General features: G+C 47.0%; 3 protein-coding genes across 4 annotated transcripts in view; 2 read left to right on the top strand and 1 right to left on the bottom strand.

Moving 5' to 3' along the window:
- Positions 1–1333, top strand: part of LOC122364762 (myosin-11-like) — a 5026-nt gene extending 3693 nt beyond the window's left edge. The window contains exons 4-5 of the mRNA XM_043335474.1: positions 1–48; positions 1020–1333. The exon at positions 1–48 is cut by the window's left edge and continues 2121 nt beyond it. Of these exons, the coding sequence (XP_043191409.1) occupies positions 1–48; positions 1020–1085 (114 nt within the window). The 3' untranslated portion in view covers positions 1086–1333. The remainder of the gene's footprint in view (positions 49–1019) is intronic.
- A 244-nt stretch (positions 1334–1577) lies between these two features.
- LOC122364765 (arginine/serine-rich protein PNISR-like) lies at positions 1578–14437 on the bottom strand. The gene is made up of 12 exons (XM_043335481.1): positions 14321–14437; positions 11779–11869; positions 10262–10432; positions 9880–10142; positions 9644–9755; positions 9183–9367; positions 8856–9056; positions 8441–8543; positions 7938–7985; positions 7326–7583; positions 3013–3809; positions 1578–2594 (listed from the first exon to the last, which is right to left on the bottom strand). Exons 2-11 carry the CDS (start codon positions 11867–11869, stop codon positions 3019–3021), a joined length of 2223 nt encoding a protein of 740 aa, XP_043191416.1. The 5' UTR covers positions 14321–14437; the 3' UTR covers positions 1578–2594; positions 3013–3018.
- Positions 14438–22342: 7905 nt separating this feature from the next.
- Positions 22343–46344, top strand: LOC122364764. 2 transcript variants are annotated; one of them, XM_043335479.1, is made up of 6 exons: positions 22343–22665; positions 37907–38072; positions 38587–38694; positions 43594–43705; positions 44697–44853; positions 45546–46344. In XM_043335479.1, the coding sequence occupies exons 1-6, from the start codon at positions 22631–22633 to the stop codon at positions 45925–45927; spliced, it is 960 nt and encodes a 319-aa protein (XP_043191414.1). In that variant the 5' UTR covers positions 22343–22630; the 3' UTR covers positions 45928–46344. The 2 variants fall into 2 exon arrangements, with proteins under 2 accessions (XP_043191414.1, XP_043191415.1); XM_043335480.1 differs by lacking the exon at positions 22343–22665 and adding an exon at positions 22745–22878.
- Positions 46345–72089: the final 25745 nt, after the last annotated feature.

The following is a 72089-nucleotide window of genomic DNA, read 5'->3' as shown; positions in this document are numbered from 1 at the left end:
CTGTTCAAACGCAGCTCCGACCAGATCATGGAGTGCTCACCAGTCGAGGTAAGGAGGCTTGTACCGGTACATGTAACGTTAGACTGGTGGGACTGAAATGCGATGTGCAACAATGTGGAATATGCACGTCCCTTTTTCAGTGCACGGCAGGGGCGGATCCAGAAAATCTCCAAGGGAGGGGCCATTAGAAACCAGGAGGCCCCCCCCCATAATCCCACCTGTTGGAGGCCCCATCTTCCCACTTGTTGGGCCCCCCCCCCCCCCCCCAAAAAAAACTGCGTCTATTGAGCTTATCTAGCTGTTCAGGCAACATCTCAACATCTGTGCAGGCTTGGAGGCCCTCTGTGCAGGTTAGGAGGCCCTGTAAAAGTGGTCATCTCTGTGAGTATAAGAGACCTCCAAGTTATGAAAAGCTTTACCAATCTTCTAACAAAGAAGTCTTCTCAGCTAGTCTTCTAAGAAATAACTAAGTGGGTAGGTTAAAAAAAAAACTCATCGGATTTCGGCCACTTTATTTTCAGGAGGCCCCCTTTTCAGCTTTTTAACTTTTTAACTTTTTATTTTATTTTTGGAAAAAATCGGCCATGGCCCCCATGCCCCCCCCCCCCCCCTTGTATCCGCGCCTGGTGCACGGTGCTGCTTTCCCGAAGTTAAGTTTCACGCGCTTATTAGTAAATAGTAGTGCTAAATAGTAGCCGGTTATGGAGTGTATTCTGGTTATTATAACGTTACGTATGCATGGATGACAAGATGTACGAACAATTTGCTTTATCCGCCACTTTACGGGATTTTATGGGAAACCAAGTCTTGTTCTCGGTAGATGCTACCAAAAAATCATGCTGGTCCCTGCAGCAGAATTAAATAGACCCGCTTTCAAAATTGTTGTTTAGGGCATCAAAGCCCATGGTAAAATCAGTTACCGTGATGGTTAGTCATGGGTGTCGTTTTATATAGGTCCAAGCATTCCACGCCGTCTGTCGGTCAGCTCAGTGATGTCTGTGTCTTCTGCCCCATTTCAGGTGACGGAGAAGCGTGTGACGCCGCGGACGGTCGTCACACGAAGCCTGCGCTCCAGGAAGAAGTGAAATACTGATAGAGATGGCGCCCCGCCGCGCCGGCTGTGTCGCCTCGAAACACTCGCGCCGCGGCTACCGACAGCAGCGGTCCCACGGTGGTTGACTTAACGTGTTTTGTCTGTGAGCTTGTGTGATTGTCGCATCGCCATCGCGCCCGTCGCGGCCTTCTTTCCAACCTGTCCCCTCTTTAACCAATCGCTGTTGAAAGCCTGGTGAACGCTTTATAACATATAATCGTAATAAACGAGGAAAAAGACTGTTGAATTGTGAGACGTAGTGCCGGTTAGCCGTGTTGTCAATGCGTTGTGGGCCATTAAACCCGCCCTCCTCGAACCGGGGCGCAGAGAGTCGGCAGCTTCAGTCGGGCTCGTCGGGCGGCTGGTATGTGCCACTGCCCGCTACACGGACCACTGCCTAGCGGAAGTCGGTAAGAACGTGCGGTATCACAAGTGTGGCTGGGTTAGCGCCGCCGGACGAGATCTCCGAACCACACACGACGCCGGCAGTAGGCCGATGACACAAACAGCGGCCATTTATTCAGCCTAAAAACGTACAGCACATAGCGGCCATCGAGCCTCCGAGAGTCAGAGTCGTGACCAATCAAAGTTTATCTCGGTCGCGCACGCCCGGCCAGCCATGCACAAATCATGCAACAGTATGGACAATTATACAAACTGACCGGCTTTTACAAGGTACATTTCTTCTCGATAACGCTGATATACTGCGCTGTTGCATGAGTTACGTTCTAGTCACTTGCAGCATTATTGCCAACAGGTTGGTAAAGTCACGGTTCCTTCTAAGCCCCAGCAGATTCACCGCTTCAAGACCGTGTTCGATGTTCTTGAACACCGAAAACCGATAAAGGGTACAAGGGAACGCTGAATGCTATGCTCGAATCCGTCCAAATATCCTATGATCATTATGGTATCATTCGAAATTACACCGAAAACTATTTGAGCTAAAAGAAACTGCAAAAATGATATGCCATTTAAAAGCCATCCGAACGTATAATTTATGTGCGTGGGTGTGGTTGTGTACGCCATGTGCGGGTATAATTGTGTGCGTCAGAGTGTGTGCATACAAATGCTGTGCTAACGTGTGTATGTGTGTACATAAGCGTACGTGCGTGAGTGAACAGTCCAAACGTGATCATGTTTTCGTTCCCGTGAGCAAGGACTGAATATTGTGTGCTGTGTGTTTGTATGTATATGTAATGTTTGAATGCTGGCGCACTCCGGTAAGCTTTAAATGGCAATCTTTCCTGCAGATTAAGCTTAAAATGAAACGACCAGTATTAAAGCGGTCGATTTTTTTCAGAAAAGTGAAAGTAATACCCCCAGAATTTACGGCAAGTAACGTAAACGCGAAAACGATCACCATTTGTCAGTCTAGAGCCTTTGAACTGGCGAAGCGCCCTGGACTGGCGGTCTGGGCTGGGTACGGTGGTTCGCCGCAGTGACTAGAACACTGCAGCTGGCTGACCCGGCTGCGCAGCCGCCCCAGCTCCGAGCGCGAGTCCTGCCGACAGACAGCGGGTCGAGTGTGAGCGACTGGTCGGAGTCCGGAGCGACAGAGCGACCGTACCACAGACAGTCGGTCCATACTAACACAGTGGACATATGGAGAGATGGTCACACTTTATAGCATAAAGGCACATTTGAACAGCTAGAATGAACATCAATTACCTTGTTTACTTAATGCACGAATAAGTCACTGGCCACAAACCAATTCAACGCAAAATGGGCGATACAGATAACTAACACTTGTTTACTTAATGCACTAATAAGCCATGACTGGCCACAAACCAATTCAACGCAAAATGGGCGATACAGATAACTAACACCAAACGACAAATGGACATTTCCGACACATGAGGGACGATTGGAGCATTAATTGGTAGGTGACTAGGGCACGAGACTGCGGTTCTGGTACTCACCCTGTGTTAGGAGCTGGAGCGGTGGCGGCGCGACCGTTTCCGCGACCCAGACCGAGAGCGGCGCGACCGCTTCTTGGCCTGAGAATCCGAGGGTCGCCGTCCTCGAGACGTGGATCGCCGTCCTCGAGACGCGGATCGACGCCCTCGAGATCTAGAGCGACGATCCCGTGAGCGGGATCGACGTTCCCGCGACCTGGAGCGACGGTCCCGTGACCTTGAGCGGCGTTCCCGCGACCTCGAGCGCGACCGGCGCGACCTCTTACGCGCCTTCTTTCTCACTGACTCTGACCCCGAGCGCGAATCGGATCTTGCTCGGGACGACGCGCGTCGGTCCTTTTTGCGCCGCGGGTGCCGCGACTTACTGACTGTCCCAGAGTCCGAGCGGGACCGCGACCGCGACCTCGAATGGTGCGAGCGCCGCCGCGGGGGTGACCCCGACCGGGAGCGACCGCCTTCTTTCCGCGAGCGAGACGATGAGCGGCGCGAGCGTTTTTTGCTGCGCGCCGGCGACGAGCGGTGCGACCGGCGCTCGGACGACTCCGAGCGCCGCGAGCGCCGCTCCCGCTCTCGCTCCTTCTTCTTTTTCTTCTTTTTGCCGGAGGTGCGGCTGCGAGCCGCGGAGCTGGCGGACCCGACACTGTCCGAGGGACTGCGGCGGGAGGCCGGACTGGCCCGGGCAGCCGGCGCCGGATGACGGGTCTCGCCGCCGCCGGCTGCGGTGGTGGCCGGCGGGCTGGCCGGCCGCGCCGGCGGCGGAGGCGGTGGCGGTGGCGGGTGCTTCGGCCTCTGCGGCTCCTCTGTAACACGCCGGTGGGGCAGGGTGCGAGACTGGGGCACGGCACAGATGACCGAGCAAAGCCTCCGGCGCTCCGATCACCACGGCAACCCAAGGGGGAATATATCGACCGAAACTTATACCCTCCCCACACTGAGTTCCCTCCTAGCTAGAACGAAAACGAATCCAGAAGTTCAGAGAAAATTGGCATTATATATGCATTATTTGCAAACACTACAACGAATCTGACGGGTGTGAACTGACTGGGCATATCATGGGGATTAGAGTCATCAGGTCACCTGTTAACAACTGGGTAAAAAATAAGCTTTTAGGTTCGTTGTCCTAGCATAATGTTACAAAATATTCAATTCACAATATGTAAAGAAAAAGCAATGCCGCATTTTTTTTTATATCCGGAGAGGTTCCACCAAGTCCTTTCCCAAGGTACTTACGGTTGTCTTGTTTTCCCAGGCATTATTTCTAACTGACTATTTCTTTAGGAGACACCCAATTCATTCAGAAGAAAGAAGGATTATAAGGAAGTGTACTGTGACAGTATGGGCACTATATGAAATCAGCAACCAGTCTTATAATCATAGGCGGCGGAACGATTTGAGACAAGGGGGGGGGGGCACCATGGCTCAAGGATCCAAACCTAGGGTACCCCCAAATCCTGTTTTCTCATTGGATTTAGGCCACTTATTTTTCGTCACAGCCCTGACACGATGATTTTATCTTTTTTTTTACTTAACGAAAATGGCAGTTCACCCCCGTATACAGGGGTGTAATTTTATATCTCTTTGTGGGGGCATATGCACTCACAATCCTGAATTATGCCCCCACAATGATGAAAATGCACCCACAAGTCTCTTACAAGGCTGCAAGCGTCCTTTCGAGAGCACGGTGCCCTTCGCATGCTCTAACGGCGTCCTCCTGACCGTCTCGCGTTCATGGATAATATAGCGTTTTTAATCACTCGGCGCCCTTCTGGGAGAATGGCGCACTTTTGACAGCACCGCGCCATTCTCATGGTCTAACGGCGCCCTCCTGACCGTCTCGCGTCCTTAGGTCTCTGTTCACGGTGCATCCCTCGACTGTTCGGCGCCCTTCTGGCCTCTCAGCGCCCCCTGAACCACATAGCGTTTTCAATTACTCGGCACCCTTTTACGAGATTGGCGCCCTCTTCATGATCTCAAGGCGCCCTCGTAACCATCTGGCGCCCAAGGGCGGAGCTTCCTATACAGTTGAAGGGGCGGCTGCCCCACCAACTTGGTATTTTTCCCCACCAATAAGTGTTTTGCCCCACCAACTTTAGATGGTTTCCAAGACTTTGTCGCTTTGCAAATCAATCTTTTTCGCATTGAAGAGCTTTGTGTCAGTTTAATGCAAAATATTATATCTGTAATGATAGGCATTGATTCAGTGTGGCATTTTATTCAACTTCATAATCGGGCATTGTGGGTTTGACGACTTTTTGCCCCACCAACTTCCCTGGAAAAGTTCCACGCATGCTGGCGCCCCCACGTCCCCACCAACGTAGCACTACTGACTGTGCGGCGCCCTTCTGGCCTCTTACCGCCCCTGGACCTCATAGCGTTTTCAATCACTCGGCGCCCTGGACTAAGAAAATGGCGCCCTTTTCATCGTCTCACGGCGCCCTCGTAACCGTCTGGCGCCTCCACATTTGGTGCCCCTCCTACTGGATGGCGCCTCTCTACATCTTTTTTACGTCCTTCCGGTCAGTTTCCACTTTTAAGCGTGTATTTGCTTAGTCAGACACGTCACTTGAAGCGCCCTTCGGCTAGCAATGTTATCAAATTCAGTGTTAATTTAGGCTCCCACATAAAGAATATCCATCGCGCCCCAAAACGGCCTGGCGCCGGGCGCCCCTACAGCTGGGCACTCACAATCATTTTAGGAAAATTACACCCCTGCCCGTATGTGTGGTTAACTTTAAGCTGATCCTCAAGTACCTATGTGTTTGTCTCTTCCTTATTGTCGTTTGATAAATTCCATTTATCCTACATGTATCAAATTCCCAAGAAGCCATCGCAGTACTAATCAGTGGCGAATCCCAGGGGGAGGTCACATGGGTCATGACTTAGGGCCTGGGGTCACCGCATGCCTGCCAGGAGCACCACAGGCCTGACAGCCGACAGGGGCACCACAGGCCCGCCAGGGGTACCACAGGCCTAGCAGGGGCACCACGGGCCTGTCAGTGGCACCACAGGCCAATCAGGAGCACCATCGGCCTAGCAAAAGCACTACAGGTCTTCCAGGGGCACCACAGAGCTGCCAGGGGCATCAGAGGCCTGCCAGGGGCACTATCGGCTTCGCAGGGGAACCACCGGCCTCGCAAGGGCACTATCGGCTTCGCAGGGGAACCACCGGCCTCGCAAGGGCACCATAGGCCTGTCAAGGGCACCACAAGCCTGTCGCTGGCACTTTAGGATTGTCAGGGGCGCCACAAACCTGTCAAGGGCACCTGCGTTCTAACAGGGGCACCACGGGCTCGCCAGGGGCACCACAGACCTGCCAAGGCCCAGGGACACCACAGGCCTAGCAAGGACACCACAGGCCTGTCAGGGGCACCACGGGCCTGTCAGGGGCCATGGGCACCTAAGTCATGTCAGGGCCCACCGTAGGCTTGTCAGGGGGCAGGGTAGGTAGGTACCACAGTTTTTCCAGGGGCACCAGCGGCCTAGCAGGGACACCAGTCATCACATGACTAACCAAAAATAAAGGAAAAAAAAACTGAAAATAGGGCACCACCAAAATTAAGTGGGCGAAATCCGTTGAGGTTTTAATTTTGGGTACAAGTAGGGGCACCACTTCGATTCATGACCCTCCCTCTGGAGTTTTCCCGAATCCGCCCCTGGTACTAATACTCGTACATCAAATTTAGGGGGGGCACCTTGCTATTGGTGCCCCCCTTGCAGAATTCAAGGGGGCACGGTGCCCCGGTGCCCCCCCCCCCGTTCCGCCGCCTATGCTTATAATCTCTGGGAACTAATTTGGTTATAAATGGATTGAACTGGCCCTTAGTCAATAAACCATTTTTTCTTCATAAAAAACAAAAGAACATTTAACCCACCAGCCGCACCTCAACATATTTCTATGTTGTTTTTTTCAGAAACACTTCTCAGGAATTTTCATGACCTTGGGTAAACAGACAGGGTAGAGGGAGGGGCGGTACCCCGATGTCTGCAGGAGCACCATGACTGGAGCCTTAGGACACGTCAGTACATACTGCAGGTCACTTGTTTAGTCAGCGTCAAATGACCAATTTGTTTGAGTTGTCGTAAACAAACTTACAAATGAGCTATAGCAGCACAACTTTAACAATTCAAAACTTAAAAAGCTCTAGAGTACGTTTTATATAGAATTATGAAACCTTAAGTACAAAGGAAGCTGTCAGTAATTCATTACGCAATGCGCCGTGAAGGGAGTTTGGTCGCCGCCTGCGCCATGCCAGTGGAGGTTGGTGTCGGTGGTTGTGGCGATGTGGCGCTGCCCGCCGCGCCGCGAGGTCGCTCACCGTGCACTGCGCTGCGCTCCCCGCCCCTGCCCTGCTCCTGCTCCTCGTCCTGCTGCTCCGTCTGCAGGCGAGCCATGATCTCCCGCTCGCGGACGGCGAACTCCTGGCGCCGCCGGCGGATGGCCGCCTCCAGCTCGGCGTCGCTGTCCGAGTCGTCCCCGCTGCCGTCGGCGCGCCGCGGCTGCTTAGAGTTGTCCCCGGAGTCGGAGTCGGACTCGGAGTCGGACGAGCCGCTGCCGTACATTGCCAGGCCGAGTCCTGGCCGGCCGACGGCACGGTCAGCGCTGGTCAGCACACTCGCCGAGAGAGCGCGGCACAGAGGGCCCGATACTGGGCATACAGATATAGCACGGGAGTAGCTACACTACGCCAACATAGAACAGAAAGGCAGCACCGTAAGAAGGTAGTATTTAATAGCTGCTTTACAGAATGAGGCATTTCAAACGGGCTACATTTATCTCGCCACTTATCTCGAACTGACGATTGGAAACACGAATTTATTACCAGGAAAAAAATCGAGGCATTGACCGAAGAGAATGTTTGTAGAAAACCAGTTTCTGATACACAAAATACGAGCGAAAATCGCCCCGAAGGTCGGGCGCTGTTACTTACCAAGCGGTCGGCTTACAGTGGGCACAGCTTGGACTCGCTTCTGCGGCGCTTTACCGTGAGAGCGACAAGTCAGGTGGATGTGAAGACACACAACCGTGCGCCCGTCGAGCTCGGGTGGGGGGTCTGGGCGGGAGGGCAGGGGCAGGGGAGGGTGGGGCGGGGCGCTGGGACCGCTGTAATACACTGAACGGACATCATGGCGACACCAGCGTCCGAGACGAGCGCACAGGTAACGCTCTATTCTCCCCTCTCAGCCCCAACTGACCTAATGAGAGCACTCAGCCTGACTTATCCGGCCCACTACCTTACATACCACCGCAACACTACAGCTGCGGCACACAACCATCTATTGTAAACCCTTGACACACAAGACTCAGTCAGAGCCATCAGCCCGCGCCCGGCGCTCTGAGCGCTGTGGGCGGTGCCGGGCGGCGCGGCGGTTCCATCCCGACCCGCGCCAGTCTCCAGCCGGCGCGCGACCCCGGGTCGCCGACTGGCCATACCTTTGTCGCGCTGTCGCTGTAATACCTCCTCGGCCAGATCTCTCATCTCTGATCCGGTGACGTCGAGCAGGAGCTCCGTCAGGAACCGGCGCACCAGCGCCACCTGGGGCGGCGCGGAAACGAAACGTGTCAAGGGCGGCCACAACCATACCATCATTGTGAAATATAGGTACGGTATTGGGCGTCCAAAGCGCAGGTCTTCAGTAAAAGAGAGAAAGAGTTGTGGTGCACAAACTGTAACTGTATTTACAAAAACCATTTAACCAAAAACCAGGCTGACTCGCATTTAGTCAGCCTGGCCGGTATGTGCTTTGCCAGTTCTCCCCAGGTTGGTAAAACTAGATCTAGCTCACCGACGCCACGTCCTATTTCAACATCAGAATTGCTGATGCTAGTTGCTCTCCCCTGAACTGACCGTGACCTGCTGCCGCTCCTCGGGCGTCATGAGCAGCAGGGTGGCCGCCGGCGACTCGGGCTCCGGTTCCGGCCTGGCGCGGCGGCCGGCGCCGCTCGCATCCGGCGGCGGCTCGGGCGCGGGCGGACTCGGCTCCCGCTGGTCACCGTCCTCCTCAGCGTCCCGCTCGCCGTCCGAGGCAGAGTCCTCGCTGCTCGAGTCCTGCGCGGAATGAACACATATGTAAAGCAGTGCCGCCTCATACAACCACCCGCTCTTGAAACTACCATAGTATATCAAGCAATATCAGCCACTAAAATGTCCGGACAATTGCCTCGGGACACTCACAAATTTGCTCTTGTCGGGTCGCAGTGGGTCAGCGGGCGCCAGTGCCTCCTGCTCGCGTCGACTCCTGAGCAGCTGGTCCCGCGCCTGGCGCGCCGTCTCGCGCTCCGTGGCCTTCCGCTTGTCCTCCTCCATCTTCTCAAGACCCTGTCGAATCCACAGCGGCAGCGTGCGCCGCTTGGCCGCATCTGCAAACAAACATATCCCAACCGGTCGTATTAGGAGGGAAGTATGCTGCGAAGTAGCTGCTAAGAGCCACACATTTATCACGCGATTAATTATTTTGCCTTCTTCTTCACGCAGTTAGATGGAAACGGTTAACGAAACAGTCGGAGGGTATATAAAACTGTCTTGGTAAAAGTTCAAGAGTTTAACACCGTCATGGCAGCAATCGGAGGGTATACAATCAATCCTGTTCGGTAGCAGTCGAAACTCGGAGAAAGGGCTGCACAAAAGGTACTGACCAAGACTGACTGGGTGGACGACGTCGCCGCCGTTGCTCTGCTCCGGGCCAACCCCCTGCTGGGCCTTTAGGAAGGGCGGCGGTCTCTCGGAGTCGGTCCAGTAGCCTTGGTACTGCAGAGAGCAAGGGATAATGTCAGCACTCAGCGGTCAGCCGCCCGGTGCGCTTGATGTCAATTCTCCCCCACAGTAGAACACCAAGCACTGTCCAATGTCACCCGCTAGCGAACTGACGTACCGGTCGTCGCTGCTGGGCGCCGTGGTTGTACTCGACGGCCGCCTGGTCGTCGCCGCCGGCGGCCGCCACCGGCTGCTGCTGCCCCTGCTGCTGCTGCTGCTGCCAGTTCCAGCCGGCGGTGGACTGCGACCAGTCCCAGCCCCAGCCGGTAGTGGTAGCGTCCGCCGGAAACTCGGCTCCCATGGCGAGATGCTGCAGCGCCGCCGCGGCACCGGCGGCCGCCGGCTGACGCTGCAGCGCTGTCGGGTCTCCGTCCACCGCCCCTGTCGACCACAGAGCGCCCCGTGACACGTCCGTACGCGAGGCGGCTACAATCTCTACGTCCCAGCCCTAGTCTGAGCTGAGCACACACCGATGCCAGTCTGGTATATCGAACACTAACCTGGCAGTGTGACTGTCTCCTCCTTGCCGCCGTCATCCAGCTCCATGTCCGCCTCGCCACCACCGCCGCCGGCGTCCGAGGGGACTGACGGCGGCCCAACGCCACCGTCGGGCGCCGCCGCCGGCTGGTCCTTCATCTGGATCCATTGCTGCGCTAGCTGGGCCCAGTCCACTGCCGACATGCATGGGAGACTGTTAACATCACATGGCCACATCATATCTTGCAATTAAAGATGGCCATTGACTGTCACAGAGAGGCAGGCATGTAAAATTAATTTTAATGTATAACAAATTTGTTATGAACAGTACATCAAAATCTCCCAGCAAGGGATAATTAAGAACAAAGAAGAATTAACAGCAGCTAGGTTATGAACAGTACATCAAAATCTCCCAGCAAGGGATAATTAAGAACAAAGAAGAATTAAAGGAAATAGTTCACTTTTAACATGGGGTTTTGAGCTGGAATAGCAGTTTCGTAGCTTGAGCTGAGACTAGCACAAATCAAGAGCTTTTACGGCTCAACGATCACCCTAGACGAAGATATTCCATTTCTCGTTCCGAAAAGAGTGCCTTGTAGAGGAATGCGTGCCTTGCACAGGAATACAGCCACGTCATCGTCAGCCAATCAGCGTGCTGCTTACAGCCAATGCAGTATGCGTAGGTTTGAGCTACGCAATATGATTGGTCAATGCGTAATAAGCTTCCGCGTCAAACATTATTTTACATAGAATATAGGGTATATGTCAAGTTTAGGTCCTAACTACAATTGTGACGCTGTTGATACAAATATGAAACAGCAAAAATTTTAGGTTTAGGTTAGGTTAGGCTGTAGGTTTGTAGGTTTTAGGTTGTAGGTAGGTAGGTTTGTAGGTTAGGTTAGGTTAGGGTAGGTTTGTAGGTTGTAGGTTGGTAGGTTATAGGTAAGTAGGTAAGGTTAGGTCAGGTTTGATTATGTTTTTTTCTTTTATTTGCGAGACATATGAGTATCATTTTTGGATTCAGGATGTCAAATAATGTAAAAATATGAAAAATTTATCAATGAAATCTTCTTAGGACTTTAACTTGACATTTACCGAATATAGTTCGTCCTATATTGAAATATAGAAAATAATTGTTTTTACAAAAAGGTTTTATTTTATTTCATGATTATTTTGAGCATAAAAAATCATAAATCAATAGCAAAATACTGATTTCAGGAAAGTGGACTGTTTCCTTTAACAGCAGCTAGTCTTACACACCAATGCACACCATACCTGACCATCTGAACAAAGCTATTCAGCTATAAGGGCATTGGGTTTGTGTTCTACAGTGCATTGCATAAGCAGTGGACTACCATGATTGTTGATAAAATCAATATAATGCTTCAGAGGAAACAATTATAACAAATAGATGAAGAGCAAGAAACAATTGATGACAAAACAGTCAACAACTTCCAGATCAAGCTACCTCAAAGCAGCATTACAGGTGGTTGACAACAACTTCAACTTTGTGAGGTTAAGGAGAGATGCTATTTCTTACCCTCATCTGTGTTGTAATTCTGATAGGTGGATTGCTGAAATGCCCAGTTGGCATTCCAGCTTTGACTGCCACCATCAGGACCAGACCACATCTGTGAATATCACAGAGTAGCAAGCATCATTCACATCCATACACACCCAGAGCTATGAATCATTGGCAGTAAAGAGCTGAGCTACCTAAAGACTTCGGTAAATATTTACTTTAGGTCCGCAATATTATTTTAAAAAGAAAAAATGCACATTCTTACACTTTTTGATGTCCTGAATTCAGATATGATGCTTAAATGCATCAAAAATGTAAAATAAGATACTAAAACCTCAGCACATTACACCGCACTGCTGCACAATACACACTGAAGAAAGCACGCTTCCGCGACAAAAACGAAACATACAACGCTGCCCTATAAAAGAAAAATGATGCGGATATTCATTAGCTTTCGACGTTATGAAAATGACGTCATAATACCAAAGCACAAGAAAAACGGTGAATAAAAAAGAGAAAATATTTAGCAAAGGTAATAGAGCATGAGAAAATGATCAGAACATAACCAAACCTTACCTAACCTGACCTACTGATGTTTGCCTACTGGGGGAAAAGGAAAAAGTGACTTGCATGAATAGATTGCAAGCAATGGTAAGTCAAATATTTTTAGGTTAAGTGGTTATGCATCAGGCTTCAGGCCTTCAGCCTGAAGCCAGATACACAACCACTTAACCTAAAAATATTTGACTTACCATTGCCTGTAATCTCTCCTAAGGCATTGCCTTCGGCACTGCACCGCTCCGCCTCGATTATTTTGACGTCACTTTCGTTACAATTTATTATCATCCGTAATTTCGCTCAACCTTGGTTGGACCATTTGTAGCGGGTGCGCCGCGCAGACACGTGCAGTTCCGGTCGGAGGTGGGGCCGTTGGTGGTGATACTGGTGATACTAGTGTACTGGTGCTTTTAAATTGGTTTCTAGAAGGAATAAGTATCAGAAATGAAATCAGGAGGTCTTAGAGTATCGTGTGAATGACTTTTATTTACCCCTCTGTTTTGCGGACCTAAAGTAAATAAATACCAAGTCTTCAATAGTCTGTTACCTATTATGACTTACAGGCTTACAGCCAGGGTTGTAATTGCCATTTTCTCTCCAGGTTAACAAAAAATGAGCAGAAAAGCATTCACCTTAGAAGCTAAATAACTAGGTACAGGTTTTCAATACACATGCTAAAAAAGCAACAAAAATCCAGTCACCAAAGGACACATTTAAGTGCAAAAGCCCTTTGGACCAGCTAGGGCCACAATCACACCTTAGTTCCAACAGAAGCACAAATTTAATCATTTGCCCATAATATCCTGATATCAGAGATTTTGGCCTTAACCCCATGTATTTGAATAGGCTCTCGCAAGTGATTTCCTGGCTGCGGAACGAGTCTGTTCCAGGCTTCAGTGCTTCAATCAAAGTGCCTCTGTATGTGTACTGGTACTGTCAGGTGTTATGTAAATGTTAGAAAAATGTAAGTTCAGATCAGGTAAGGATCAGTAAGGTTTGATAGATTTTCTCATAACATATTTTCACAGTATTTGGTGCTTCCATTACAATTAACGCGATTCCATGACGGATTTTCGTCCAGCAGATTTTCGTCGGACAATTTTTCGTCCGCAGATTTTCGTCCGACTTTTTTTCGTCTCGCATTTTTTCGTCTGTACATTTTTTCGTCTGTGCATTTTTTCGTCTGTACATTTTTTCGTCTGTACATTTTTTCGTCCGGACATTTTTTCGTTCGTATATTTTTTCGTTTGTGCGTTTTTTCGTCCGGACATTTTTTCGTCTACAATTTCAACGTAACCTAACCTAACCTAACCTAACCTTACCTAACCTTACCTACTGATGTTTGCCTACCGGGGGATAAGGAAAAAGTTACTTGCATGAATAGATTGCAAGCAATGGTAAGTCAAATATTTTTAGGTTAAGTGGTTATGCATCAGGCTTCAGGCCTTCGGCCTGAAGCCAGATACACAACCACTTAACCTAAAAATATTTGACTTACCATTGCCTGTAATCTCTCCTAAGGCATTGCCTTCGGCACTGCACTGCTTCGCCCCGAGTATTATTATGACGTCATTTGCCTCACAGTTGAATAGCATTGTAGTACCTATGTTTTCACTCAACCTTGGGTGCACAGACGCAAAATTTATTGAACGAAAAAATGTCCGGACGAAAATATGTACAGACGAAAAAATATACGAACGAAAAAATGTCCGGACGAAAAAATGTACAGACGAAAAAATGTACAGACGAAAAAATGCACAGACGAAAAAATGTACAGACGAAAAAATGCGAGACGAAAAAAAGTCGGACGAAATTCTGCGGACGAAAAACTGTCCGACGAAAAAATGTCAGACGAAATTTTGTCCGGACACGCAATTAACGCAGATCAGGCATTTGCATCATTTTTATATGAAAAACATTTGATATTAAATCCTAGCCCCAATTTTAGCACTTTGAGCTTTTGATACAATCACCATTTTAATAGTTTTAATTTGAAACATACCTTAATAGCCAGTATTCACCAAATATTGGCTTATTTCATTTCTCTTGTCCCATACTCCACCAACGGGCGCACACGCCGCCGCATACGCCGCCGCGCCGCTTGTTGCCGCTTGTCGACTGATGGCCAAGGTTTCGGCAAATTATATGTTGTGTATTATTTAACTTTGTCTAATACTTGTGCTCATGACGTCATCAATACAGCCAAAGATTCGCTACAATTGATCACGGTGACTATACATTTGATGAATAGTAGGTATGGTATCTCATATCTGTAATTTCAATTTAAAATCATAAATAGCACCATCGTGTTCCTAAGCTCAAACTGCATCCGATAGATATCTGACTTGTAAGACGGCAGCCAGAGCCCAAAATGTGGTCAACAAGCCAAACATCGATAATTTTTACTTTGACCTGACCTGTGACGTCATCGGTGACCTCGAGTTTAATGAAACTAGGTTAGGCTCGACAGTTTACTGGGGCTATCAGATGCCGTTTGAATTTTGACGACCGGCCCGACCGGCCCGGTAGTTTCGGAGTTAGGAGGGGGCTATGGAGGCTCTCGGAGTTATGGAGCCCCCCCCCCCCCACAGTAGGGCGCGTTATACACAGATCCCAGTGGGGCGCTGAATAAAAGGAAATCACCCCTACAAGGCACACGCCACACATTCCTCAGCAAGGCAACTTTTTTTTGGACGAGAATTGGTGCATATACATAGGGTAATCGTTGGGCCGTAAGAGCTCCTGATTTGTGCTTGTGTCAGCTCAAGCTCGGAACTGCTATTCCAGTTCAAAACCCCATGTCAAAACTAAAGTGAACTATTTCTTAAGGGTCTAGTCCATTTAACTCCCATAACGCTGTTGGCATTGTGTGCTCCATTATTCGATGTTGGCTATTCATCGGCCAGCCGTCTCTCGCGCAAGAGAGGGCTCTCGCGCCGAGACTCGAGAGGTTTCTTATTTAGATGGCTGGCTGGCGGGTACATGTCAACAATTTTGAGACGAATGACTTCGGATTGCGGGCCTCAACCATACGTTTCATTGAATAGGTATGAATTCAGAAACTTTGGAAAACAAAACTCTGATAATCAGGGCTGCGGAGTCGGAGTCGGAGTTGGAGTCGGTCGGAGTCGACAGTTCTGCTCGGAGTCGGCGTCGGAGTCGGAGTCGCCAAAATCTTACCGACTGCGACTCCGGAGTCGGAGTTAACGCTGCATGTCTCAACTTCATGCACTGCACCTGTCTTATTGACGATACTGCGCTCGAAATGGGATTTTGTCGAAAAAAGACCTGCCGCTGATTCCGAATATCGTATTCATTTCAAATTTCAAGGTCATCTTCAAGGTCAAATCACGGATTGAAATTGAGTCCCCGATTTTTCCTACACCGATCGTCTGATCCGATTTCTGATGGTCAAATTCAATAGGTAGGGTCAGAATCTCGAGTTCGCTAATATATACCTTATTAAAAATATTTGACCTTAAAGGTCAAATCACGGATTGAAATTTTGAGTCCCCAATTTTTTCTACACCGATCGTCTGATCCGATTTCTGATGGTCGCATTCGATAGCTAGGGTCAGAATCTCGAGTTCCCTAATATATACCTTATTAAAAATATTTGACCTTAAAGGTCAAATCACGGATTGAAATTTTGAGTCCTCGATTTTTTCTGCACCAATCGTCCGATCCGATTTCTGATGGTCAAATTCGATAGGTAGGGTCAGAATCTCGAGTTCCCTAATATATACCTTATTAAAAATATTTGACCTTAAAGGTCAAATCACGGATATTTGACCTTAAAGGTCACATCACGGATTGAAATTTTGAGTCCCCCGATTTTTTCTACACCGATCGTCCGATCCGATTTCTGATGGTCGCATCAGAAATCGGATCGCATTCTGACCCTAGCTATCGAATGCGACCATCAGAAATCGGATCGGACGATCGGTGTAGAAAAAATTGGGGGACTCAAAATTTCAATCCGTGATTTGACCTTTAAGGTCAAATATTTTTAAAAAGGTATATATCAGGGAACTCGAGATTCTTACCCTAGCTATCGAATGCGACCATCAGAAATCGGATCGGACGATCGGTGTAGAAAAAATTGGGGGACTCAAAATTTAAATCCGTGATTTGACCTTTAAGGTCAAATATATTTAATAAGGTAAAGTTAAAAATATTTAATATTTAATAATAAGGATCAGATTGATTTGACCTTTGAGGTCAAATATTTTTAATAAGCTATATATTAGGGAACTCGAGATTCTGACCCTAGCTATCGAATGCGACCATCAAAAATCGGATCGGACGATCGGTGTAGAAAAAATTGGGGGACTCAAAATTTCAATCCGTGATTTCACCTTAAAGGTCAAATATTTTTAATAAGGTATATATAAGGCAACTCGAGATTCTGACCCTAGCTATCGAATGCGACCATCAGAAATCGGATCGGACGATCGGCGTAGAAAAAATCGGGGACTCAAAATTTCAATCCGTTATTTGACCTTTAAGGTCAAATATTTTTAATAAGGTATATATTAGGGAACTCGAGATTCTGACACTAGCTATCGAATGCGCCCATCAGAAATCGGATGGGACGATCGGTGTAGAAAAAATCGGGGAACTCAAAATTTCAATCCGTGATTTGACCTTTAACCCGCGCCCGGCTGGGGGTTCTGGATTTCCACGCCCTGCTGGGGGGGGGTGTTTGAACACCCCCCCTTCTAACTCGGCTCCTGGGCCACGTAGCGATACGCGGAAGGCGGCGTTCGAAAGAGCGTCAAAAATAATGAGGAAATCACTTCGGTCTATTTTTTGGTCAGGTCAAAGGTCAGGTCACCAGAGGTCATTGAAGGCAAAATTTCGCCGATTTCCAGGTCGAATGTCGAAAATTTCCAAGAAGCCAACGCATAACTCGGGAACCAATAGAGCTACAGCGCCGCGGAAAAGCGCATTCGATAGCCCTATTAACGCCCTTTCTGAGCAATTCTCTCAGATTTGACCTAACGTCAACGGTTTTGCCTGCAGGGGGGAAAACTTGCAAAAATAGCCGATTTTTTCGGAAACAGTTTTTCTGCAATAACTTTTGACCCAAGCATTGTACGAGCTTACTTTTACCGGCATCGTGTTCCTCTTGTCAAGACGCATCGAATGAACTATAACTTGACCTTGAAAGGTCAACTTGAAAATTTGACCTCAGGTCAAGGTCATGACCTGACCGGAAAGGGTCATGTTGCATATCAGTCGATCCGTATCGTCGAGCTGAACACATCTAAGGCGTTTTCATCGCTCTGGCATGCCTCTATCAAAAGTTATTTGCGAAAAACTGTTAGATACCATTCGTGACCTAAGATGACCTCAGGGCATAAACAGGGGTCACGGACACCATTTTCATGTTCAGTGTGTCTAAACCACTTGTAATTCAGTGTTTGGGAGTGTTTATAATGTATTCCGTCCAAAAGAGGCGCATTTCAGTTTTCTCCCATTGACTTATAATGGGGAGGTCGCAAAATTGACCTGACCTTAGGTCATCGATATCAAAATTCTGAGATATACATTTTGTACATGTTATTGCTCATAGCAATCGCTGAAAGTTTCAAAGCGATCGGTCACTCGGTGTAGCTATGACAGACATTGAAACTTTTTATGAGGTGAGGTCACTTCAAGTGACCTGGTGACCTGACCTTGAATGACCTTGGTCTGAAATTTTCACAACATGTGTAGAATTGATGTATGATAAGGTGTTTCAAAAACGGCGGCGCTCCGCGCCGCCGTTTTTGAGATATTTGCGAAAAACCACAAAGAGGGGGTGTTCAAACACCCCCCCCAGCAGGGCGCGGGTTAAGGTCAAATATCCGTGATTTGACCTTAAGGTCAAATATTTCTAATAAGGTATATATTAGGGAACTCGAGATTCTTACCCTAGCTATCGAATGCGACCATCAGAAATCGGATCGGACGATCGGTGTAGAATAAATTGGGGGACTCAAAATTTCAATCCGTGATTTCACCTTTAAGGTCAAATATATTTAATAAGGTAAAGGTAAATATATTTAATATTTGATAATAAGGATCCGATTGATTTGACCTTTGAGGTCAAATATTTTTAATAAGCTATATATTAGGGAACTCGAGATTCTGACCCTAGCTATCGAATGCGACCATCAGAAATCGGATCGGACGATCGGTGTAGAAAAAATTGGGGGACTGAAAATTTCTATCCGTGATTTGACCTTAAAGGTCAAATATTTTTAATAAGGTATATATTAGGGAACTCGAGATTCTGACCCTAGCTGTCGAATGCGACCATCAGAAATCGGATCGGACGATCGGTGCAGAAAAAATTGGGGACTCAAAATTCCAATCCGTGATTTGACCTTTAAGGTCAAATATTTTTAATAAGGTATATATTAGGGAACTCGAGATTCTGACCCTAGCTATCGAATGTGACCATCAGAAATCGGATCGGACGATCGGTGTAGAAAAAATTGGGGACTCAAAATTTCAATCCGTGATTTGACCTTTAAGGTCAAATATTTTTAATAAGGTTTATATTAGGGAACTTGAGATTCTGACCCTAGCTATCGAATGCGACCATCAGAAATCGGATCGGACGATCGGTGTAGAAAAAATTTGGGGACTCAAAATTTCAATCCGTTATTTGACCTTTAAGGTCAAATATTTTTAATAAGGTATATATTAGGGAACTCGAGATTCTGACCCTAGCTATCGAATGCGATCATCAGAACTGGGATCGGACGATCGGTGTAGAAAAAATTGGGGACTCAAAATTTCAATCCGTGATTTGACCTTTAAGGTCAAATATTTTTAATGAGGTATATATTAGGGAATTCGAGATTCTGACCCTAGCTATCGAATGCGACCTTCAGAAATCGGATCGGACGATCCGTGTAGGAAAAATCGGGGACTCAATTTCAATCCGTGATTTGACCTTGAAGATGACCTTGAAATTTGAAATGAATACAATATTCGGAATCAGCGTCCCAAACTGCATCGGATAGGTTGGGTTTAGTTGAAATTCGGACTCGACGCTGAATCCGTCGCGGAATACGACGCTAACTTCACGTACGTTCCGTTATGAACTTCAATATCATGATATGGATTTTAATAGAACCATCAGGGCCCTGTTTCACCGGTGATAGCAGCAAGCTGCTCTCAAATTGCGCGAGCTGACGTAATGTGATGACATCATACTGCTGACGTAAGGGGCAATTCTGGCGCACGATTGCCGCAATATTGTTTTACGTCATCAACTAAATGTTCGAAGTTTACGTCCAAATTCCCCTTAAACCCAACTTCTTTTAAATATCTCATATTTAAAAAAATATATATTAAAAATAAATATACTATAATGACTGCGTAAACTCTTACTATTAGGCTCATACGTCACTTAATGCCGCGGCCAAGGTCGCGGCCATCGTGCGCCGGAACTGCCCATAACGTCAGCAGTATGGCGTCATGACATGACGTCAGCTCGCGAAACGTGATAGCAGCGTGCTGCTATCACCGGTGAAACAGGGCCCCGGAGTCGGAGTCGGAGTTGGAGTCGGAGTCGGAGTTGGAGTCGGAGTCGGAGTTGGAGTCGGAGTCGGAGTTGGAGTCGGAGTCGGAGTCGATTTTTCAAGCCGGAATCGGAGTCGGAGTCACCCTAAAATCCATCGACTCCGCAGCCCTGCTGATAATGCCCATGTACAGTGGATCTAGTAAGGATCTCCAGACGAAACTAGATGGCGTTGAGCCTCAGTCGAGTCCATGTGAGATTCAAGGAGAGGTCACTAGCGAGCTGAACCCGGTGGGGAGGTGGGGAAGGAGGCGGGGCGGGGCGGGTGGCGAGAGCACGGTACGGGTGACCTGTCAAACAGCCCCGGCGCGGTGGGGCACTGCCGCAGGCAAATGGCGCAGTCCAGCGTTATTCCATATCGCGGTGGTGGGCCGGGCGGCCGGTTAGCTTGGCAGTTGGCTGCTTGGAAGGAAAGGATAATGAGGCATGGGTTTGCTGTGGCCGGTTCGTCTACTGTCAACTATGATGAACCCAAAGTAATGCAAATGTTATGTTGGTATAATGCAGCTGGCAATGCAATGCTAGGGAATACTCCGGGCGCCCAGTAGCTATAAGGATTAATATTATTTATGTCTCCTGAAATTTTCATTGAATATAATTCAAGCAATAGAAAGATCGTATCGTTCGCCAGTTTTTTGACCGGCTGGCGTTTCTTGCGTAGAGCGCCCTTTGGCAAATAATCATCACGCAGGTGATTTTTTTACTGGTAAGATGGGCCTTTAAGGTCAAATCAAGTCGCTAAGAGAAGATGAGGAAAAGTAGACGAATGCCACATTTTTGTGCATGAAGTCTCGAGTCAAAAAAAGGTAAAAGGTAATATACGTGTAAGCTTAAAACAATAAGATGATCAGTTAATACAAATATTTGACCCGAAGTTAGCCTCTGTTTTGTCTGACCATGATTGCGTGTAAGACACCGGTCCAACCGGGTTCAACCCGGCCCAACCTGGTTGGGCTCCCCTTTTATAATATTAAATTTGGCCCGAACCCTTTGAATGAAGGGAATCACAATGACAGAGTCCCCGCTAAGCTGAGCTTGTTGCGTTGACCCGGCTCTCTACCTTCCGATCAAACAATTCCTGGTCTATGGCAGAATTAGTCCAAATTGTAACGTGCGCAGTGCGCACATAGCCGCGCACGGCCGGTCCCCTCACTGACTTCGCCTGGCAGCGGCCTGTCACCAACCACTACCATGTTACCATACCCGTCAGGAGGCTCAAAAACGTCAAACACACGTCGCGTTTCGAACCCGGACTTATGCAACCGGGACGTGCGCTCTCACCACATGGCACATGGAGTCCAACGCTCTACCGACCGAGCTACCGGGACGGACATTTACCTTGCGGTTTCGCCTCGTGACATTGACAGACGTCAGACACTTTGGCCGAACTCTAGTCGAAACACTGAGCAAGCTGCGCAGGGGGATAGGTGCTCGTAGCGTTGAGGTTGGGTAGCCTGTGAGCTGAATGCGATGTCGTGAGTTCGAGCCCCACTCCCGGGTCTGGTTTTATCTCGACACGAACCAAAATCTTTCCTTCTACTGCAACACAGATAAGCACGATGACATCTTTCCCCAATATCTTTCCCCAATATCCTCTCAAAAAGTCAAAGTTATCGCTTATAAAATTTTTAGCAAAGTTTCATTTTTAAGAAAATATTTTTGGATTTTTTTCTGGAGCCATTTCAAATCTTTTTTCTTTTCTGATTCTTTTCGGCCCGATAAAACCCACCAAGACTGAACGTGCCGAAAGAAAAATATCTAACTCAAATAACAGTTTAGAACAGCCTCATCATGCATCATGAAGAGTATCATGCAGCTATCGACTGAATAGTTGCATGCTATGAATACGTCCCAGATTTCAATTACTTATCATTGTTCAACATTTTGGCTGGAACTGACGCTGCTTCTGGCATGCCCGTTTGTTTGAGATAATGATTCCCAGTTTCAGTCGCATTTTTGCTGGTTCCACATGAACAGGATACCACCATACCGGAGTGAACGCACCCGCAACCACCATCCCCTCCCCTCAGCCTCGGCGCAGTGGCGGGCGGCCCTGGGCGGCCCACTCCAACTCCCGGCGCTACGCACGCCCCATGCGCCGTGATACCGCGTCACTCCCCCTCCCTCCTTCCCCCACAATGACCGGTGACCTCACTTCCCTCGGGATTTGGACTCGCCCTACCCCGACCGTAGCGCCACGTGGTGGCTCTGGAGATCTTAAATAGACCCACTGTACATACCTACCTTTAAAAAATAGCGTTTTTCGGTGGGAGGATATAAATCATAATTTAAAGGATAATAAATGATAATTGATATTAATTGTAAAAAGACTGACATTTTCAGACACTTCCCCTCACAGGCGCACGGGGCCGTCAGGTCCCGACTCCCGACCCTGGGGGGCGAAGGATGTTCCTTATACCCCGGTGAAGGCCGCCGAAGTACGGCGCCCGCCCCGCTCCGGTCTGGTGGTCGCCGCGGTACGCTCTCAGCGCTCTCCGGTCGGGCTCAGTGAGCACAGACCGCCGCCGGCCGACACGGACGCGGTGTCAGAGACCGTACGAGCGGTGCCTCGCAAACGGTGCAAGAGAGGACCGGTCGCCTGGCCGCGGCGTGGAGGGTGAGGGGGTCGCGTGTGTGCGTCAACTCAAATACGGAGCAGACAGCCAGACAGAGGTTCGGTGACCGCGCTGTGAATTGTTTTTTATTCTCCAGTGTACTGCGCGGTCTTTCAAGATGTCCGACGATGAGTTTGGAATATACAACTTCAAGTAAGTGACAGATATACTGGTTGAGTAAGGCATGCTGGTCAGTTGTTTACGTGGGCTGGCCGATGTAGTTTCTGGTTCTGCCTGGCGGGCAGGCCTCCAGTGACTAATCTATTTCGTAGTGATGCGGGTTGAGGTGTGTGATGGCGGTCATGTGGCAATGTGGGGCAAAGCAATACTAATAACTAAGAATCAGTGACGTAAAGCCGAACAAAGGTGCGTACCCAGAATTTCGCTCCGGGGGGGGGGGAGGGGGAGAGTGATCTGAGTCCCGAGTCTTTGTGCTGCCCCCCACCCCCACCCCCATCCCCCACCCCCTGCGCCGTTCGTGCAGGTCAACTCCGCCTCTCGCCATGCCCCGGTCCGATTGTTTCATGCATTCCATCGAAGATAATGCCCTACCGTAGGTTGCATATGTATATTGGACTTCCCCGGCTCCCCTCGAATCTCGCGTCATTCCACGACAATTTACGCAACACGGAGAGGCCACAGGCGCGGGACTTCTTCACCTATGAATTGATTCACAGAAGACCTTGAGAAGTCACCACCGTTCCGTCGTTTCCATCCTCTCAAAACATTCCAATGCTTCGCCTCTACACCTCATCCCCCTGTTCCGAGCTGGACGGGCAACTTATCGCATGCGGGAACGCCCGTAAGAGCACGCCCGTAGCCGGGTGCGGTGCTGGTCAGGGGCTGGTCGACCTGTCCTTTGAACGGGCTCAGCCCCGGCGACTCACCAAGGTGCTCGCCCAGACCAATGTCTCTCCCTAATTCCATATGTATGTATGTATTTGTAGGTATTTACGATCGTGGGCGATCTACACATGGCGTGGCGATTAGGTATTCCTAGCATCCTTCCGGCCCTAAAATGATGTCGCTAGACCGAAGCGGCCTGACTCAACAAAACAAACAAACAAACGAGCCTGAATATAGATAGTACCTAGATGGTGGAGATGCCAAAGTTGACCGGGTGGCGATTGGTGTAACCCCGCAACTTACACTCCGGACTCCAGCGCATTTTTGGGCAACCCAAGATTAGATAATGGTATAAGGAAGACGGGGGGGGGGGGCGGGCATATCGTCCACCCATCTGGCTCATCTGGCTCAAGACCATTGCTAATCAACTGAATTGTCTCTTGATTGGCTGCAGCAACGCGGCCTGGGCGTGCACGTGGGGAAGCTGGCCCACGGAGCGTGTGTGAATACTTTTACTGATGGGAATTATGTTTTTGTAATTCGCTCGAAATATACCGCAGCGTTTTCCTTCTTTGATCGAAAATGGTAAAAACATTTAACTGTACCTACTTAGCGTCAATTATCACATTGATTATGCACCTATTTAGTTACATATTAGACTTACAGTGCATGCGTAACCGAGGTCACGTTTGGTGCATTCGCTAGATAGCCCGTCGTGAAAACGGCTAGTTTCTATTTAAAAAAAAAATCAGGGAGCCGCAAATTTAGGGTTCGGGGAACAAAAATGTAAAAAATGGTAGATATAATTATTTACGGAACTTTTATATGCGTGGATTTCGATGACCGTCCGTCTGGCCAAACTTCAGATTTTGTACATATTTTAGGAAAAGCCAAGGCCAGGAAAAACCTCTCAATGAATATCGCATACCCAGTACCCACAGGTATTTCATTTTTTACCGATTTCTTCCATTGAAATGCTCGAATGTTTCCTAAAAGTTACCTCTAAATAAACAGTTTACCCATACGACAATTTGACTTCAGGCCAACTTTATAATCTGGCTTGAAAAAGCCGTCTGCAAAGCATACCTACAGCACAATAAATTCGGTGCGCATCTTTCGATTCGTTTTGTTGAGCTGCAGATACCTAAGGTGTTTTCACACAGATGTAGCTGCCAAAGGTTACTATTTTAAATGTTTCCATGACCTTTCATGACATAACTCACCCCGTGGTGTACCTACCATGAGTTCAACTTTCATATTGAGTTCTCAATTGCCACATGCTTCATGATGTTTGCAAGCGTTTAATTGACTCATTTCATAAAACATAAGGGGATCTGCATTTTCTCACATTGATCATGCAGATTCCGCATATGTAGGTCGCTAAAAATGGTAACAAACATCAGAAATCCGTGATGTGTTTCATACATCTCGTCATTCTTATCAACAATTGAAGCTCCGGAGATTTCGGAGAAGAATGCCAGTCGGAGAAGCTTGGCTGAGCTTCCTGTTGAAGTTTGAGCCGCGGTCATTGTGCAGTTTTGTTTGGTTTGCTGGCGCTCACTGCCGCACCCTGCACTGGCTCGGGGCACCGAATGTCTATTGTTTGACGGAGGGCGGAAGTGATGGCGAAGCATGAGCTCGCCTGGTGTAACGTGTGTGTTGTGCGACTTACGTACGCATAGTTGATACAATTAATAAAAGCCCGTTCATGCAATGATGTAATCACTGAGCACGGATGATGCTTAATACCCCCCCCCCCCTCCGCCCTAACTATTAGACGAAAGTCTTGAACAATGTGGAACAGTCCGCTGTGCATGCACCAATTAGTTCTATTAGTACTTAGTAGTCCCAATAAGGTAGAAAACAGGTGTATTGTTGAGCTTCAAAAAGTTATCGTTCAAAAAATGTGTCAAACCCGGCGTAGGCGAACTGAGCGCTGAGAACAGACAAAAGGGTGGCTATTAATCACCAACACCAACCGCATCAACAAAACAATGGTGTCAAACGTTTCGATGGAGAACATCGAAACGTCGGTCACAGCTTGCCGAAACGGAAGCACACCCAGCTACTTGACAAGGAATGTCTATTGAAATCCCAAACATGTTTGAAATTCACCCAATATTCCTGGAAGAGAACCAAAGGATCAGTCCTGACCAAACGATCCTTACTTCCGAGGATCGACTGAAGGATTCTTGCCGAACAGATCATTTTCGTGCCATCTCCTTATTGTCTAATGATCCGGTTTTCGTCGCCAAAGTGTCTCGCTAATGATCGTGTCTCGGTCTTCTTGTGGCGACTGATGAACAGAAGAATACGCTGGACGAATGCCCGAGCCTAGGTTGAGACATAGAGAGACAGAGATATTAGAGCCTAGGTTGTCCCCTTTCCCCAGAAAATAGTTACGTACGTATGTCCTGGGAAGTGGGAGCTGAATGTAACTCACGACGCCTTTATTGGACCCGGAAGTATAATTTTACCACGGTTAGGCCAGTCAGGTGACAAGGGTACGCAACTAGCGGACTTCCTGAACGCACCGCTAAACTGCCGAAGCAGCGGGTCCTGAACAGTCTCTTGTCGAATCAGCTGCGCTGACAGGCCTGAAGTTAGGTCTCTACCGTATGGACCAACCCACCCGGAACGGGAATGCTGACTCGCCCGGCGTGTCCGGTAGCTCGGCACGTCACAGTCGCCTTTCAGCCGGCTCGGATTGGAGGGAAGAAGTAAGAACAAGGTAGCTGCGTCACACTAGATATGATGAGCAAGTTGATAGATGGGCAAATGACCAAGACTGTCACGACCAATGTGTGTGTGTGTGTGTGTTTTTTTTTAATGTAATTATTTATGGTGGCATCAAGTTACGTTCTTTTATCCTAATGTCCGTACAAACGTAGCGTAGTTATCGTTGACGAATCTGTTTTAAATAAATAGTAAAGTTGTTGGCTTTTAGATGGTGGCCTAGCTATTTTAATCTTAACCTTCCAGGCGGTGGGGGGGGGCATTTTTTTGCCCCCCCCCTTTAGTTTTTTCGATATACCTCGAGAACCGCTGCGCCGATCGTCATCAAACTTTCAGTACCCTCCCGGGAGTAGCTAGTGCACATGGTGACCAAAAATTTTTCCAAAGGCTATGATAGGTTGGCCGCTAATGACGTCAGAGTGACGTCATTTCTGCCATTTTCGACCCAAAAAAAGGTTTCGCGGGAAGAGCTGTCAGACCTGCAGCTTTAGAGATACAGAAAAATGTTTCAGACATAAAAGGTGTAGAATCAAGAGGGCTACAAAACTGCTATTTTGGTTTTTCGAATTCTTTGGATTTTGACCCCCAAAAATAAAAAAGTATATTTTTTGAATATTATAGTCGAAAAATCCAAAAAGTTTCTTTTTGAATTTCGAAAAAACGGAATATATGTGATAGTCCCTACCGCCTTCTGTCTACATACCAAATTTGAGATCGATACCTCTTTTTTTGGCCAAGTTACAGCGAAAAAACTGTTCAAAATTGATGACGTCAAATTTTCAAACTCAATTCAAAACAAAGAAAGACCACCTTAGACTCCTCGTGACGAGCTGCATCGAATCGATACCCATTTTATGCAAAAATATCAACTTTGAAATTTGACCTTTTTTGACCTGACCTTGACCTGACCTCCACCAGAAAGTGACCTAAACCGTACCTGATGGTCTTATAACCAACACCATTGAGTTGGAAATGAAAAACTGGCCATAAAACATGCATCGCACAACCTTAGTAAAGTTGGGTTCATGTGGTGAGTGGTGACCCTTGGTGAGCTTTGGTGACCTGACCTGTGACCTGATCTGGTATGACCAGTGACCTCTAATAGCAACATGTGTACTAGACAACTGATGCCATATCGCTGATTTTCGACAAAATGCGTTTTACTCGGTGTTATAGCGCTTTCCCTAGAAGCCCCGTGAACGGTGAAACATTTTATTTTTGACCTGACCTGTGACGTCATCGGTGACCCTGAGGTCAATGAAATTTGGTTTCTTTCGACAAATTTGACAGGGCTATCGAACGCCGTTTGAATTTTCCGGATCCGTCCAGGACTTTCGGAGATACGGGGGGGCAAAAAAATGCCCCCCCCCGCCCGGAAGGTGGCCGGGAGGCCCACCGCCTGCCGGGTTAAGGGAAAGTGGGGTAAATCGGACCACCGGGGCAAAGCAGACCACCCACCCTGTTGTGCGTTATATTAGAAGCGTCATTTTTTTTTAGATAGCCATTAGAAGTGCTTCCCATCTACGCACTTTCACCTGCAGCGGCAGCCTTATTCGGGTGAGTTCCTTCGTTCTAAAGCAAAAAAGTGCGGTTTTGAGTTTCGTTTCTAATTTCAGTGTTACAAAAATGTCATCATAAGTAGTTAAGTACCATGTTTATTCGTTCATCTTCATGAACGTCTGTAGGTACTTGGGAAATGCACGGGTAAAACCTGGTGTTAGCCGTTTTTTTCCGCCAACCTGCGACTCGGGGCGCCCTCGGAGCCGGTCCCGTGGATCCCCTGGTCACGTGATGGCGCGACCCCAGCCGAACGGTCTCGCCTGGTCACACGGACCGCTCAGCCAATCAGAAGCTAGGGCCAAGGCCGCCCGGCCGGCGTGGGACTGGGCGGCGCGCGCGCGGGCCACTTGGTCGGCGAACGGCGACACCCCCCCCCCCCCTCCCACCCAATTGCAGTGTCAAAACGTCTCCCTTCGTCGGCGGCAGTGAGGATTCCACGGTGGTGGTACCACCGTTATTTGTGGAGGCGCGGTGATGGGCATGTTTCCTGTTTGTGATGCAATGCAACGAATGCAAGCAATACATCATAAGTTCAGCCTGGTTTTGGTTCGGGGCAGGATGGGCAGGACCCAGACCCTGCTGACGCCCAGGGCCTCTAGTGCGAGCCCCAGTAGCGTCAGCTCCTGGGAGCCAGGGGCGTCGTTTTGTATAGGCCTGGGAGTGCCCGAGCACTACCAATGTTCAGCTGAGCACTACCAATGTGTTGTTGAGCACTACCAACATTTTTCTTCACTTATTGAGAAAATTGCATTCAAACATGTCATACAAATAAAATGAATGAGGTTCTTATGTATAAAATCAACATGATAGCAAGTAACTTCAATGGTAAGTGGTAACTATTGATGAAAATCTATAGACTTACTCCACAAGTAGATTGAATTTGAATTGGTTGACCAATTCAATCTTTTTGTAGCGTACCTAAGTCCATAAATTTCCATCAATACCTAGGTATCATTTTCACTTTCCACATCATGTCATAACGTCAAGTAATTTCAAGTTATGTGGTACCTACCTACCTAGTACCTACCTACCTACCAAGTTTCACAATAGTCAGGGGCGTCGTTTTGTATAGGCCTGGTAGGGCCCGAGCCCTACCAATGTTTATTTGGGCCCTACCAATGTTCGCTGAGCCCTACCAATCTTTTGTCACTTATCAGTTGATAAAAAATCAAAATAAACAGATAAGCAAATATTAAATAAGCACATATGCAAGTACATAAATAAGGTTCTAGCCACAGTAGGTGCATGTAGCTGACAATGAGGTTTCACGTGTCTAGGACTCCGGTCCTTAATGGATTTTAAGAGGCTCGAAAACGCAATTGGTTATAGAGGTCCATAACTGCCTCTGAGTCCCGCATACCACGCGACCGCCCCTAATAGACCCCGATCCGTCTCCACACCAGCCGCTGGAGGCCCTACACCGACTTCGGAAGGTGCCGCGGTGCTCCAGAATAGGCCATAGGTATATTGATTTGAGTGGGTGATGCAGCCTGATTCCCCAGGGTTCAACGCCAGGTCATTACCGCATCAGACCCCGAAAACTGAAGCTCAAATCTCGAGAACGAAGCAAGATAGCGACAAGCGGTAAACGGCATCGGATACGCACGGCCAAGATCTACAATTTTTACTAAGGTCATTTTCAGGTCAGGTCAAAGATGACGTCACAGGGGTCGAAAAAGTCAAAATGGCGGCGCTAGATATGGAGAGAGTTTTTCTCGAATAACTTTCGAATTAGTCAAGATAGGAACAAACTAAGGGCATCATCGTGATCCTCTCGTCAATCCGCATCGAATGATATATATGTTGACCTCGAAAGGTCAAGGTCAAAGGTTGACCTCAGGTCACGTGACCTCGAGGTCATCATGTATATCATTCGATGCGTCTTGACGAGCTGAACACAATGAGACCATCCACGCGTCTGTATCTTGTTCCTGTACGGAGTTATTGGCCAAAAACCTTTGGTGACCTTTGATGACGTCACATGACCTCACAGCTGCCCAACAGCAAAACAGACCTCAAGGTAGTGAAGGTTGATCGTATATGAAGTCATGTATGGTATATGGGGCCATTCCGACCCGTTTTAGTGGTAAAAACAGGGAGTTGATTTTTCCCCCATTGACTTATAATGGGGAGGTCGCGAAATTGACCTGACCTTAGGTCACCGATATCAAAATTCCGAGATATACAAATTGTAGCTACTAATGACCTAATAATATCCTGCGACTTTCAAAGGCCTCCGACATCTACTGTAGCTCTGGCACGGTGACAAAGTTGCAAAAAAGTGACTTGAGGTTGGGTCATTCAAAGTGACCTGGTGACCTCCCCTAAAAGGTAGGAGGTTCAAACTTGCACACCATGTGTAAAATTGATGAGGTTATAGTCATACCAAATTTCGCGGCGCCGATTTTCCCGCTATTCGCGAAAAACGTCAGGGGGGGGGCGGATATCCGCCCCCCCCCCGTCGGTGCGCGGGTTAAATGATGTGTTATTGGGATGTCCACTTACGCAAATTAAGTAAGTGGCCATTAATTAAGTCTCTTCTGTGATTGATTCGGGCTTCTATTCGTAGCATAGTTCGCCATTTCGGATAGGATGGGCGACGCCCAGAAGAGAGCAGTGATTCGTTTCATAGTAGTTAGTGCAGAAAAGGCACCAAGCGTTAACCCTCGCCCTGGGCATTTTTCATAATACGGCCTGGCAGGGGGAGGGGTCGATGCGACCCCCCTCCGCTCGTCAACTTTCCAAAACAGGGGCACACAATTGATGATGTGCGTCCATTCGATAAACATCGAGGAGAGGCTATAGGGAAGCTGACGTAAAGTGTGCACCTGATCCGCGACCACGCACTTGCGTACATGGGCGGGATGACGAACAGTGAAGCGATGAGCTTCGAGTTGTTGTCGCATCCACTTTTTTCTCTCCGAACCTTGCACACTCTGGTTAGTGGTTGCCACCTCTTCCCCAACATAAGAAAATTAGCAGCGGCAACCTCGCTAACAGCAGGGAGACGAAATCAGCCGTCTTGGACGTGCAGGATGGGTCCAAAACCCACTTGGTTATGGAGGCCTTGAGGGCTCTCGCGAAGCGCTGCGCGAAATGTGTTTGTCTTAACGGTGTTTATTTGAATAAATGAACTTTTTGGTCTAATGAGTCGATGCTGTATCTCTCTGCTCCTTCATGGTCGGGCCCGTAGCTTTCTGAACGCCCCTCGTACTGTCATCCTTTTATTTTGGCAAGCAGGTCTTTCTAACTATCGTTGTGTTTCCAGTCCTCGTTAGTTGTCGAACCCTTCAATTGGCGTGGGTCTTCAAAACCGTTCCTGGCCCCGCAGCCGTCTTTTTTAGTCGGCTTGGGCCCTCAAAGCTGTTCCTGTCCCCTTTCAGCACAGCCGTCCTTTTAAGTCGATGTGGGCCTCTTTCAGAATGGCGTGCATTCCTCCGACACTATTGCCTATATAACTGCACGTTTTGTGCATGGCGTCCGGTGTGGACCCAGATTTCCAAAGTTTTTTTTTTGTGTTTTTTTTTTTAGATTTCGGTTAGTCTTGTCAATGACCAGGGCGAAAAATAAGTGGCCGAAATCCGATGAGAAAGGCAGATTTGGGGGTACCCTACCTTGTAAGCCCCGTCATATATGGCCAGCCGCCGCCTTTGGGCACTACCAATCATTTTCGGAAAACGACACCCCTGCCTGGGACAGTTGCGGGACGTCCATGTCCCGGGCCGCGATATCGTTCCCCCCCAATATCAGCACCACGTGGTCCGGCCGGTGGGCCCGTGCCAGCCGGAGTAGCCGGAGCCGGTGCCGCTCCGAGGAGAGCCGGCCGCCCGGTATGCCCTCCGCGTTGACGTGCCGCAGTCCGCGGCCGTGCTGCAGCCAGCTCCGCATCCTCGCCGCATGGCTGCTTCCCAGCGTAATGAGGCGCATCTGTTAGAATTAACCTATCAGTTTTAAGAGTTTATTGGCCGAATCCTATCATTTTTTTTGTAAGAGGACATCAGTATATCATTTCATTATCATATCATTCATCATTATCATTATCATTATCATATATCAGTATATCATTTTGTGAGCGACGTTGTACTTGTATATAGCGCTAACGGAGAGAGGGATAGGCCGGGTACATCCGGTAAATCCCTTATATTTCCTTATCTGCATCTTTCCTAATTAAAAGTGCCGCCTCCCCGTTTTTAATTTCCTAGGCGATATCTATATGTCATAACATAGCCCCGTGCCCCCTGTCCTATCCCCTTGATTCAGACGGAAGGCGCCCCGCTCCATCCGCGCCCGGGACTCGAAAAAAAGGGTCGGGACTCGATAGTTACTGTATCATTTCTTCGCTATTACGTATTATTCACAGTAAACTAATAAATAGTAAACAGTAAATCGCAACCTATTGTGTTCTACGCTATGACGTATTATTCACAGTTAACTATCCTCATACCATATTCATATAGTATTTAATTATTCATTTGTGCCAAACTTTTCCCGGTGGCATGGGACCACCTGGCTGTGCCGTTTATCACCCGGTAATAAGGGATTGCAGGGAAGCCCCAGACACCGCCCGGTGCAAGGAAGCGCCAGACACCGCCCGCCGTCAAGGGACCGCCAGGATGCGCAGACACCGCCCGGTGTCGTAGGACTGCCAGGATGCGCAGACTTGGGAAATGCATTTGTAGGTATGGCTGTAATTGCGTCGCAAAGCAGCGATTGTTATTTGCCACATAGGTATTGTCTGCAATGCGTGATCAAACGAGAAATTTGAAAATGGGGTAAAACGGTCCAGGCGGGCTAGCATTATTCTGGCGAAATGGGGCAAAGTGAACCAACAGTGGTTCACTTTGCCCCGCGATTAAAAAAAAAATCAAAAACGTGTCTCGTTTTATTCACGGTCAAATTCCGTCACTTTATACCAGACACAGACAAAAGTCATCTAACAGGAAAGTTAGAACTAATGCATGGACCTTTCTATTAGACACATTTATTAGACACACATTCACATTCTATTAGACACAGATCCATGCGTCCAATTAAGCGCAGGCTTAGGACATTTCTTAGCTACCCCGCTTGACCCTACCTTCCCCTACATTTTGCTTCAATGATATCACGCATTTGCGGTTACTACGTTTAAAATGGATATTCGATAGCAGGTAGGTTGACTGCAGAATGGTGTGCCGTTTCTCACAGGCAATTAGTTGCCTGGAATGGTAGGCTGTGCCGCATGGCACAGGCTGAATAACGCAGCTCGTTTCTTTGACGGGACCCCACGCTGACCATAGACACTAGGTAAATGGGACAATCTATAGCGCTCCAATCAACTGATAGACTGTGAAAGGTGGAACATGTAGTCATCAGTCGACTGCTGGTCAGCTTACATAGCATGGTTGCTTGAGTTGAAGTTATTTAAAGGTAGTGTGCCAGCTTTCCTGGACCGTATGGAGTTAATGGCCCAGATAAGGAGAACCGGATTTTTAGAACTTATCCATACCTTCAAAACTCATGGAAACGTCTTAAATTCTTCAAATTTTGAGTACCCAGTGCGAAATTCGCCCCGACGGGTTGTCGGTCGTACCCCAACCACATTTCACAACACTATGAACAATAAATGCACATACTGAAATCGCTATTACCGATAGGCTCATCCAATCAAGTTTCGATAAACCCGTTCATCATCATCTCCTGCGGTTTCGAACACGCCTGTTAGGTGGGCCAGGGCCCCGGTAACGTGAGGTAGCCGAGTCGGGGCAGCGTGCGCTGACCCAAGCCGGGGCCGCGCGTTCTCCCGGTGTCATGTGATAGCCCGGGGCTGCCCGGGGATGCGGTAGACCGCGCCCAAAGTCGCGGCCCCGGCTTGGGTCAGCGCACGCTGCCCCGACTCGGCTACCTCACGTTACCGGGGCCCTGGCTTTGGCCGCGGTCTACCGCAGGTGGCTTCTGCTCATACTTTGTGGTGCGGTGGTGGTGCGTCGGGCCGCGCGCTCTGACTTCGGCCAAGAAAAATGCGTCAGCTGATCATTGTCATTTCTGCCACTTTCATGTGGTGAGATGGGGTCATAACTTTAGAGACGGCTGTTTCATATCAATTATTTTACATAAAATAATATTTCAAACCATAAATTAATGTTCGACAGCCAAATTAAAGAAACAATACCAATAAAATGATAATAAGAAACCGTAGCCTCATAATAAGGTTCAATATATTGCCGAATATAATGGGGAATATTTGTTTCTGGTCCCTAAAAAGCTGTTTCTGGCACCTAATTGCTGATCAGCCCCAAAATGCTTATTCGACCCTAATATCTGAATCTGGCACCTAAATGCTTCCACACAGCCTAAAGTTGCCAGATCGTCTAGTTGAACTCCGTATTTGCTTTTTGCTGATTCAGCACCAAAACCAAAACATCCAGCACCTATTTTATTCCACGTTTGCTTACCTAATTCGCGTAGGCTTCCTGATTTTATGTATCCTAACAACATGAACGTTGCATTCGGTGATGTCAAGTGCCATTTTCGCCAGTGGAGATAATGATTAATGCCATTTCTAGCCAAAAGAAAATCACTAGCCAGCTATGGTGCAGCATAGCAAGACGCTCCATACCAGCCCGCTATGTAGAGAAGAGACTAGAGATTATTGCACCCTCAGCCATTTTAACGTGAAAAGTTTGGATCCGTCACTTCCAGCCAGGCTCTCAGGTCATAAACTGGAGTAGGTAAAGCAAAATGTCAACTCTGAACAGACATGCCACGCAACCGGCCCTCTTTTCAATATTATTAGCTTTCTGCAATCATCGTCTGACTCCAGCTCGATCAAACGCAGCATCCGGTTTCTACAGGGGCGTTTGACTGACCGGCCACACAATAACCAAAAACAAAATCAAAGCTTCATGCACACATATGACATAAGTAAGAAACGGATGAAAAAGGCACAACCACGGCACAACTCTGCGCGGCTAACAACGGACAATGTCCCACGCAAGATCCCGCGTTTCTTCAGCGGCCTTGAACGGAATGAAAACATTACATTTCTTTTTTGGAGCTATTTGATGACGTCAAAAAATACAATACCCGTTTTAATGGTCAAAATCGAGACAATTACTCACAAAAATGTTTCCCTTTAAGCATTACAAATAAATACTTTTAAATATTTAAATGACATTGCTTTTTTTCAAACAAATCAATATTGTTTGCTTACTTAAACATCATATACAATGCTGAGATCACTACGGGGCTGTCTTAGAGTGTAGCTGCACTAGCAACCTTTAGGCTAGACTCCAGGGGTCATTATACCAGAACAACATGATTCTACCAGCCAGTAGTTCATTTTTCTGCTAGATTGGTGCTACGCTCAGCATTTAGGTGCCAGATTCAGAAAAAAGAGTAAGGCGTACCGATGAATAGGTGCCAGAAACAGCTAATTAAGGTCATTTACCATGATTGGTGCTGGTATCCACCAAATAGGTGCTGAGGACCAATTTTGGGGCGAGTCAGCTTTTAGGTGCCAGAAATAGCTTTTCTGGGACGCAATTAAATGGCGTCCGAATATAATTATAACAAAGTGAGACGATAATGAAAGATAGACTTGATAATGGGCTACGCCCGAAACTGTCGTCTCACTTTGTTATAATTATATTCGGCAATATATTGAACCTTATTATGAGGCTACGGTTTCTTATTATCATTTTATTTACAATGAGCCTCAAAAAAGCGCTTGCCAACATTATCAAACAATACCAATACAGGCTTAGTTTGAATTCGACATTGTGTTGTCTACGATTAGACAGCTGATAACTCATTCCCGTACGTCGTAACTCTATAATGACCTTTGCTTATTGTCACATGTGCGCCGCATTCGTGATTGTTGCCGACGCCTGTTTGCAGGTCAGCCCACTACAGTTGTTATACATATCGAAAAACCGATAAACTTTTAGGCGAAAAAAGCACTATTTTAGGCCCATTTTTGATTTTTTTTTTGCGATATTAGGTAAAAACAGAAGCTTCTTATCCTAGGAAAAATAAAATGGGAAATCATTGGAAGGTGGCACACTACCTTTAACACGATGACGCACAAAACTATTCGATTGCACTAAAAATTATGTTGCTTTGTAGTAGACCCGTTTACCGCTCAGCTCTAAGAAATATGCAACAGCCAACAATGTCAGTGTACTGAGTTAATGAGCGAGGCCGGTGGTTTACCGCCTGAGCGCGGGTGGGGGCTCTGTTGGATGTCGGTCCAGTGAGCCGCGGCGCCGCGCCGGCAGGACGCCAGGCAGGCCCGGCCGCCGTTGTATATAGAGCCGGTCGGCCGTGCCACATCGCAGCTGCAGCTCATCTATCTAGATTGCCGGCGCTGCTTTACACATTCCCCACCGCTCTGACTGCGATGTGATGCTTTGTGTAGCCCGGGGTGCAAATTTCCCAAGTGTAAACAGCTGCTCGTGGGATTGGACTCGTCAGCCAATCAGAGCCTAGCTGTTCGTGGTCATAACGTGTGACGTCATGCAGAGGGGCGGAGCAACATCAACTAGAGGTTTACTGTTTGCCGACAGGGGACTATGACGGGCGATAGGCACGTCTTTCATTCGTCTTTTTGATCTGCGCGACCAACGCCACATCATCCTCGATCATATTTCGCAGTTCTCAGTCGTCGGTCACCCACTAAGGCGAGCGCTGGGTCAGGTTTTATAAAGCATATTCCTTCGGGTATACGCCGTGGTGACCGTTTGAGGAGCCTGGTGACATCACGGTGACATGTCCCACCGGGGCACGCCATATTCCATAATATATATGAACGGAACAGAATGAGTCGCTGTGGCTCACTGGCTGGGTAGTCTAATCAGCACAAAGATTGCTCTTTCCCACGGTCCCATGGGTGGAGAACCTGCCCCGGCCACCCCGGCCGTGGCCGGGGTAACTTTCAGCCTACCCCGGCGCGGCCGGGGTAACTTTTCTACTCTTGTAAATCCTAAAAGCTGTCTCCATACGAGAAAAGAAAACTCACGCTCTTCGAATGTTGACTTCCATGGGCGTAATATTGCAAATCAGGTAGGTATTTACCAGTTACTTAACTTGCCATAATCTCCAACCCTAAGACCCGCGTGTGGTCGCCAATGCCAAGATTGCTCTCAAATCCTGTTCAGTTTCGAAATTTTGGCGCGCCTTCGGCGCACTTTTTCAAAACTACTGCTTGACCTCATTGCCTTAACAACTGACCTGCCACCAACCGCAACCACACCCGTTTATGAGCGTACCCGTCAGGGTGCTCATAAACACCGAGCGGCCATCATGCTTCGAACTCGGACTGTTGTAACCGGGCCGCGTGCTCTCGCCACGCGGAATCCAACGCTCTAGCAACTGAGCTACGAGACCGGGACCGGTCGATATTCCTGGATCGACTCCCTGTTTGTATTATAAGAGCCGCCCAACATTGAAAAAGGCTACGCCCGTGGATGTCAGTGACCTATTTTAGTGCTTTGCTTGGTTCGATCTGTCAATTTCTCTGTAAAGCTTCTACTATGGTGAGTTGTCTTTTTGTAGCTATTTTGAGACACAATAAAAAGCTGAAAACGCAACATTTAGGTAGGTACTCAAAATGGCATATGGTTTGGTTTGGGTTCGGTGTGAAATTGCAAGTTTAAGCAAAAAGAAATAATAATTTAAAAGGAAATTGCCTTTTCGATCATTCCAAAAATGTTCTGAATAATACGGTGTCGGATACAACGCTCATCCTTGAGCAAACACAGCATCCTATTCCATGCGTCAGAATAGGGGTTTGATGATGACCGTTGAGAACAACGTGAGTATATCGTCTTCCCGCGACTATCGGTCGCCGGCCGGGGTAACTTTTTCAAACATTCTCCACCCATGGGTCCTGTCAATCATCAATGTTAGCGTCTCTAAAGTCTCTGGCAATGCCTAGGTCTATATGTCTTGAATCACACGGCCGTGAACTTATCACCCTAAATAAACCGTGAGGGTCACTTCAAAGTAGGTACAGCATAGTTATTTTTTCAGACAATAATTTGAACTTCCCGCGAACTCGGATAATCGATTGAGTACCGCGTCATGTTCAAAGAGAACGGATGGAGATATTGAAGAAAATGTGTCTAGATTATTATTTACCGTTGTGTAACCACCATACATTGTGAATGGCAGACGTGTGGACAGCGTTTACGGGGCCCGGGGGTAGGCGCTGAATTTGTGTGAGCTCACTGTTAAAAACCAACCTTTGTCGACTGACATTTGTGTTCCACAGCTTCAAGAAGAACATGACGGCGGCTGTGGAGCGCTGCTCCGAGCACCACAAGAACGCCACGCTGCCGTACTACCAGTGTCTGTGCTCGGGACTGACCAGCGACTCGTTCGCCTACACACGGTACAAGTACTACTTCTGCAAGCGAGCCGCGGACCTGGAGAAAGAGGTGGGCCATCAGTTACCGGAAGTATTCGATCGAAGTGATGCGTATTACCTGCTGTGAGCATTTAGGTACCCTTTTTATTTGTATGCTGTGACCGACGGGTAAAACGAAGCTGTGTGAAATTTCAATCTAATCTATTCAGGGATTGTTGAAATATTCATGAAAAGTAGTGCGGGGAATTTATGCATCAACTGCTTCCAATCATCCTTAAGTTTTAATGACGATGATTTAACTTGTTCTAATGAAAGGCATTGTGCCGTGTTTGTGCACTTGCCCCTACGTTATCAGTTCATCTTGACAGGTCTTTGCAGCGGAATTTTTCATGCAATTAAACGCTGGATATGCTGGGCAAGTGATATTGATAAAATGACGCCAGCCCCATCTATGAACGGTCCTTAGTTCTTACATAGGTACGGGATTACGAACGCGTGTGCAGCTTATGGATACATTACAGTGTTTGAAACGTTTGTGCAACCTGCAATTTTGTACGTAACACTTGATCTGTTCCCTCCCGCAGGAGTCCGCACAACACATGAAGGAGGCTGGTGAAACGGTTGGCATAATTCTTGGTGTTTGTGTTCTCCTTTTCCTGCTGATTTTCATCTACAGAAAATTTAAAGTGCAGGTGAGCTTATTTTATGTTACTAATCGTGATACGGTCTTTGAAGTGGCGATGACTCATTAGTTAACACTTAGTGCCACGGTTTTGCTGATAACACCATCAAACGACATCGTGTATTCGAGACGTGCATTTTCATTTTAGTTAAGTCGCAGCGGTCAACGCTCAGAATCGCTTCGTGCTGTTTCTTCCGAAACATATCCCTGCTTTTCTGCGAGACGCTGTCTTATAAAATGCCTCCAGGACCTCGTTTCATAAAGCGAGTTCGTAACTTACGCCGGTTTTTGGTCTTGTATTGCAAGTGCATATGAAACGATAAATTTATTTCCCCTTCTCCCTTCTGTTCTTGCTTGCAAGAAAAATAAATTCAGCGATTCAAACTAACGCCATCGCTTCACATACACTTGCAATACAAGACCAAAAACCGCCGTAAGTTACGGACTCGCTTTATGAAACGAGGCCCAGGACGCGCAATACAACTACAGCTGTAAAGAAGTCAGCGACTTTTGACAGTGTTTCTGCCGGCCGCCGATAACAACGAGAAAAGCGTTTGGTTAAAAACTTACTATACCTGCCTACGCACACACGACACTCATAGGCGGCGGAACGGGGGGAGCTTCGTGCCCCCTTTGATTTTGACATTTTAAAATTAGCCCTATGGGCGTTGCATGGAGAGAATGGGACCAAAAGTCGGCAGTACCCCCCCCCCCCCCTTAATTGAAGGTGTTCCGCCGCCTTTGACGACACTGGCAGGCTAGGACAGTATCAGCAGCTGTTTCGTAACAGTTCCTTACTGAAGTCCCAGAACGGCCTCTTGATTACTTGGCTGTGATCTTTTAGTTGATCAGTGATCAAATGACATTAAGCAATGATCAAGTGAAGAATAACAAATAATATTATCTATTTATCCTTATTTTTACGATGTTTATAATAGTTACCTGACTCAGTCTCCTTACATTGCTTGGCAGGGGTGTCGTTTTCCGAAAATGATTGGTAGTGCCCAAAGGCGGCGGCTGGCCATATATGACGGGGCTTACAAGGTAGGGTACCCCCAAATCTGCCTTTCTCATCGGATTTCGGCCACTTACTTTTCGCCCTGGTCATTGACAAGACTAACCGAAATCTAAAAAAACACAAAAAAAAACTTTGGAAATCTGGGTCCACACCGGACGCCATGCACAAAACGTGCAGTTATATAGGCAATAGTGTCGGAGGAATGCACGCCATTCTGAAAGAGGCCCACATCGACTTAAAAGGACGGCTGTGCTGAAAGGGGACAGGAACAGCTTTGAGGGCCCAAGCCGACTAAAAAGACGGCTGCGGGGCCAGGAACGGTTTTGAAGACCCACGCCAATTGAAGGGTTCGACAACTAACGAGGACTGGAAACACAACGATAGTTAGAAAGACCTGCTTGCCAAAATAAAAGGATGACAGTACGAGGGGCGTTCAGAAAGCTACGGGCCCGACCATGAAGGAGCAGAGAGATACAGCATCGACTCATTAGACCAAAAAGTTCATTTATTCAAATAAACACCGTTAAGACAAACACATTTCGCGCAGCGCTTCGCGAGAGCCCTCAAGGCCTCCATAACCAAGTGGGTTTTGGACCCATCCTGCACGTCCAAGACGGCTGATTTCGTCTCCCTGCTGTTAGCGAGGTTGCCGCTGCTAATTTTCTTATGTTGGGGAAGAGGTGGCAACCACTAACCAGAGTGTGCAAGGTTCGGAGAGAAAAAAGTGGATGCGACAACAACTCGAAGCTCATCGCTTCACTGTTCGTCATCCCGCCCATGTTCGCAGGTGCGTGGTCGCGGATCAGGTGCACACTTTACGTCAGCTTCCCTATAGCCTCTCCTCGATGTTTATCGAATTGACGCACATCATCAATTGTGTGCCCCTGTTTTGGAAAGTTGACGAGGGGAGGGGGGTCGCATCGACCCCTCCCCCCTGCCAGGCCGTGTTATGAAAAATGCCCAGGACGAGGGTTAACGCTTGGTGCCTTTTCTGCACTAACTAGGTACTATGAAACGAATCACTGCTCTCTTCTGGGCGTCGCCCATCCTATCCGAAATGGCGAACTATGCTACGTATAGAAGCCCGAATCAATCACAGAAGAGACTTAATTAATGGCCACTTACTTCATTTGCGTAAGTGGACATCCCAATAACACATCATTTAACACACCGCCTTGCAGACCAAAATTCCAACTCCTTCGTTGTTCGGCCCGAAACTTTTTGAACGCCCCTCGTAGTTACGAGCTTCAGTTTTCGGGGTCTGATGCGGTAATGACCTGGCGTTGAACCCTGGGGAATCAGGCTGCATCACCCACTCAAATCAATATACCTATGGCCTATTCTGGAGCACCGCGGCACCTTCCGAAGTCGGTGTAGGGCCTCCAGCGGCTGGTGTGGAGACGGATCGGGGTCTATTAGGGGCGGTCGCGTGGTATGCGGGACTCAGAGGCAGTTATGGACCTCTATAACCAATTGCGTTTTCGAGCCTCTTAAAATCCATTAAGGACCGGAGTCCTAGACACGTGAAACCTCATTGTCAGCTACATGCACCTACTGTGGCTAGAACCTTATTTATGTACTTGCATATGTGCTTATTTAATATTTGCTTATCTGTTTATTTTGATTTTTTATCAACTGATAAGTGACAAAAGATTGGTAGGGCTCAGCGAACATTGTTAGGGCCCAAAAAACATTGGTAAGGCTCGGGCCCTACCAGGCCTATACAAAACGACGCCCCTGACTATTGTGAAACTTGGTAGGTAGGTAGGTAGGTAGGTACCACATAACTTGAAATTACTTGACGTAATGACATGATGTGGAAAGTGAAAATGATACCTAGGTATTGATGGAAATTTATGGACTTAGGGACGCTACAAGAAGATTGAATTGGTCAACCAATTCAAATTCAATCTACTTGTGGAGTAAGTCTATAGATTTTCATCAATAGTTACCACTTACCATTGAAGTTACTTGCTATCATGTTGATTTTATACATAAGAACCTCATTCATTTTATTTGTATGACATGTTTGAATGCAATTTTCTCAATAAGTGAAGAAAAATGTTGGTAGTGCTCAACAACACATTGGTAGTGCTCAGCTGAACATTGGTAGTGCTCGGGCACTCCCAGGCCTATACAAAACGACGCCCCTGTTGCTTGGGATTGAATATCTATAACTAGAAGGAATGGCTATAACTAGATTGCATCACGAGCACTGCGTGGAAGACTTGCGGACCGCGGGCTAATGCATTATATCATCCTGCAATGGTATTCTCTGTGTTTTGCTCCTAGCCTTAATTCCATAAGAACGTCGCCAGGTCGCTTGCTTGCTTCAGTCGTCAGTACCTCTTGATTTAATGTTTGTTATGATGTGCTTATATGTTCGCATTGTTAATAACTCTTACGAGGGGGTATCGAAAAGTTCTGATCATCACCATGAATTAGATGTGATAGAAATTTGATTTTTTTACATGATGTTCATTACTTCTTCACAAGTCACCACACACGACCGCAAACTTATTGCATCGCTTCTTGAACTGCCTCAGGCGGTCATTGTAGAACCTTCGCACTGTCCCGTAAATCAGTGCTTCACCTCATCAATGACGTCATTTCTGTCCTTCAATCACCGGCCATACTGTGGATTTTTCATCTCCCGTAACAATCAAGAGTCAGTTAATACCCGGTCAGGTGAATTTGTTAGATACGGTAGGATTTAATGTCCACATCATGTTGTTTCTTCAATCGCAGCTCAGGACGAATTGGTGGGGGCACTGTCCGTGAGGATAAAACATCTTTCTTGGGCTTTTTTGCGGCGATTCTGCTTGAGGCCATCTCGCAATTTCTTCAAAAGTGTGCAGTAGCGCATGCTTATCATTATCCGACCATTATCAAGACAGTCGGTAATGACTATCCTACGCCAGATCCAGAAGTCAGAACACTGATAGCATTGACTTTCCATATCGGCTTCTGCATCTTCGCCTTTTAAAAAGGGTAGATGTGCCGTGCTTAAACTTCTAGATCATCGTTTTGTCTCTGAATCATACACATAGACCCAGCATTCGTCACAAGTCATCAAATGATCAAATATGTCTTCAATTTCCTAAAAAGGCCTAGTTTTCGTTTCGAAAGGCCAAGACGAATTTTTCTCTGGAACAAAGTAGACACACGAACTTCTAAGCGGGCTGACTCCTTTATCGTCTGTAGTTCTTCGCTGATAATATTTTCAGACACTGCCAGCATTGAGACCTTTCTGTTGCACAAGCATCTGAAAGGCCACATGACGATCTGTAAGGATGAGGTCCTCCACTTCCTTCACAGTCACCACCTTGTCAATCACTGGTAGTCACTCACTTCTTGACTCCCTTGCAAAGGCCATGCCACCAAGTTGAAAATTATTTCTTCATTTTCGGTAAGTGCATGAGATGGGCTTTCTTCGCCATAAACTAAGTTCACGTTCTTGATGTATTTTATCAGTTTGATACCGTTTCAAATGCATTAGTTGGATGACGGTTCGGTCCTCAGTGGGCCCAATGCTCATCTTTTTTACTTCTAAGTCTCTCCTACATAAGATAAAACCACTTCTCAGGATTTTCTTTGCGGGAACATTGTTCTTGAGAACCAAATATAATGCCTACCAAAAATCATCAAAATCGGTCTATATCTTCTATGTGATGATCAGAACTTTTCGATACCCCCTCGTATGCTGTGTTATGCTGTGCGGCCGGCGTTTTCCCTTACCACTCAACTATTTTTATGTTTTCACTATTGTTTTACTGTTTGTGTCGAAAGCAATTATTTTTTCCAGCCTATGTTCTTTCAATGTGGCTATAATGTCCAATCAGCTCTTAATGGTTGTGACTGCAGGCATGTGCCGGTTTACATCTGTTACAGATCAGTCGATGCTTAAATTCAATGTTCTCCAGCATTGGCATGCGTCAACACTATGAGGCCTGCACCAGAATGTTTTGTGTCTGCTGCCAGAAACATCCCAAATCACGACTGGGTATGTACAGCTCTATTCCCAATCCATAATTATTCAGTAACCCCTAATAGATCGTATCGATTTTCTACAGATGGCCGATCTGAGTAAACACAAACTCGTGTTCTGCTCCTAATTAACTCAGAGCTTCGAGGGAATAACGAGCGTTTTGACTGCAAGACACAATGGTTGGTACACAATTTTGACGTCTGAGATCAGACCAAGTGTTAACCTGCGAGGTAGGGTAACTTCAAAAATTCGTTTGTTGATTAAAGAGTTGGGGTGAATAAAGTTGGCACATTTGGTCGTATAGCGACTTTGTTAACACCGTATGCATTTGTCATGTCCAGACGCGTGGAATAATAACTTTTTTTGCTCGGAAGTTCACTTTGAGAGTTCACTAAGGTCAAGTAAGGCAGGTGTATTTCGATCATGCCAGGGTGTGACTAGATAACAAACGACAGTGTAAAATGTTTAAACTTATAATTGTGTGTGAGATTCGACCGAATTCAGCGACTTTAGTGTTGAAGATCCAGGCTTGGGTCAGCGACTGGAATAGCTAAAATCAAGGCTTGTCTTGGGCAGTATTTTATGCATGCTGGTTGTTGGCTATGTAGGTTTACATCATATCTTGATGCGAGACAGAGGGAAAATGGCCGCTATCCGTCTTTGACTTTGGTCCCGGTTTGACACTGACCTAATCCGCTGTTTGTCGCTGGCCCGGGCTGCTGTTTGTCGCTGACCTGTTCCGCCATTTGTCGCTGACCCGAGCCGCTGTTTGTCGCTGACCTGTTCCGCTGTTTGTCGCAGACCCGGGCCACTGTTTGTCGCTGACCCGGGCCACTGTTTTCCACTGACCCGGGCCACTGTTTGTCGCTGACCCGAGCCGCCGTTTGTCGCTGACCTGTTTGGCGGTTTGTCGCTGACCTGTTCCGCCATTTGTCGCTGACCTGTTCCGCCATTAGTCGCTGACCCGTGCCACTGCTTGTCGCTGACCCGGGCTGCCCTCCCACAGACGAGCTGCCGCCCAATCAGAACCTCTCGGGCCGCCCGGCGGGCCGGTGCGGCAACTTCTGCTACAGCAATACGTTCCTCGGCTTCATGGAATTCATCTGCGACTGCGATTGCTTTCGCACGAGGCGTGCACCCAAGTACATGATGCCGATTTTCGGGTATGTAACTATCTACGAGATTATCAACAAAAAGGTGTGGCAGACCTACTTAGCAAGTGACAGCCGCTTGAATTGCACAGGCATAGCCGCTGCATTTGCAGCACTGCCTACCTCCTTGAGTTCCATCCAGACACTCTGCGTCTTCGTTGTTGTGACCCGATTCTTTCACGTTTCTTCCTCTCCATGGGATCCTATTTCCTCATTTTGTTCAATTTGACCGGTTTAAGTTTTCAGGGATTCGTGCTAAAGTCTGTTTAGTTCATTGCTTCTTATTTCAGAAATTTGAATCAAATTATGAGATGAAGTTTGCACGACAAACAGAGCTTGTTGCTCAAGCCCCAACCCGTATCGTTCGATCGGGAATACATACCTATGGGTTATCGAGTCGAGATAGTTTGGAGGCCAAAGTTTAGCGTTCAACTTGCCGTGGCTGCTCCCATCAACTGTCACAATCCCAGTCAGTCAGGGAGCCGGAGGTCCAAGCTTCTACCAACTGATCTGCGGGACGGAGTCATCTGTAATATAGATACAAACTGCGTGACATGCGTGATTTCATACGTTTTCGCTGTAAACGGAGACATCCGAGATAATGTAGTTGGTTAATGCGATCTTAGTGCTGGCCGGTCCCATTCTGCGTCCATCCCTGCATCTATGTAGAGCTGACCCAGCTGAACATTGTGCTGGCTTTTCAGGAAAGCCAAGCCGCGGTCGCCGAGTGAAGGTACCGATGACGGCGGCGAGGACGGCTCCGGCGACCGGCTGCACGAGCCGATCGAGATGCAGCCGCCGCGCCGAATGCGCTCGGTGCGCAAGGCGCCGCCGCCGCCAGTGGCCGCCAGCGCGCCCTCTCTGCCGGACACACCCGGCTTCGACCCGGAGCAGAGGGGCACGGGCACGGGTAAACGGCGCGCCCCGGTGCCTCCGGCGATGCGCCAGCCGTACAGCGCGCCGCCGCCTCAGTACGGGGAGCTGCAGTTCGCGCAGCCGGCGCCGGCCGGCAGCTCGCACCAGTTCACCGCCGAGCTGAACCAGGCGATGGCCGGCCGCCGCTGGCCGTCCGAGAGCGACATCTGAACTGGCTCCGGCGCGGCCGCACGCGCAGCTAGGTCGGCTTTAGCACGCCCGACACGAATCTCTAGTGGGGCAGACGGTGGCTGCTAAGGCCACTGCTCTGAAGAAAGGAGCTTTTCTCTTCGTTTTATATTCATCAACAATAGGCGTGCCTGTATGATATAGGAGTTGACTGCGAACTGTGACTGATTTTATTTACTCTGTGACTGACAGTGATCTGATTTTTACAAGCGGCCTGCTCATCAGACGCCGGGCACACGGCTATATTTTGAACGGCCGCTCAACGGGCGCTGTGATTGATGTCGAAATCAGCTCGATATTTGCAGATGTGCGGAGTCCGGTGTGGCAGCAAGGCTGCCGGGGCAGTTTTGTCTCATTGTGGAGAGGAGACTGGTTAATAAAAAATGTGAATGAGTGAAAGGGACGAGTTATATCGGCGCTATTTTCTCTCTACGACTAGGAACGATGTGTCTCACGCGTGGCAAACAGCAGCATGACGCAATGCTCAAAGGCTCCACCATAGATAACAAAAATCATGTTATTTATGAATTATGAATTATGAGTTCATGTTATCTATGGCATAACTTAAAACCCGCGCCCCGTTGGGGCTCCTGCATGCCATATGTGTGGGAGGAGGGGTGGGATGGGGGGGGGGTTGAACGCTCCTATCGAACTCGCGGCTCTGCTGGGGCTCCTTGACCCTGAATCGGTGTCGGAGCCGATGAAAAGCCCGGAGTCGGAGTCTGATGTGAAGTCAGTTAAAAGCTGCCACCACTCCGAAACTCTGACTTTTAACATTATTTCTGAAGATTGCCCGAAGATTTCACCAAAGGCCTGTAGAGGGCAAGAACTGCCAAAACTCACGTTTTGTTTGCGGAAATAGTTAACCCGCGACGCGCTGATGGCCTGAACTTTCCGCCGAGTGCTGGGGGGGGGGGGCGTACGCCCCCCCCCGTCTAACTCGGCTCCTGGGCCACGTAGCGACACGCGGTAAGCGGCAATAGAAAGAGCGTCAAAAATAAGGAAGAAAACACTTGGGTCATTTTTAACCCGCGCCCCGTAGGGGGGGGGGGGGGGGGGAACCGCCCCCCCCCATGTTCTTTTCCGTCCATATCTCCTAAACGGCTGGAGATATCGCCACCAAACTTTCAGGACCCCAGTAAACATGCCGACGTCGGCCCGACGTCGGTCGACGTCGGGGTGACGTCGGCAACTCGGCATCGGCATGCCGACGTCGGCCCGACGTCGGTCCAACCTCGGCACGACGTCGGCTGGATGTCGGATATGCCCGCATGTTCCGACGCCCAGCCGAGGTCCAGCCGACGTCGGGCCGACGTCGGACCGAGATCAATTGCTGAGGTCCAGCCGACGTCGGGCCGACGTCGGGGCGACGTCGGACCGACATCGGCCGCTGTTTGACCGTTAAAATAATATAAAATACACGTTTCATGTTTCATAAAGAGCTTCTGTATTCAAAATATCCTCAGGAAACTCAAATCTTCCTCCACGCCGCAACCCCCTGATCCGGACTGGACGGGAAACTTCATCCCATTTGGGATTGCCCGTAAGCCGCGCTCGCCCGTAGCCGGGTGCGGTGAGTGCTTGGGGGCTGCTCGGCCTATCCTTTGGTCAGGCTCAGCCCCGGCAACTCGCCAGGGCCGGGCCCAGTTCATATAGAAAGGCCAGTCGGCAAGTGTCACTTTGCCAAAGTGCCACTTATCAAAGGGACACTTTGGGAAACGTTGGTGCAGGTGTGTAAGAGTGGCTATACTCGTATGAATCCATTGTGGGGTCACCCTTTCCAATAAGTGTCACGTAACAGCAATGGGACCAGGGACTCTATATATGAACTGGACCCAGGGTGCTCGCCAAGAAGACCAATGTCTCCATCCTATGATCCTTCCGGCTCTGAAATGGTCATGTCAGACCGAAAGGCCATAACCCAACACAACAAACCAAATTCGTTAGCTGGCTGCGTGGTGTAGTGGTTAGCGCACTAACCTCGCGCTCGAATGACACGGGGTTCGAATCCCGTCGCCGGCTGATGCTTTTGGCGTGTTGTCCCAGTAAACATGCCGACGTCGGCGACTGGGGGGCTCGAATCCCTCCGCCGGTTGATATTTTTGGCGCGTTGTCCCAATAAGCATGCCGACGTCGGCCCCGTCGGTCCAACGACAAACGATCTCGTCAACCTCGGCAAACGATCTCGGCCCGACGTCGGCTCGACGTCGGCTGGACTTCGGCTGGACGTCGGAACATGCGGGCATATCCGACGTCCAGCCGATGTCGGGCCGAGGTTGAACCGACGTTGGGCCAACGTCGGGCCGAGCCTCGGCCCGACGTCGGGCCGACGTCGGCATGTTTACTGGGACCCCTCCGGGCATTAATTTTACACATTGTGACCAAAATCTTCCAGAGGCTATGATAGGTTGGCCACAAATAACGTCAGAATGACGTCATGTTCTGCCATTTTTGACCGAAAAAAGACCTTCGCGAGAAGAGCTGTCAAGCCTACAGCTTTGAAGATACAGAAAAATGATCCAAAAAAAAAAAAACATGAAAGGTGTAGAATTGACAGGGCTACAAAACGGCTATCTCGGATTTTTGAATTTTTGAGTTTTGACCCCCAAAAATCAAAAAAGCAATTTTTTGGATATATTTGACACAAAATCCAAAAAGCTTTTTGAGTTTCAAAAAAAGGAATATATATGTTAGTACCTACTGTCTTCTATCTACCTACCAAATTTCAGATCGATATCTCGTTTTTGGCTAAGTTATAGCGAAAAAAAAAAACTTCAAAAATAATGACGTCAAATTTTCAAGCTCAAATTTTGTCAATTCTAGATCCCATAGGGCAAAACAAAGACCACCATTGGACTCCCCGTGACGAGCTGCATCGAATCGATACCCATTTTATGCAAAAATATCAACTTTGAAATTTGACCTTATTTGACCTGACCTTGACCTGACCTGACCTTCACCAAAACGTGACCTAAGCTGGTCCCAAAGGCTGCCTGACCCACATGATCGCATTTGTCATGTAAAATGAACCATAAATCATGTATCACCCGACACAATTCATATTGTGACCCCCAGTGACCTGACCTCTGTGACCTGACCTGGTATCAGTGACCTCAGATAGCGAAGTATGTGTTTGTCGAACAATGAACCATCGATGGTTTTCAATAACTTACCAATTTACTCGATTTCACAACACTTTTCTTGAAATGCCTGTGAATGGTGAAAATCCGACCTATGACCTGACCTGTGACGTCATCGGTTTGACCTAGGTCAATGAAATTTGGTCACAAGGTAGTTCCTTGGTGGGGCTATCGAACGCCGTTTCAATTTTGAAAATCGGCCGGTAAACTTCCGAGATCTTAGGGGGGCCGAAACGCCCCCCCCCTACGGGTGGTAGGGTCCCCCGGTAGCCCTACGGGGCGCCCCGCGCCCCGCTGGGCTATTCAGCCATACGCGCCCTGCTGGGGGGGGGGGGGCAGATTAGGGGTGGGGGCAGATTCTGCCCCCACCTCCTGTCTAACTTCCGAACCGATGGTTGTAGGAAGACGGGGGAAACGGCAATCGAAAGCTCTCAACAAGGCGGATCTTAAGAGCCCATTTTTTGCTGAAGTAGGTCAGAGGTCAGGTCAAGGGTACAAAATGGAAGTTTCTACAGTATCGGACTTGCACCGTAGTTGCCGAAGAATGGACTGAGACTGATTGCCCAAAACGTGTTCTTAGACTACCAAGACAATATTCGTTGCATACAATGTCATTCAAAGGTCAAGGTCAAGGTCAGGTCAGGTCAGGTCAGGTCAGGTCACCAAAAACAAAATATAGAAAAGAGCATGTGCGACACATGTTTTATGGGTCATTTTACTCATAGAATTCAATGGGCACACTCAATAAGTGATATGGACCACCTCTGGATGAATTTCAGGTCGACGTCAGGTCAAGTGAGGTCAAATTTTCAAGTTGGATGTTAACCCGCGCCCCACTGGGGGGGGGGGCTATTTATAGCCCCCCCTCCCGTTTTTCTGCAATAACTTCCAAACCGCTTGACGTATCGACGCCAAACTTTCAGTACCTTCGGCTGCATCAATTTGACACCTTGTGTCAAAATTTGAACTTCGTATCTACCATAGGTCGGCCGGAAATGACGTCAGAGTGACGTCATGTTCGGCCGATTTCGACGCAAAACATTGAACCACGGCAATCGCTCCCAAGAGCTAGATCCAATTTCTTTGCATGAGAGGACTCAGAATAGACTGTGCTATCAAACTGCTATCTCGGATTTTCGAAAGTTTGAAAATTTCGAAAATTTTATATAATAAAATTCAAAACTTATATTTTTACATTTTTTTCAAAAAGTTTTTGACTTTTCGAAAAAAAAAACGGAATATATGTGATAGAACGCATTATCATGACTAACTCTAGCAAGTTTTAGCAAAATATCTTCAAAAATGGCCAAGTTATACGCATTATTGCAAAAAATTAACAATTTTTAATTTTTCAAATCAATTTTTCAGCACGAATTTGACATCGTACGCCAATATAAATAGCACCATCGTGTTCCTGAGCTCAAACTGCATCCAATAGACACCTTTTTTTGAAAAATTTTAACTTCAAAATTTGACCTTTTTTGACCTGAAAGTGACCTGACCTAAGCTAAATTTGACTCAAAATGACCTCGAATGACACAGACGACATTAAATTCGAAATGTTTGGCCTAAATGGACCATAAAACATGTGTCACGTGACCGACGAATGGTATAATATTTTCGTGACCTGTGATGACCTGACCTTGACCTGAAAATCAAAGTACAAATTTGTTACCTTCAGAGTATCTAGAGCATCTGTTCACGAGTGTGTGAACCGAAAATGAGCCTGATCTGACTTGTAAGACGGCGGCCAGAGCCCAAAACGTGAAGAAGCGAAAATGCTAATAATTTTTACTTTGACCTGACCTGTGACGTCATTGGTGACCTCGAGGTCAATGAAATTAGGTTTCGCTCGACAGTTTTTCCGGGGCTATCAGACGCCGTTTGAATTTTGACGATCGGCCCAGTAGTTTCGGAGTTAGGAGGGGGGGGGGGGGCTATGAATGAATAGCCCCCCCCCCAGTAGGGCGTGTTATACGCAGACCCCAGTGGGGCGCGGGTTAAGGCCTAAAAAGGTGTCTATCTGATGCAGTTGTTCAGGGCAAATCGAATGGTGCTATTTTTGTTTCCGTACGAGGGTCAGACCTTCCAAAAAAAATCATTTTTCAAAAATTTTGTGTCGTGACGTCATAAAATTTTGAATAACTCCCACATTTTTAACCGATTCTTCTGAAAATTGGTATGTTGGTACACACAGACCACTTCTCTGACATATATTCCGTTTTTTTCGATACACTCAAAATTTTGGATTTTATAATTATTTTCCAAAAAAAGTCAATTTTTAGAAAAAAAAAACTTGGGCCAAAATCAACAATTTTCAAAAAACCGAGATAGCCATTTGATACACAAAGTACCTAGAATCACGTACAAACTTTTTTGTTACGTCTTGATTCCTTTAAAAATGAAGATGTTAGCGGCGTTTGAAATTTTGCCGTTTTTGAGGCGAAAATGGCGAACATGACGTCACTAAAAGGTCAATTTCTCAAAAAGCTTCCGACAGATTTCGCTCAAATTTTCAGGGAACGTTTCAAATTGATGTACGATAAGGTACGCAAAGTTTGACGTCGCTGGCGTAACGCGTTTAGAAGTTATTGGCGAAAAACGGGAGGGGGCAGATTCTGCCCCCCCCCCCCCCAGCGGGGCGCCGGTTAACCCGCGCATGACTGGGGGGGGGGCTCTACAGAGCCCCCTCCCGTTTTTCAGCAATATCTTCTAAACCGTTTGACAGATCAACACGAAACTTGCGGTACCTTCAAAGGCATCGATTGGATACCTTGTGTTAAAATTTCAACTTTCTAGCTACCATAGTTTGACAGGAAATAACGTCAGAGTGACGTCATGTCGGCCGATTTTCATGCAAAATACTGAATTACGGCAAACGCTCTCAAGAGCTCAGTTTTAAAGCTAGATCCATTTTGAAAAACACGGAACAAATAGTGCATGGACGCGTTTCGATTATTAAATCTTCATCAGCATGACATAATCACAGAGAAAACAAGATATAGCACACAAACATTCGAGCTCGTCACAGTGCAATCGTCTTGATTTTAAAAATTCATGCATCTGACATATTCACTACTAATCCACCTGTAGGAGAATATCCACGAAAAATGATAGCAAAATAGATCACTGACATACATATGACACAGGGATAACAACAAATTTATACAGAACGATCATGAACAAGTAGGTACTTATACAAACTAATGACGCGTCTTCTTTAAACTATACATCGCCGCTGGTTTTGCCCATTTCATCGAACCCACCCTGATATTAATCGTTTCGTTCATTGCTATAAATGCCGCCTCTGTCGCCTTCCGATTGTCTTTGTTTTTACATAATGCTATAATTTCCGCCCCGCCCCATCTTGGTAAATGATGTGTTTTCTGAGCATGAATTACTACCGCGCTATGTTCTGCGTTGTTTCGCATGTCCCGCTTATGTTCCTTTAATCTAACGTCTAAGCCCCTCCCGGTGCTCGAAAAGCACCATTATCAGGGCATCATGGGCAGTAACGTAATTTGGTTGCGTTATGTTGACGATATTCTCGTAGTAGTGCCAAAAGAAACGAACTTAGAGGACAAACTTGATAGACTTAACTCGGTAGAGGAAAAGATTCAGTTTACACTTGAGAAAGAAAGCAACGGGACGATTGCATTTCTTGATACTGTGATCATGCGTGGGAGTCAGCCAAAATTTAAAGTGTATCGAAAGCCTACAAACAAAGAGTCGTACGTACATTTCTATTCTGGACACAATGATCGGGTTAAAAGTGGGATAGTGTTGGGGTTTTTCCTTAGAGCGTATCGCATTTGTAGTGAAGAGTTTATAGATGAAGAGATTCAGCACATCATGGCATCGTTCACGAAATTAAAGTACCCCAAAGGATTTCTAGTCAACTTGAAAAGAAAAGCTATCAATATTCGAAAGCGAAGCGCGACAACAAAGACGAAGAAAACCGAACGATATATAACACTTCCCAATTCGAAACCAGCCGAGATGATAGCGAAACAGATTGAGATGACTGGATTTAAAATAGCTTTCTCTTCGGGAACAAAGGTACGGGATATACTGAAAAACCACACAAAAAGAAATGGAGAAGAAAAAAGTTTAGTGTATAAGATTCCTTGTGGTTCTTGTGACAAATCATATACCGGGTGGCCCAGAAAAAACGTTCCGAACTTTGGAGGCCTATATATCAAATTCGAGTGCAAATAACGGGACAAAATTTTCAGCAAGTTTGCGTCATTTCTTTGCGCATTGGTATGCCAAATTATAACAGTATACCATCATTTTCAAGCCCGCAATCTTGAGTTAAATTAAGCAAGACGTTTTTGCTTTTTTTGCCGATGTCAAACGATAGTGATGATTGGGTTAGACGCCCCATGTTATAAACAAGAATAGAAAAATAGAGCACGTGAATGAAACCAACACGTATGTTCTAATTTTAAGTAAGTTTGTTTCTCACTTATGTGCCAAATATTCAAATACTGAGCCAAAATGGTGCCCATGGATGCCATTCGTTTTAAAACCAAATCATGATTCGAGCAGGAGTGACACCGTGCATGGATTACTGCTGATTACCCTCCTTTCACATAGGTGGAGAATTGTGACCAGCTGGGGGTGCTCGGGCGCAGCAAATCCGCCGCCGCCTAGCGGTGACCTTGACCCGCGCCGCCCGGCCGCGGCTCCAAAGCCAAGCCGGCGTGGCCGGCGTGGAATTGGGAGAGCTCGAGCACCCCCAGTCCAGCACAATTCTCCACCCGTGTCCTTTCAGTAGATCAAACAGTAAATCGACCAGATAAGGAAAACAAACTAAAACAGACTGGTTCCTGTGCCAGAAGACCACAGAATATTTTATGAAAAACAACATTGCCAGCAGATGACAAAAAAAAAAAGAAAACTGGTTGAAAAGCTAACTTCTCCCAGGAATGTCAGCCAGGAAAGCATTTGAGCCACAAGATGGTTAGAAAACTGGAAACTTCTTCCGATGCCGCTGGCACAGAGCCATCGTGGTTGCCTGAGGGAATGTGTCATCCTGAGACCCGAACCATCAATGAGACTAGCTGCCAGTAGCAGTCATAGCTCTAGGCCGCGGTGCCGCGGGGTGAAAGTGACCCGTTCACTCACATTTTTTAGTAAACATCGGAGCAAAAAAGTATTTTTTACATGGCATGCTTGAAACACGAACTGTTTAAAAAGCAATTTACTGAACACCATGAAAATCACACCATTTACTGAAAATGTGTGCCGCATTGACTATTCGAAGTTTCAATGATGTATCTTTATCACTTTCCCAGAAATATTGATTTAAAGTTGGGAACGTTTTTTCTGGGCCACCCGGTATAGGGGAAACCGGGAGGGGCTTAGACGTTAGATTAAAGGAACATAAGCGGGACATGCGAAACAACGCAGAACATAGCGCGGTAGTAATTCATGCTCAGAAAACACATCATTTACCAAGATGGGGCGGGGCGGAAATTATAGCATTATGTAAAAACAAAGACAATCGGAAGGCGACAGAGGCGGCATTTATAGCAATGAACGAAACGATTAATATCAGGGTGGGTTCGATGAAATGGGCAAAACCAGCGGCGATGTATAGTTTAAAGAAGACGCGTCATTAGTTTGTATAAGTACCTACTTGTTCATGATCGTTCTGTATAAATTTGTTGTTATCCCTGTGTCATATGTATGTCAGTGATCTATTTTGCTATCATTTTTCGTGGATATTCTCCTACAGGTGGATTAGTAGTGAATATGTCAGATGCATGAATTTTTAAAATCAAGACGATTGCACTGTGACGAGCTCGAATGTTTGTGTGCTATATCTTGTTTTCTCTGTGATTATGTCATGCTGATGAAGATTTAATAATCGAAACGCGTCCATGCACTATTTGTTCCGTGTTTTTCTACTTATCTCTATCAATATACATAGATCCATTTTCTTTGCATGAGTGGACTACAAATACACGTAGCTATCAAACTGCTATCTCGAATTTTCGATATTTTGAAAATTTTGAAAAATATGTATTTACAATTACAAAAAATATAGGGGAGACCCGGGAGGTATGGGCCGGTTTTGTGAAAAGACAATTTTCTTCCAGTGGGCAGTGGCTAGACCCGGTTTTTCACTCTGTATACGTGAAATTGCCTTTCGCCTGCAACGTGTGCCTGATATTAGGCATTTGGGATCAACTATTTTGTCTCGAGATAACTTTCAATAAATCATGTGCTTTTTCGATCCATCAAAATACACCGGAAGGTATGGGCCATGGCCTGGGAGGTATGGGCCGGTGCCATGTTTCATATTCTTTTCTCAACAATGAGAATAATGCTCGTAGCTGGTATCTACGTTGATCTCTCTTAGAGCCCAGCCACCGCATAAGCGGCCAACAGCTTACTTCATGGAGGTCACTTGGGCTCATATATAGGTTGGTAAACTCAATCATGCTCCATGAAATAAAATAAAAGATATTTTTCTGTTTGAATGAAATTTGTAGTTGAATTTTCGACCTTGCGCGACAAAAATAAAACTTATTGAAGAGAACATTCAATGAAAGCATCCGTTTATTGATTTAGGATCATCGAGGGTGGGTGGTCCGAACCTCCCGGTTAGGACGCAGGATGTGCGTAGCATCTCAGCTCATAATCTTGCAAGAAAGCTTGAAATTATCTATCCAGTCTTAATTTGCATGTTTTAAACTTTATGTTAGCGATGGTCTTACGTCATAAAACGAGCCAGGTTCAAATTTATCACGATTTTTTTTTTTTTTGTATGTGCTTATTTTACTCGAAGAGGGCAAAAACGCTTCATCATCGCTCATTGCTAAAGAAGACTGAGGAAGATATTAGAAATTACGTATGTTGTATACCTAACGGAATGGCTGCTACGAGTTAACGCGGTCAAATGTGTGAAAATACGCAACACTTCTTCAAAACTGCGATGGCCCATACCTCCAGAGGGCCCATACCTCCCGGGTCTCCCCTATATCGGATTTGTTCATGCCTACAGGTCACCCGAGGTTACATGACCTCACCGATAACAGTCAATGGGGGTGGATATGGATATTGCTGAAATCACCTTCCGTTGTGATCCACGATCTAAATTCGGCGGGTCCTCCGGGTTGTGCCCCGTTTTGGAAGCCAGACAGGAACATTAAATCTACCTACCAGACCCCATGTTGACATCCAAATTTCAGTATCCATTTATTTATCTCGAGGTTCCTGAAATTCCATAGCTTTGCGTGACTCTTTGGGTATTTCTGTGTTTCAAATGTATCAAATTTGAAACATGACAGTTCCTCCACAATACGTTTCATATGTATCCCTATTCCCTACATACCGGGTGTCCCTCCCCCCAAGCAAAAATCGTTTCCCAAATTAGAAGCTCGAGTTCTAACGAAAATTAAGAGCTGAAACTTGCCACGTGCCAGGTTTGTGTCACGAATTTTCGATATTTTGAAAATTTTGAAAAATATGTATTTACAATTACAAAAAATATAGGGGAGACCCGGGAGGTATGGGCCGGTTTTGTGAAAAGACAATTTTCTTCCAGTGGGCAGTGGCTAGACCCGGTTTTTCACTCTGTATACGTGAAATTGCCTTTCGCCTGCAACGTGTGCCTGATATTAGGCATTTGGGATCAACTATTTTGTCTCGAGATAACTTTCAATAAATCATGTGCTTTTTCGATCCATCAAAATACACCGGAAGGTATGGGCCATGGCCTGGGAGGTATGGGCCGGTGCCATGTTTCATATTCTTTTCTCAACAATGAGAATAATGCTCGTAGCTGGTATCTACGTTGATCTCTCTTAGAGCCCAGCCACCGCATAAGCGGCCAACAGCTTACTTCATGGAGGTCACTTGGGCCCATATGTATTTTGGTAAACTCAAGCATGCACCATGAAATAAGATCAATAATATTTTTCTGCACGAATGAAATTTGAAGTTAAATTTTCGACCTTGCGCGACAAAAATAAAACTTATTGACGGGGACATTCAATGAAAGCATCTTTTTATTTACTTAGGATCAACAGGGTGGGTGGCCCGAACCTCCCGGTTAGGACGTCAGAATGTGCGTAGCACCTCAGCTCATAATCTTGCAAGAAAGCTTCAAATTGTCTATCCAGTCTTAATTTGCATGCTTTAACCCTCGCCCGCACATGCCATTTTCCCATCCTAGAACGCACATGGGGGGGGGGTGGTTGCCACCCCCCCCCGCGCCATTTCGTTCCTGTTGGAGATAGAGCTTAGCAGTAAAGACCAAAAAGATTCTTTGGGAAGAGACGAATCCAATGATACCCAGTTTTACCTTCTCAGGTCAGTCATTGACCTTCCAGGTCAGGTCAAACTAAAAAATGTTGCTGTTTTGGGTCACCGTTGGATATCAAGTGTGCTGCTTATCAAATACCGATGACGATGCTGTTTTCTGGTGCCAAGCCAGCTAGAACCTCTTTGTCACACTATCCGACCAGAATTTTGCTGCTGAGTTCATTTCAGGTCAAGTTAGGTCAAGGTCAATTATATGTGTTTGTATGTCTGTGTGTGTCTGTGTGTATACTGATGTGTGCACCGATTGTTTTTGGGTCCATATCACATGAAATCATGATCTGAGAAGCTTTTACCAAAAATGCAGTCAAAAAACTTCACAAAAAGTAAATTCAGCTTGCCTAAAACGCAATTATCTTAGATGACCTAGGTTGACCTTGACCCTGACCTTGACTCCTGTACATCGTCGAACAACATGTTCCATTATAGGTGGGAGGTAAGACTGGCAAAAAAGGCCGAAATCAGGGTGTCAAAAGCTCGCAAGGCCCATGGCAAACGCAAGATGTTGAGAATTGGCCATTTGGGTCATGACATGACCTGAAAAACAAGGTCATATCTCCGAAACCAAAAATCACAGAAACTTGAAATTTTCAGTGGACATCAAAAAAGGATAGACGAGCAGCTATACGAAAAATCAGCCTTCTAGCTCTAAAAATGTTGAGTGCAGAGCAGAAAGACTGCCTGGGGGGGGGGGGTGGCAACCACCCCCCATGTGCGGGCGAGGGTTAAACTTTATCTTAGCGATGTTCTGACATTATAAAACGAGCCTGGTTCAAATTTATCACGAATTTTCTGCATGTACCGTATTTTACTTGAAGAGGGCAAAAACGCTTTATCACCGCTCATGGCCAAAGAAGACTGAGGAAGATTTTGAAAATCACGTGGGATGTATAACGGAATGGCTGCTACCAGTTAACGCCGTCAAATGTGTAAAAATACGCAACACTTCTTCAAAACTGCGATGGCCCATACCTTCAGGGGGCCCATACCTCCCGGGCCTCCCCTATTTTTTTATTTCTTCAAAAACATTTTGACTTTTCACAAAAACCGGAATATATGTGATAGCACACACTGATGAACTACATTTGCAAGTTTTAGTCCAATATCTACAAAAATAGCCAAGCTATTCGCATTATTGTCAAAATGTTACAATTTTATGTTTTTCAGATCCATCTTTCAGTACGTTTTTGACGTCTTACAGAAATATGAATGGCACCATTGTGTTCCTGAGCTCAAACTGAATCTGATAGGCACCTTTTTTGTTGAAAAATTTTATTTTCAAACTTTGACCTTTTCTGACCTGAAAGTGACCTGACCTCCGGTAAATTCAGCTGAAAATGACCTGAAATGACAGAAACGACGCTATTTTCGAAATCTACGAGTAAAATGGACCATAAAACATGCGTCACGTGACCGATACATGATATACAATTTTCGTGACCTAGGATGACCTGGCCTTGACCTTAAAATTCGAAGTAAAAGTTCGGTATCCTCAGGGTATCTAAGGCATCCGTCAAGGAGTGCGTAAACCAAAAATGAGCCTGATCGGACCGGCCATCCGGTGGTCAGAGCCTAAATTGTGAACTAGCAAAAATGTCGATAATTTTTACTTTGACCTGACCTGTGACGTCATCGGTGACCTCGAGGTCAATGAAAATAGGTTTCGCTAGACGGTTTTTCCAGGGCTATCAGACGCCGTTTGAATTTTGACAATCGGCCCAGTAGTTTCGGAGATAGGGCCTCCCCCCCCCCCCAAGTCACTCGCGTTATGGAAAATACCCCAGTCATGCGCGAGTTAACCCGCGCTGGGCTGGGGTCTCCAGCCGAACGCGCGGGGCTGGGGGGGGGGGGGTAAATTCTACCCCCCCCCCTGTTATCTCCCGAACTAATGGTCCTATTTTGAAAATTCAAACGCCACTCGAAAGATCTCATCACGAACAACTAAGAACATGTACTTAATTTAAAGTTTGAGGTCAAGGTGAAGGTCAGGTCAGGTCAGGTCAGGTCACCAAAAACAAAATATAGAAAAGGGCATGTGCGACACATGTTTTAGGGGTCATTTTACTCATAGAATTCAATAGGCACACTCAATAAGTGATATGGACCACCTCTGGATGAATTTCAGGTCGAGGTCAGGTCAAGGTTAGGTCATAAGTGAGTTCAAATTTTGAAGTTGGTTGTTAAGGCCTAAAAATGTGTCTATCTGATGCAGTTTTTCACGGCGAATCGAATGGTGCTATTTTTGTTTCCGTACGAGGTCTAGAACTTAAAAAAAAATCATTTTACAAATTTTTGTGTGTCGTGACGTCATAAAATGTTTAATAACTCCCACATTTTTGAACCGATTCTTCTAAAAATTGGTATGTTGGTGCACATAGACCACTCCTCTGACATATATGATACTCAAAATTTTTGGATTTTATAATTATTTTCCAAAAAAGTCAGTTTTTTGGAAAAATTTGGGCCAAAATCTAAAATTTTCAAAAAGCCAAGATAGCCATTTGATAGACAAAGTAGAATTACGTATAACCTTTTTTGTTACGTCTTGACTGCTTTAAAAATGAAGATGTTAGCGGCGTTTGAAATTTTGCCGTTTTTGAGGCGAATATGGCGAACATGACGTCACTAAAACGTCATTTTCTCAAAACTTTTCCGACGGACTTCGCTCAAATTTTTAGGGAGCGTGTCAAATTGATGTAAGAAAAGGTACTAATAGTTTGGCGGCGCTGTGCGCCGCCGTTTTTGAGATATTGCAAAAATTCGCGAGGGGGCGGGTAAAATTTACTCCCCAGCCCCACGGGTCAAGTTAAGGTCGGGTCAAAGGTTAGGCCACCAGAGGTCATCAAAGGTCAAATTTAGTCAATTTCAATAATTTTGAAAACTGTCACAGGCTAACTCGGGAACCAATATAGAGCTACAGCACTGCGGAAAAACACATTCGACAGCCCTTTTACAGGCCTTTCTGAATAATGTTCTCAAATTTGACAACAGTTCAATGGTTTAGCCTCCAGTGGGCCAAAATTGTAAAAATAACCGTTTTCACGAAAAATGTTTTTTTTTTTTGGCAATAACTTTTGACTCAAGAGAGCTACGACATTTCTTTTGGCAGTATCGTGTACCTCTCGTCGAGACGCGTCGAACGAACTATTTGTTGACCTTGAAAGGTCATTTTGAAAATTTGATCTCAGGTCAAGGTCATCACCTGACTGAAAAGGGTCGTGTTGCATGTCAGCCGATCCGTATCGTCGAGCTGAACACATCTGACGTGTTTTCACCGCTATAGCACGTCTCTATCAAAAGTTATAGCCAAAAAACTGCTGGTGACCGTTCATGACTTGAGATGACCTCAGGGGCAGACAGAGGGGTTACAGGTGCATTTTTCCGGTTCAATGTGCCATGTTTACCCATGAAGTGATGTTTGAGAGCGTTTTGAACGACATTCGTCCAAAAGAGGCGCATTTCAATTTTCTCCCATGATCATTGAATTTTGCGACCTTTCCATTATAAAGTGGCCAGTAGTGGTCGCAAAATTGACCTGATCTTAAGTCACAGATATAAAAAAAATCCGAGATATACATTTTATACATACTGTTACTAATATCAATCGCTGAAAGTTTCAAAGTGATCGTTCAGTCGGTGTAGCTACAGCGAGCCTTTGAACTTTTTCTGGGGTAAGGTCACTTAACCCGCGCCCCACTGCAGCTGGGGGGAGCTATTCATAGCCCCCTCCCTTTTTCTGCAAATAGCTTCCAAACCGCTAGACGGATCGACGCCAAACTTTCAGTACCTACCTTTGGCTGCATCAATTTGACAACTTGTATCAAAATATGAACTTCGTAGCTACCATAGGTCGGCCTGAAATGACGTCAGAGTGACGTCATGTTCGGCCGATTTCGACGCGAAACATTGGGCCACGGCACTCGCTCCCAAGAGCTTAGTTTTTAAGCTAGATCCAATTTCTTGGCATGGGAGGACTCGGAATAGACTGCGCTATCAAACTGCTGTCTCGGATTTTCAAACTTTTGAAAATTGTGAAATTTATATATAATAAAATTCAACATTTATACCTATTTTTTCAATAACTTTTCGACTTTAAAAACGGAATATATGTGATAGAACACATACTTATGACCTACTCTAGCAAGTTTTAGCTAAATATCTTCAAAAATGGCCAAGGTATAAGCATTATTGCAAAACGTTCATAATTATAGATTATTCAAATCAATTTTTCAGTAAGTATCTGACATCGTACACCAATATAGATAGTACCATCGTGTTCCTCAGCTCAAACTGCATCCAATAGACACCTTTAATCTTGAAAAAAAAAAAATTAACTTCAAAATTTGACCTTTTTTGACCTGAAAGTGACCTGACCTGATCTAAGCTAAATTCAACTCAAAATGACCTCGAATGACACAAACGACACCATATTCGAAATCTATGGCCTAAATGGACCATAAAACATGTGTCACGTGACCGACGCATGATATAATATTTCCGTGACCTGTGATGACCTGACCCTGACCTGAAAATCAAAGTAAAAGTAGGGTATCTAAAGCATCTGTTCACGAGTGTGCAAACCAAGAATTAGCCTAATCTGACTTGTAAGACGGCGGCCAGAGCCAAAAATGTGAACAAGCCAAAATGCTAATATTTTTACTTTGACCTGACCTGTGACGTCATCGGTGACCTCGAGGTCAATAAAATTAGGTTTCATTCGACAGTTTTTCGGGGCTATCAGACGCCGTTTGAATTTTGACGATCGGCCCAGTAGTTTCGGAGATAGGAGGGGGCTACGAAGAGCCCCCCAGTAGGGCGCGTTATGTGCAGACCCCAGTGGGGCACGGGTTAACGTGACCTGGTGACCTGACCTTAACCCTCGCCGGCCCTATTGGTTTTGTACAAACGCGCAGGCCGAGGGGGGCGGGTATGTACGTACGACCCCCCCCCCTCGCCGTTTCGCCCCTGGTGGAGCCAGCGCGTCGCGGAAAAAACGAGCGTAGGTATGCGCCGTTACGAGACGCAGAGATTGATACCCGAATTTGAAGGAAAAGGGCCACCTTTAACATGGGGATTGAAACTGAGATAGCCATCTTGTAGCCCGTGTCCGAAAACCTATCTGTCTACTTCCTTACGGCCGATTTCGGCCTCCATTCGTAGTTATCGGCAATTTTAAAAGAAAATACGCCAGGAATGCGTCCTTATCCCAGGAATGCGTTCTTATCAGACAATACAGCCACCCGCGGCGAGGCTTTGGTTTTTTACCAATCAGCTCCAACCAGCTCAGCTTTAACCAATCAGCTTATCTGACACAATCCGACGAGCCTGTCTTCTGAACGCTGATTGGCTTGAGTGTGACGTCATCGCTATGTCATCATACAGTAGGTGCCGTAGAGAGTATCAACATAGTACCAATATGTTAAATAGTTTTAAATACTTTTTCGCGAATTGTGCACTTCTGGCACCAGTTTTAAAAAGAAAATGAAAAATAATAATGTCAAAATGAAAAACAACGATATCTTCATATTTCACGAAGGTGGCCCTTTTCCTTTAAGGTTCTATTTATTTATTTATTTATTTATTGCACTTCATCAGATCGTTCCGCTAAAATAGGGCTATTCTCCGATCATCGTCATGACAATATGCATAGGTATGAAAAAAACACACATACACACACCAGATAAATTGAGAGGTACAATGACGGCATAGCAGTGACAAAGTACACTATCACGGCATAGACCTACCCGACTGCGTTACTCTGGCGCAGTAAGTCCTTCATCTTGGCCTTAAACGTTGCTACACTCAGACCAGCCAAGCCGTTTTGCAGCGCCATTCGATTGTACAGGGAGGCGGCTCGGTGCACAAATCGACGTTTGCCATGGTTGTTTTTCGCACGACATACGGCTAAAAGGTGCGGCTGTCTGGTGTCTCGACACACGAGCTCATGGTTATAGGACATATAAGAACGCAGTACATCAGGCTTCCCCGACTTAAGAATGCCATGCATCAGTGACATGTCCACATGCGCTAAAAACTCGGGTACACGCAGCCATGCAAGTTCGTCCAGCACATCAGAAACATGATCAAATTTTCGCCGCCCGGAGATAACTCTGGCTGAGAAGTTAAAAACTTTCTGTAATCTGGCTATGGTCGTGCGATTGGCGCTACCGTATACAGGAGCACAGTACCGCACATGGGACAAAACGAGAGAGTCGACAAGCCGAGGTAAAATAGAATGTGGAACAATGTGTCTGATGTGCATGAGACCGATAAGAATGCCGAAGCAGCGGTTGATGATGGTGTTGATGTGCGCTTCCCAGGTGAGCTCGGGGTCCATGACCACACCAAGGTTTTTGACAGTTCGCGATAGCGCAAGGACCTGACCCATAAACTCGATCTGAGGAGGCTCGTCGATCCGAGCCAGCTGGCGACGGTCACCGCACATGAGGAGCTCTGTTTTGCTGGCATTGACCATCATACCGTGCTGGAGAAACCATGTGCACAGCGTGTCCAACACGTTCTCCAGAGCAAGCTTCAGTTCTGGAAGCCGGCTACGAGGGCCAGTTATCGCAACCTGGGTGTCGTCTGCATAGCGAACGGCCAAGATGCGGAAGCCGTTGACGCTGGATGGAATGTGACAGCCGATGCTATTGCTCACGATGTTGAACAACAATCGGCCGAGGCATGAACCCTGGAAGGTGCCGATGTTAATGGGCAAGGGCTCAGAAAGTCTGTCACCCACTCGTACCCGCTGTGTGTGTCCGGCCAGGTAGCTGCTGATCCAGCCCGTGGATATCTGGAGCTGTTCCAGGCTGGTCAGCAAGGTGGCGTGATCCACAACGTCAAAGCAACGGCTAAAGTCAATCAGAGTTAAAAGGGTGACTTCGGAATGGTCCATGCCAGAGAGTATGTGATCGGTCATTGCTAAAAGAGCCGTGGTAGTTGAGTGACGTGCCATAAAACCATGTTGATCGGGACTAAAGAGACAATAGTGTTCGAGGTAGTTGGAGATCTGCTGGTGTACTAACTTCTCTACGATTTTACAGATGACGGGTACATTAGTGATAGGTCGGAAGTTTGATGCCTGCGAGGGCTCGCCTCTCTTATGGAGAGGGATGACAACAGCGCACTTCCAGAGCGGAAGGGACAGACTCAGTGACTATGCTACAGTTAATAATTTGCAGTAAAAGATGACCGATGTAGTTAAAGCATGATTTTAAAATTTTGACTGGCACGTCACCCGGTACACACGGGTCTTTGTTAGGCAGGCTAAAGAGCACGGTATGAAGTTGATCAAGCGTCACTGGGATGATGTTCAGCCTTCCCGTGTGGACGCGTGGGAGCCGAACATCAAGAGGGTGTCGATCTGAGCGCTCAAACTCTGCCATCACTGTGTCGCGAGTAGTTCTACCGATAGTACAAAAATAATCATTCAGCTCTGAGGCAGTGAGATCAACAGGGGACACTGACGGGCCGCGCTTAGGAGCGATAACAGACTCCAGCTCCTTGAACAGACGCGACGGAGGAGCAGCACGCACACGCTCAGTAATATCGTCACGCCGGTCCTTCCTAATTGGTCAACCGGTGACCTCTGAAGTCAGGTCAAGTGCCCCAAGGTACGGTTCCGTTTTCGGTGAATTACTTCGCAAAAAACGGCCGCAGATGGCAGCATCGTGTTTGCCTCGCTCAGGCACGTCGAATGATACTTTTTATTTGGGTTAGGTCGCGGGGATCTGGCAGCAGATATGTTGAAAACGATTTCCTGTCCTCGCTCAATGACCACGCAGCGGAGAAATGCATTAGTGCAAGAGCGGCTGCTGGCTCTGAAAGAATGTGCACTGTAGCGTGTATGGCCGCACTGTAGTACGACAATCGCTGAAGATCAAAACGTTCGCCGAAAGAAGAAGTCAGCTCACCCACTATCCGCTGCCGATGATGTGGTTCTTGGAAATGTTCCACTGGGCCTGTTCCCGTGATAAGGTAAGCTTTAGGGAAGCTGAGAAAGCGTGAAATGTATGTTTTTCAGTACGCCATTTCAGGGCATAATGCTATTATTTTCGTGTTATTCTAGAGCCCGTCTTCCAAGCTCATTTTTCACTTCTTTTTTGTTGTAAAATTAATCCAACGATACTTCTTTCTTTTTTACTGCATACTGCATTCTTTTTTAAACATCTAATAGAGGAAAGTGATCTATGTAGTTAGGATTTTAAATGACCTTTTCCTCGATAATTAATTGGAAATTCAATAAAAAGTAAATATTATATTGTTTGGCAAATTTTTGAACAACAGCAACAGCAGTTCATTCTCAAGCCACATGAAACATGTGGCTTGAGTTCATTCTCAAGCATGAAGCTTGAGAATGAGCTGTTGTTCAAAAATTTACCAAACAATATAATATTTACTTTTTATTGAATTTCCAATTAATTATCGAGGAAAAGGTCATTTAAAATCCTAACTACATATATCAAGATGTTCCTCGCTAGAGCACTGCATACTATTTCGAGGAAAGTGATCGTTGAGGTTATATTCAGAGGAAGTGGCCTGGGCAATGGAATAGTTTCAGGACATCGAAATAGCGTTTGCCGCTTTTTCATAGCTGGTCAGAGTTCGTGAGGATCACCAGTCGCTGCCCAGCGAGAGTAGACGCTGACTCGACCTGCAGAGATGCTCTGGCAAAGTTGGGAACGTTTCAGAGGGCGGCCGAATTAGCCGTCCGACACGGTCGGTGTGAGCGTGTGTCTAACGAGGCTTCATGGCTTCTCCGCGATAAACGGATTGGATTTCTTCATAATGTGCGATCTCGTGGCCGACATGAATAATGAATGGAACTTGCCTGTTCTAACCCTTTTTAGTGAAGGGAATGGGGAACGATCCTGAACGCGAACACCGTACCAAATAGCTGGCGCCCTAGAAGCAGGCGACGGGGAATGCGGGTCTTGAACTAATAAAGACCAACATCCGTAAACGAAATTATCCCAATCGAGGCTCTCATATGAAACCAGAACGACCCATGGGTAGGCTTGAGCGTTTCTTGGTGTACCTGCATAACGGCTGCGATAACAGAGCCGATAACCGACGATAACTGACAGCCCATCTGAGTGAGCGACTGACTTGACTAACCGGACCTGCAGAACGACCGACTGAAGTGCGCTACTTCACGAGGTAATGTTTATATGCTAAAAACCTTTAAAAACACATCAATATGTAAATGTAAAAATGACCTTGCGCTCATCTCGGGCATTTTCCATTCATGACGTTTAAATCCAATAACGTGTTTGCGAATGAGAGGGTCGCCGCACAGCTGGAGGCGCTCCTGCACTGCGTCTGGCAGGGAGCTGGACAGCGCCACTTCGGACAAGGAGGCGGAGGTCGTCGCAGCTCGGGTGGCCTCCACCTTTGGAAAGGAGTTGCTGCTAGCCCAGACAACCAGGGCCTTCGGGCTGTATTTTAATGGAGAGTGGGCCGGGAAGGCAGGCCAGTGGACGGCTGCCTTCCGTGGAGGGGCCGGCATCACGACTAACATGCTGGAGAGCTGGCATAGCCAGCTGAAGAGTGCCTTCCTTCGGAATACCAAAAGGACGATTGGAAAGCACATTGTAATTGAAAGAAAAGAAACGCTTTCCACCCGTGCGTTGATGGGAAGGCAAAGTCGACCTCACTTCCGTCGACATGCCTTATCTTCTGAAAAGACAAGCCAGGCTTTCAGCGCTTTTTCAAACATCAAAACCAATGATGTGTTAGTTTAAAAGATGCTCGGGAGATTTGATATTGAATTATTTATAGTGTCTATATGATCTCAATTCCGACAAGAATTTATTTACGATACGCTAGCCGTTCACACGTTTCTTGTACGGAGACGGAAGTTCCCAAAGCACTACAAATCACAAAGCCTTCGACCTGACAGTGACCTCACAAAAATAAATGAATGCGGCAATGTTTCGTATGTTGCAGTTGCGCGAGACCTCGAACTATGTATAACCGGATCGTTCAACAATGCAGAGATCTTAGATTCTCACGGAAAAGCTCAGGTGCGTTCACACGCACATGCTACAGACGCAACCTCGGCCTCCTGCCGCCCTCTCTGTCACCGATCGGCAAGCATCGAACAGACGAGCTACAGAAACTGGAGCGGTTCGTCAGAGTCGGTGAATTGCCATGATCCTACTCAAAGACCTGATACTTAGTCGACGAATGTCATGGTCAAGGAATATCGTGTCATAGGAAACTGGTGAATCCAAGGGATTGTGTACTTGATATGCAAGACCCCCTTTTCAAGCAGCCCTTCGAAAAGCGCACCCGAAGAGCAGCAGTGCGTTGCACTAGACCCTCAGCCAACGTCGGGCGGCAGTAGTGTCGACGCTCCTGCGCCTGATCGCAGCAACCGAAACGGCAACAGAGCGGCAGCTCGACGTAAGGGAGCGGGCGCTTCAGGGGCTCGAGCTCGGCGCTTCGGTGCGGACCGTGGGTGCATCGGCACCAGGCACACGTCAAGCCACCACACCCCAATAAGGCAGAAGCGTGAAGCGGGACAGCAGACTGAATTCGCGTCAGTGCGGCAAAAGAGGCCGACGACGACCAGGATCACGGGAGCCATCGTGCAGACGGGCATGACCAGCACATGACCTTGACCCGACTTCTAGACCGTCTAGGCTGGCAATAAGAATAAATGAAGGCGTGCTGGGCGCGGATCCGAAGTTATCGACGTCGGGGTTTGCGACATACTGTCGAGATTCGGGGCGACTACCGAAGCGTACGGTGCTAGTAAATAGCAATCAGACGAGTCCAAATTGGCGGATTGAACTGAATGATTCACTGAAAACATAAAATGAAACCTACAAAATGAGCAAACTCTTATCTTAACTCCCAATCAACTAACAAGTTTCTCAACGCCAAACGACCCGAACGAGCCCGCTTCAAAGCCGACCTGGCACGAGGAGGGATAGATGGCAACCAGCTCAAATTATAGCCGACGTCGAAACCCAGTGAGCGACCATGGACGAAGCGAAAAGCCTAACAAACATGAAACATCAAAGGTTAGAGACCCAAATGTCTACAAAGCTCGCAAAGTCGGCCTGTCCCGTGAGGAACATGCCGAGCGGCCAGCCCAAACAGCCGCCGCCCGAACCCCGCGAGCTACCGAACGAGAATGACCCGGAAACTGGCCGGGGGCCTCCGACGTCACCTCCCCACCACGTGGGGCAAAACAACACGAACCCGGCGCACCACCGCTGCCAAACAACGGCGGCAGCTCGCGTAGCAAAATCTTCCTACCGTTGGCGGCAAACGAAACCTTTACGTTTTCGCGATTATTTTTAAACGCATGGACGAATTTTAACTTAATTTAAGAAATAGCCGTTTCAACATTTGCCAATTGTATGATTTAGATATTGTGTCGTCAACAAAACATTTCAATAATCTATTGTTGACTAGCAGAATTTCGGGCAAGATTTTCACCCTGCGCGTGAAGGCTGCCTCCAGTTGGTCTGATACGCTATGACGTCACAGCTAAGCCCCGCCCCTATGGTATTTGCCTGCGGCTATTTGGGGCCGGCGTGCGGTCACTCGCGCTGTGGCAGGCAGCCGGGAGGGTCGGGTGGTGCCGAGAGCCTGCGAACTTGCGAGTAACGCCTTATTTGACCGTGCCCAAAGTGCCACATGAGGAGCCAGCAATGCGTATTGCATATATGTACATGTACGATGTACATACAATGGCAATGCAACTGTCCACTAAAAATTCTCGTTTTAAAATCGAATAAGCTGCAAGTAACGGTCAGATGGCATATAACATATATGATTATACCTATGCCCTTCCATTGAGAAAATAGGACCAAAGCTTCTCATCCAGGATGGATATACAGTGAACATTACGAGTTAGTGACAAGTGCCTTACATAAATATTTAAATGACAGCAAAATATATACTATCTAGGTCATTGATTCAATTCAAAAGTTTTGGCAGGTCTTGAAACGACCATTTCCTAGATTTGGTTTAAAGTTTTTCACGAATTTGAAAGCAATCGTGACAAGTTAGGGTCTCAAACGGTTTGGCGCCAACTGTAGGTATAGTCCGACGGCCGCGCTGGGGCCGCACCAATCTGCACACTGCACCGGCCAAATAGCCTCACGCCTCGGCCCACTGGCCAAAATAGTAAATACCCGGCCAGCGAGACTATTCGGCTTCCTCGCAGATAATTGTATGTCACAAATTCAGCATTTTTATTTCATCAGTGTAAATTAACAGCGCTTGGAAAATAAAACCAGTGCAGGACCTGCTAGCGTTAGAAAAGCGCAAAAATATTTCAGATTCAAGATAACATAGTTTCCTATAACCGATAACGCGGCACATTTAGCCCCACTCTCAGTCTACACATGCCTGCGGTCCTCGACCAGAATGACCGACCCCGTGTCCCAGGGAGCTGAGCAATTGGCCAGCGGAAACTCAAGCCCCCGAGCGACGCTTATCAAAAACCGACCTTAAATATGAAGCGAACGGTCTGAACATCCAAGAAATATCTCAGAAAGCGAAAAAAGCATCAAGGCGTGATCACAGTCGCCGTGATTGATCATTTCACTTTTTTCTATACTTTACAACGTTTTCAGCGTTAATATCTTTCAAGTATAAAAGTTGCTACTTTTAGCATAAATGCAGCACCTCTTTTTTAAGACCTCAAATGAAATTGGGGATCTCCCTTTTGATTGGCTAGTGGCTACAGATATTTGTTACATTTTACGTATGTTCAATATTTTACTACAGATACTCAATTTCTTCGCGTGCTTTTAGTAGATGCGGTTCGCGGTTGCTGTTGCTATTTTATATCGTTGTAGGTACGTTTATGAGCAAAAATGGTAAGTTATTGATCGCTTTTTATTAAAGATACTTTATCATATTAACCAATTATTTGTAAATGGCAAAACAAAAGTGGCGAACCACTGCACTGGTTTAATAAAAGGCCCATCATTGAAGTCACGAGAAGTGGCATGCCCCTGGGCCCTGGGAACGGTTGAAAAGGAGTACTGCGAGAGGCGCCCAGAGAACCTCGCTGCCGGCTCAGGGCCTCGGCTAACATGTTAACTGGTGGGCCAAATGGCCCACCAGTGACCCGAAATGGCCCACCAGCCTCAAAGATTTGGCCCACCAGTAATTTTCCGAAAAATCTAAGTTTCCACATTTTCACATTTCAAATTGGTTTAGAAGATCTTATCGTACATTTTCAGGCTGTAAAGTAGCCATCGGTGAAACATATTCTTGTGAAAAAAATTCAACCTATTGTTTGCAATATCCTCTTGGGGTAAAAAGTGAACTATAGTGGACTAAGTGGACTAAGCCTCGGTCACACTTCACCGGATTGGACCAATGGACGAGAAACGGACGGCGTCCGGTGATGTCCGGGGGATGTCCGTTCGTTTCCGTTGGACGTCCGTTTCTCATCCGTTCATATCCGTTCCATGTCCGGTGGTGTCCGGTGTGCTCAACCGGACACCACCGGACATGGAACGGATATTAACGGATGACAAACGGACGTCCAACGGAAACAAACGGACATCACCGGACGCTAACAGTTCTCGTCCGTTTCTCGTCCGTTGGTCCAATCCGGTGAAGTGTGACCGAGGCTTTAAATTTTATGCAATAATCGCGAAAGACGTCTGCCTCTGTCAATTACAGATAGTGTCGGCGGCTTCCAGCCGATCGAGGTCTGCGAGAGTTCTTGCAAGCTTTCCGATCGATCGAGTGGTTGCAGTCACATAAGCATCTGCCGCAGACCAGTCGGTTACAAGAAAAACTACGAATAAAGAACAGACCAGTTCAGACGGTCGGGGATAAGCCTGCGAGCGATCTCAGACGGCTCGCCGATAGACACGATATAAGCCAGAGTCAAACTAGAGGTAGTGTCGGCGACTTCCAGCCGATTGAAGTCAGCAAGCGATATTATGCGTCTTCACGACCGGTATGATGCTTGCAGTCACACATCTGACCAGTTGGACGAATTTCGAACCGTCCACAGTCAGCGTTCCAAAAATTTCTCATTTGGGCTGAAGATGACACTCAATAATAAGAATGGATAATTTTCCACTCTCGCTTTTTGGGTGGATCGAATTTTCCACTCAGACACCCAAGAGAAATCTGAAGTATGGGACACTGTTCACCAGAAGTGAACGTGTACATAACTTAGTTTTTTTTTTAAAGAAAATACCAGGGTTGCGCAGTGCGCTTGGGCTTTTGAGTCAATTATTTTCCATGCGACACCAATAGGCTTAATGATCATTTTCAGAGATGTTGGGGTTGCTGCTACAACCCCCCTTTTGGGGTTCCTGCTACAACCCATTTTATGTATAAAGTTGCACTCGTGCTGTTCATAATTCCTCCCGATCCACCCAACAACGCCCGATCCCATCCGACCGCTTCCGAATCTCCGATTAGTCGGCGAGCGATCCACTCACGGCCAAAGGCCGTGTTACACTGCCGAATTTTGGCCACGACCCTGTCGCCGAATCACGTCGTGTAGGAAATCGGCGAACAGCTCACCGACAGAGACGAACAGTTCGCCGACAGAGCCCGATTTGCAGAAAACGGGTGGGGGCCCCCCTAATCGTGCGCAGGTCGAAGCTGATCCATGATTCGGCGAACATCGCGAATGAATGGCGAATCTGTTGCGTAGTCGGCGATACCTTG

This window comes from Amphibalanus amphitrite, unplaced genomic scaffold, assembly GCF_019059575.1.
Source record: "Amphibalanus amphitrite isolate SeventyFive unplaced genomic scaffold, NRLGWU_Aamphi_draft 000696F_arrow, whole genome shotgun sequence".
Classification (NCBI taxonomy): Eukaryota; Metazoa; Arthropoda; class Thecostraca; order Balanomorpha; family Balanidae; genus Amphibalanus; species Amphibalanus amphitrite.
The sequence above is the reverse complement of the archived record's forward strand: the minus strand, read 5'-3'. Positions and strand labels throughout refer to the sequence as shown.

Excerpts from the sequence above, each read along its gene's own strand:
- LOC122364765 (XM_043335481.1), bottom strand. The coding sequence starts at position 11,869 with ATGTGGTCTGGTCCTGATGGTGGCAGTCAAAGCTGGAATGCCAACTGG. Across the intron at positions 10,433-11,778 it reads GAATTACAACACAGATGAGG|TGGACTGGGCCCAGCTAGCG; the intron begins GTAAGAAATAGC and ends GCATGTCGGCAG. Across the intron at positions 9,368-9,643 it reads CGTCCACCCAGTCAGTCTTG|ATGCGGCCAAGCGGCGCACG; the intron begins GTCAGTACCTTT and ends GTTTGTTTGCAG.
- LOC122364764 (XM_043335479.1), top strand. The coding sequence starts at position 22,631 with ATGTCCGACGATGAGTTTGGAATATACAACTTCAA. Across the intron at positions 38,073-38,586 it reads CCGCGGACCTGGAGAAAGAG|GAGTCCGCACAACACATGAA; the intron begins GTGGGCCATCAG and ends TCCCTCCCGCAG. Across the intron at positions 44,854-45,545 it reads TACATGATGCCGATTTTCGG|GAAAGCCAAGCCGCGGTCGC; the intron begins GTATGTAACTAT and ends CTGGCTTTTCAG.